Source organism: Dasypus novemcinctus, chromosome 24 (assembly GCF_030445035.2).
Source record: "Dasypus novemcinctus isolate mDasNov1 chromosome 24, mDasNov1.1.hap2, whole genome shotgun sequence".
Taxonomy (NCBI): Eukaryota; Metazoa; Chordata; class Mammalia; order Cingulata; family Dasypodidae; genus Dasypus; species Dasypus novemcinctus.
The window spans coordinates 32,312,511-32,384,599 of record NC_080696.1 but is presented as its reverse complement, the minus strand read 5'-3'; positions in this window follow the sequence as shown (position 1 = coordinate 32,384,599).

Here is a 72,089-nt window from a genome sequence, read left to right as displayed (position 1 = left end):
TAAGAACCAAAACTATAAAACTCTTACAAGAAAATGTAGGGAAACTTCTTCAGGGTCTTGTGTTAAGCAATGATATCTTTAGACTTTACACCAAAAGCACGAGCAACAAATGAAAAAATAGATAAATGGAACCTCATCAAAATTTAAAACTTTGGGGAATCAGAGGAGTTCATCACGAACGTAAAAAAGACAACCTATTCAAATGGAGAAAATATTTGGAAACCACATATACATTAAAGATTTAATATCCAGAATATATAAGGAAATCCTACAACTCAACAACAAAAAAAACAAAAACCCAATTTTTAAAAAATGGGCGAAAGACTTGAACAGACTTTCCCAAAAGAAAATATGAAAATAGCCAAAAAGCACATGGAAAGATGCTCTACATATTTAGCCATTAGAGAAATGCAAATCAAAACCATAATGAGTTAGCATTTCACACCTACTAGAATTGCTACTATTTAAAAAAAACAACAGAAAGTAATGAGGGTTAGAGAGGATGTGGAGAAATAAGAAAATTTATTCATTGTTAGTGGGAAAATAAAGTGCTGCAGCCACTGTGGAAAACAATTTGGTGGTTCCTTATAAACAGAATTACCATTCAGCTTGGCAATCCCACTTCTGGGTATATACTTGTGATGGTTAGGTTAATGTGTCAACTTGGCCAGGTAATGGTGCCCAGTTGTTTGGTCAAGCAAGCATTGGGCTAATTATAATACAAGGGCATTTCATGGACTCTTTTCATCATTGAATTGATTGCTTAGACAGCTGATCACATCTATAATCAACTAAGGAGAGTGCCATCAGCAATGAGTGATGGCTCATCCAATCAATTAAAGGCCTTAAAAGGGGAAGTGATTTCAGCACTCAGAGAGAGAATTCCCATCTCTACTTCAGACAGCATTGGCTGTCTTCTGGGAACTCATCAAGGATTTCATTGGAGTCTCTGGTTTGCAGCCTGCCTTGTGGAATTTGGACCTGCACATCCCCACAGTCAAGTGAGAGAATTTTATAAAATCTCATCCTATTTACAGATATTTCCTGTCAGTTCTGTTCCCCTAGAAAACCCTGATTAACACAATAACCAAAAGAATTGAAAGCAGGGACTCAAAAAACATATTCACACTGATATTCACAACAGCATTATTCACAATTGCCAAAAGATGGAAGCAATCCAAGTATTCACTGACAGAAAATTGGATAAAAAAAGTGTGGCATATAGATACAATAGAATATTATTTAGCTGTTAAAGGAATGAAGTTCTGATACATGTGACAGTGTGGATGAACCTTGAATACATCATTCTGAGTGAAGAAAGCCAGACACAAAGAGACAAATATTGTATGAACTCACTGATAAGAAACAATTAGAATAAGCAAATTCATAGAATTAGAAATTAGAATGTGGTAGTAGGACAACACTGTGGAAGTAAGTAATATCCCTGAATTATATATTTGACTATGGTAAAAAGGGGGACATTTTAGGTTGTACATATGTTTCTAGTATAAAAATTAAGAAAAAAGCCATAGGACTCTACAACACAGTGAACCCTCATGAAATCATAGTATAATTATAGTAATAGTGTTTCATCAATTGTAAACAAAAGTACCACACTAATGGAAAGTGTTATTAATAGGGAAGACTATGTGTGAGGAGGAAGTATATGGGAACTCTGTATTTTCTGCATGAGTTTTCTGTAAACCTACATTTTCTGTAATGAAAAAAACAATTTTAATCCTAAGTAGGCAAATAGCATATGACCCAGAAATTACAGTTTGGGACATTTATTCCAGAGCAAAGGAAACATATTCATACAAAAATATAAGTTTACAGGATACAAATATTCAGGGTAGCCTTATTTATAATACCCCCAAACTTGAAACAACCCTGATGCCTTTTCATGGGTTAAACAAACTGTGGTATATCCACACCAAGAAATACTATTCAGCAGTAAAAAAGAAAGAACTTCTGATACATGTGAATTATAATAAGTAAGAAAGGTAAATCTTAACAGGTTATATACTTGATAATTCCATTATATAATACATTTTCAAAATGTGGGTTGAGGGGAGTAGCATGACTAGAAAGGAGTAGTATGGAGAAGAAGGTTGTCAGTCAACGCCCACATAGGCAAAATCTATGATAAGGGAGAAGTGTGTAGTTGTGCAGTGGAGGGCGTGGCAGTGGTGTAATGATACTTTTAGGTTAGATGGTACTGGTTTGTCAGGGGAGTGAGGTGGGGAGGGTAGATTGGACTGTCTATGGAACTTGGGGAGGGAGCAGGTGAACACTGGGGATTGGTGTTGAAACTACAAGCATTGGTTGAAACTACAATGTTTGGAAAGCTTTTTCGGCAATACAGCAAGTGAGCGCTGCTGATTTAGGGTGTTAGATGTGGAGGTCATTCAGGGCAGGGTGCACCTGGGGCAGGCTTCTAGGGAATATGTGAGTGTTTATCTTTCCATAGTGTGTTATATCAGTGGGTAGAGACCCATATAATGAATGGAAAGACAGTAGATTCCCATTCCAGGGAGGCCCACTATGTTTTCAAATAGAGGGGCAGGAGTCTCTCAAGAGCATGGGTGGTGCCTAACAGGGGAAGATAGACCAGTGTGTTAAGTCCTAAGTGTTGTTACAAGTAACTATGAATTTTTTCCTTCATGGAGTGAAGCCTGATGGTTGTCATGGGTCCTGAGGGGTGGAGGAGGGAGGAATAGAATAGATGGAACAGGGGGCATTTTAGGGGAGACGGAAGTGTTCTACATGATCTTGCTATAATAGATACAGGCCACGTTGAATTGCATCAAAGTTTATAAAAGCATATGATCCAAAATGTAAACCACAGTGTAAACCATTTACCATGATTTGTAGCTGTGTTTCAATATTTGTCTGTCAGTTGTAACAAATGTATATTCACATACACAGTTATTAATAGGGGAAAGGGGTAAAGGGGGAAGATGTTGGATATATAGGAGTCCCCCGTATTCAGTACATGACTTTCCTGTAATTTAAAACTTCTTTGGGGACAAAATGAAAAAAATAAGTAAGACACTGGGGCAATAAATGGAAGACATTGTCACTGTACATATAGGGTAAAGCATATTCTAGTGATGAAAGGGAAAATGTTTTTAAATTTTTAAAAAATATTTTTTCATTATTTTTATTATCCCCAATTTATTTTATTTTATTTTTAAAAATTTGTATTTTATTTCTTATTTTTAAAACTATCATTACTATTCATTTTCTTAGTAATCGTATTTGGCTATTTTATTGGTTTCATTTTTGAAGAAGTTTTGGATCATAGAAGGGTTACAAGTGTGGCAGGAGAGGAACATTGGTGTGGGGTATAAGTATTGGGAGATACATGGGAGGAAGCTCACCTGGGCATACATACAAGGCATATAAATGTGTTCAAATGTTCATGGGGCATTGTCACGGTGAGTGGAGATTCACACAATAACTAAAGGAATATCAAATTCCCATCCTGGGGGGCTCTGCCACATTCTCTAATAGATCAGCAAGAATCCCCTGAGCACAGGGGCAATGACTAGTGAAGGAGGATGGTCCACTGAGAGGTCCTTGATATTGATGACTGTGCATATGAAACTTTACTCTTTTTTTCTTTAAGATTTATTTATTTATTTATCCCACCCCTCCCCTCCCCAGTTGTCTGCTCTCTGTGTCCATTCACTGTACATTCTTCTGTGTTTGCTTGTCTTCTCTTTAGGAGGCACCAGGAACTGATCCTGGGATCTTTCAGAGTGGGAGAAAGGGGCTCACTCTCTTGTGCCACCTCAGCTCCCTGGTCTGCTGCATCTCTTATTGTCTCTCCTCTGTGTCTCTTTTTGTTGCAGCATCTTGCTGTGCCAGCTTTCTGTTTGGGCCAGCTTGCCACGAGGATCAGCTTGCCTTCACCAGGAGGCCCGGGAATTGAAACCTGGACCTCCCATATGGTAGATGGGAGCTGAGTCACTTGAGCCATATCCACTTCCCTCTACTGTTTCTCTTGAAATTGAAACTTAGCCTAGTATTATAGGGTACCTAAGAGTTGCTTCCTGGGAGCCTCCTTATTGCTTAAATGGGGTCTTTCTCTAAGCTGAACTCAGTATATAAATACATTACCTTCCCCCCAGTGTGGGACTTGACTCCTGGGTATGAGCCTCCCTGGCACTGAGGGATTACTACCAAGCACCAACTAGCAATGCAACTGGAAGAAGACCTTAGCCAGAAGGGGGAAAAGGTAAAAATAAATAAGTTTATATGGCTAAGAGACTTTAAAATGAGTCAGGTGGTTATTCCAGAAGTTATGCTTATGCATATCTTAGCAGGATCTCTTTGACTGCCAAAGTAGATACTATCCCAAATATGGGGGCCCTGAGAACTCTGGAGACATCAGGTACTATCATCAGGGCAGATAAGCTCAGGAGTTTAGTGCCTTGCCAGTGGGCCCTACTTTGGAATTTATGCTTCCCGGAGTGACAGAGTTGGACTCAGTTGTGGTTTCCCTACGCATGTCTCTTCTTTACTATAATTAGTACTAGAGGTGGTAGGTGTATGTCCAAGAGACTTAAATCTTTCATCTGTCCATGTGCCAGCTGGGCCCTGAATCTCATCAGAATTGCAACACCTACCCTCCAGTTCATTGGACTCACCCAGGACAGCTAACATGGAGGTGAGGATGGACAACTACCATACTGAGGAACCGAGAGATTCTACAACTGCAAGCAAGAGAGTCCCATCCATAGACCCTGTGGGAATACAGCTCCCTCTCAATTAGAGGTGGAGTGCACATCACTATCCCAGAATCCTCGGGATTGGGGAATGAACTATGGACTAAAGTAGACTTACTGATATTCTGTAGACTTATTGTGGTTCTAGCAATGGAAGAAATTATATCATTGATATGGAAGCAGTGGCCACTGGAGGTTCTGAGGGCAGGGAGAGGAAAAAGCAGGTGTAATACAGGGGCATTTTTGGGACTTGGAAATTGTCCTGAATGACATTGCAATGACAGATACAGGCCATTATAAATCTTGTCAAAACCTACAGAATCATGTGGGAAAGAGTGTAAACTACAATGTAAACTTTAATCCACACTTAGTGGCAATGCTCCAAAATGTGTTCATCAATTGCAATTAAATGTACCTCACTGGCGGTGGACTTGGCCCAGAGGGTAGGGCGTCCATCTACCACATGGGACGTCCACGGTTCAAACCCCGGGCCTCCTTGACCTGTGTGGAGCTGGCCCAAGCGCAGTGCTGATGCTTGGCAGGGAGTGCCGTACCACGCAGGGGTGTCCCCCAAGTAGGGGAGCCCCACGTGCAAAGGGTGTGCCCGGTAGGGAGAGCCGCCCAGTGCGAAAGAGAGTGCAGCCTGCCCAGGAATGGTGCCGCACACACGGAGAGCTGACACAACGAGATGACACAACAAAAAGAAACACAGATTCCCGTGCCGCTGACAACAATGGAAGTGGACCAAGAAGACAGCAGCGCATGGACACAGAGAACAGACAACCGGGGTGGGGGAGGGGTGGAAGGGGAGAGAAATAAATAAAACAAATAATTAAAACGAACAAACAAACAAAAATGTACCTCACTAATGCAGGATGTTGTTAATGTTAGAAAATGTGGGAAGTATGGGGAGCAAGGCATATGGGAACCCCCTATATTTTTTAATGTGATATTTGTATAATCTAAGTATCTTTAAAATATGTTTTTAAACAAAATTTTTAAAAAAAGGAGTAGTATGAGAAGGATCTTTTTTTTTTAAGATTTATTTTATTTATTTATCTCCCCTTCACCCCCTTCCCCACCCCACCCCGCCCCACCCCGCCCCACCTTACCCCACCCCACCCCACCCCACCCCAGTTGTCTGTTCGCTGTGTCCATTTGCTGCGTGTTCTTTTTTTTTTTTTTTGTCCGCTTCTGTTGTCAGCAGCACGGGAATCTGTGTCTCTTTTTTTTGTTGCATCATCTTGCTGCGTCAGCTCTCCATGTGTGTGGCGCCATTCCTGGGCAGGCTGCACTTTCTCTTGTGCTGGGTGGCTCTCCCTACAGGGCGCACTCCTTGCGCATGGGGCTCCCCTATGCGGGGACACCCCTGCGAGGCAGGGCACTCCTTGTGTGCATCGGCACTGCGCATGGGCCAGCTCCACACGGGTCAAGGAGGCCCGGGGTTTGAACCGCGGACCTCTCATGTGGTAGACGGACGCCCTAACCACTGGGCCAAGTCTGCTTCCCAGGAAGATCTTTGTGGTAATGGCATAGTAGAAATTGATTGTAGTGTGTCCACACGTGTGATAAAAGGACATGGAACGGAGAGAAGCACTAATGGGAATAGCATTGTGCAGAATACAACAGACCCTCTCCCCAGTGAAACAACCATAACTAGTGAAAATTATAAACAAAATCATTAATGTTTCTGGAATTATCCCAAGGGCATAAAGAAAATGGAGAAATATTTTTCAAAAAATATTCTAAGTCTCAGCAAGAATGAAAGTCTGCAGCATTTGAACCATAATCCATTCTTTCCACCTGCCCCTACTTCAATGTGATGCAACCTCTGCTCCAAGTAGATGCAGCTAACAACATGGGACTCCGCACGCTCCACTGCCAAGTCTAGGGTTATGGTTTCTTCCTGGTTAAGGCAGATCTCCCAGCTATCGCATTCCACTCAGTTCCATGTTGCAGAATCTCTATTACAAGCAATAGCAGTCTGGTTGTCTGGAGCATCCTTTGTCTACCCTGGCCCCACCTAGAAGGCAGAAGCTCTAATTAAGGTGTGAGAGGTCAAGAATACTGGACTTTGATCATCCTCACCTCAGCTTGCTCAACAAAAAAAGTTCCATGCCAGGAGATGCAAGCTGAGAAGACCTGAGGCTAACACTCCCACCCAATGTCCTGTTCATAGAGCAAGGGTATCACTCAGAATATAATGAGCCACTCTCCACACCCCAAAATCTGAAGCAGTGTTGCAGAGGTTCTGCCCAGTGGGAGAAGCTGGCCACAAAGACAGAGAGCTCCTTGCCCTCTTGATGGGAACTTATTGTGTTTGGAAAGAGTGTGGGGAAGTACAAGCCTAAGAGCAGTGTCATAAACAATGAATATTCTGATGGTGAGCAATTAAGAAAAGACTGATAAGTCACTGATAGCAATGAGTAAAAATGAAGAGAAGGTAGAAGTTTAACAGAGACAACTAAGGAAAGAGGCAACTAAGAAGAGGCCTTTTGAGCTTGGAACAGGCCACAATACTGGCTTCAAAGATTACCCCTGCAAAGAGACCAAGATTTGGTTGGATCAGACTGTGGGGAAATGTATGCCCCATACATTGTTGAAAACAACAGAGCTACCAGCTAGCAGATAGTGGAGACTAAGAGTTAGATGTGATAGTAATAGAGGCAGACTATCTGGAAGAGGGAGGACAGTGAAGAAATCAGTAAAGTGCACATGGCCCAAATCACAGTCATCTTTGGTGGGGAAGGGAGGGCAGGGGTTAGGGAACAGTGTGACATGGTGCATGCACAAATCTGTGCCTTCTGAGGAGCAATACTAGTGGCTGAACACTGTGGAGGAAACAGACTTCAGTGAAATACCATCTAACTCACCAAACAGATAAGCAAACAAGGAATCAATGACAAGTTTTAAAAAAAATTTTTTAATTTTTAATTATTAATTTTTTCTTTTTTTAAAAGATACATAGATCATACAAAATGTTATATTAAAAAATATAAGAGGTTCCCATAGAACCCATTCCCCGCACCCCCCACAACTCCCACATCAGCAACTTCTTTCATTAGCGTGGGTCATTCATTGCATTTGATGAATACATTTTGGAGCACCGCTACAGAACATGGGTTATGGTTTACATTGCAGTTTACACTCTCTCCCAGTCCATTCAGTGGATTATGGCAGGATATATAATGTCCTGCATCTGTTTCTGCAATATCATTCAAAACAACTCTGAGTACCAAAAATGCCCCCATATCACACCTCTTTTCCCTCTCCCTGCTTTCAGCAACTCCCTTGGTCACTGTCTCCACATCAGTTATATAATTTCTTCCATTGGTAGAGTCACAATAATTCCATAGTAGAATAGCAACAAGTCCACTCTAATCCATATTACATTCCTCCCTCCTGAGGATCCTGGGAATGCGATGCTTACTCCACCTCTAAATTGAGAGGGGGCTTAGATCCCACATGGCTGATGGATGGGATTCTCCTACTTGCAGTTGTAGACTATCTCAGTTCCTTGGTATGGTGGTTGACCATCCTCACTTCCTTGTTAGCTGACCTGGGTAAGTCCAACAAACTGGAGAGTAGGTGTTGCAACTCTGCTGAGGCGCAGGACCCAACTGGCACCTGGCCACTTCAGAGATTGAAGTCTTCTGGGCATACACCAACCCCAGCACCAACCACAGCTTCAATAAGAGAGACAGAAGGGGCATGTGTAGAGACGTCACATCGCAGTCCAACTCCATCACACTCATGAGTACAAATTCCAAAGTACTGGCAAGGCACTGAACTCCAGAGCTGTCTGCCATGACCATAGGACCTGGGCTTCTCCGTAGCCCTCAGAAGCACCACTACCTGGGGTTTTATCTACTTTGGCTGTCTCTGAGTTCCTGCTGAGATGTGTGTAAGCACAACCCCTCTGATAATCTCTTGACTCATTTTGAAGTCTCTTAGACATATAAACTCATTTGTCTTTACCATTTCCCCCTTTTATTCAAGATCTTTTTCTAGTTGCATCACTAGCTGGTGCTTGGTTGTAATCTCACAGCACCAGGGAGGCTTATCCCTGGGAATCATGTCCCATGCTGGGGGGAAGGTAATACATTTATGTGCTGAGTTTGGCTTAGAGTGAGGCCACATTTGAGCAACATGGAGGCTCTTAGGAGGTGAATCTTAGGCACCCTACAGCTATAGGCCAAGTTGAAATTTTAAGCACACAGGTTCATAAGCATAGTCATCAGTATCAAGGGCCCATCATTGGACCATCCTTCTTCACTGGTCTTTGCCCTTGCACTTGGGGGATTGTTGCTGTTCGGTTGGGGAATGCAACAGAGCTCCCCAGGTTGGGAACTCAGCACTCTCTCAGTTGTCATGTGAAACTCTACCCACTATGTCAATACCCAATGAACATTCGAACATATCTGTATACCCTATATGAATACCCTGGAGAAGTCCCTCCCACCCATGCATCCCCCATCAATGACACCCTGCACCAATGTTCCTCCATTGCCTTAGTTGAACCCCTCTGTGATCCAAAGTTTCTTCAAAAATGAAGCCTAAAATATTGCCAAATTCAATTAAAATGAAAATGAAGCAGTATAATAGGTTTAAAGATTAGAAATAAAATACATAATAATTTAGAAAAACTAAAAAGAAGTAAAAAATAAATTGGGGAATTAAAAAAAATGAAAATATCATAAAAATTTTTTTTTACATTTTGCCTTTCATCACTGTAATAGGTGTTGCCCTGTATGTACAGTGGTAAGGCAATCTCTTCCATTTCTTCCTCAGGGTCTTACATCTTTTTTTTTAAATTATTTCTTCAAAAAGTTTAAGGTCACAGCAAAGTCACATATAGAATACAGGGGGGGGGTGGAATAGGGGCTTGCTCCGTCCACTCCACGCATCAACCTGGTATGGCAGTAGAATACAAGGGGCTCCCACATACCCAACATCTTCCCCCTCCTCCCCCCTCCCCAGCAATGATCTTTTTATATGTGGATGTTACACTTGCTACAGCTAATGTACAAATATTGAAACATAGCTACCAACCATGGTTACATTGTGGTTTACATTTCAGACTTCTATAAATTTTAGGTGAAATTTAACACAGCCTGTATCCATCACTGCACAATCATGCAGAACACCTCCATTTCCCACCAGTTTCCCCCTCTTCCATCTATTCTATTCCTCTCCCCGCCCCCAAGAGCCCACAGTGACAACCAAGCTTCACTGCCTGAAGGACAAGATCCATAGATACCTGCAACAATGCTGAGCGCTTGACACACTAGTCTGTCCTCTCTCATTGGGAGCCACCCATGCTCTCGAGAGACACCCTCCCCTCTGAGAACATCCGGCCTCCCTGGAGGGGGTACAACACATTCCTGCTCATTGTATGGGCCTCCACCCACTGATATAACACACTATGACAAGATGAGCACTCACACACTCCCTAGAAGCCTGCCCCAGGTGCACCCTGTGCCAGATGCCCCCATCAGACAACTTAAATCTGTAATCCTTCCTTATTGTATTTTCTAAAGAGTTTTCTCAACATTATAGTTTCAGCCATGTACTTGACAGTCTCCTGTGTTCACCTGCTCTCTCCCAACTCTGCCCCCAATTCCATGGACCATCTGATCCATCTTCCCAACCTTAGCCCCCCTCAAGCCTGCAAAGCCCAACCCAATAGTATCCCTCTACCACCATCTTATCCTTTCACTGCACAAGTACTTACCTCTACTTCATCATAGATTTTGCCCATATGAGCATGGGCTCACAACCTTCTTCTTGCCCCTATTTCTTGTAAGCCTATTTTCCAGTCTCTGGTTCTCTGAGTCAGCTTGATTTGCTTAATTCATATCAGAGAGGTCAATGACAAGTTTTGAGGTGATCAGTACCCAAATGTGCTGAAGTAGATTGTGTAAAATGTCCAGTTTTTGGGCAGCGGACTTGGCCCAGTGGTTAGGGTGTCTGTCTACCACATGGGAGGTCCGCAGTTCAAACCCCGGGCCTCCTTGACCCATGTGGAGCTGGCCCATGCACAGTGCTGATGTGCGCAAGGAGTGCCGTGCCATGCAGGGGTGTCCCCCGCATAGGGCAGCCCCGCGCACAAAGAGTGCGCCCTGTAAGGAGAGCCGCCCAGCAGGAAAGAAAGTGCAGCCTGCCCGGAATGGTGCCACCCACACAACAAGATGACGCAACAAAAAGAAACACAGATTCCTGTGTGTGCCGCTGACAACAACAGAAGCGGACAAAGAAGACGCAGCAAATAGACAAAGAGAACAGACAACCAGGGTGGGGGGGTGAAGGGGAGATAAATAAATAAATAAATCTTTAAAAAATAAAAAACAAATGTCCAGTTTTCAACAAAATAATATGAGACATATATAGAAGAAAAAAAACACAGGCAACAGAAATAGCCTGAATGTAGAATGTAGCAGAAAAAGCCATCAAAGCAGCTAGTAGAAATATATTTAAAATACTACAGGAAACAAAGCTTATAGAATAAAGGAAGGAATGTTGACAATATCTCATCAAATACAGAATAAAAATAAAGAAATAGAAATTATAAAAAAAGAACCAAATGGAAATTCTGCAGTTGAAAAGTACAATAACCAAAATGAAAACTTCTCTGAGGGGATCCAATAGTAGATAAGAATTGGCAGAAGAAAGAGTTGGCAAACATGAAGCTAGGTTGATAGAGAGTAAACAATATGAATAATAGATAAAAAATTGCGGTCACCCCTCGGGCTGTAGTGTGGTTTGCTGGCCTGGCGAGGGGCAGCGGCCGCGGTAGGCCTATTCCAAACTGCTGCCCCCATAATAGGGTGGTTGGTCGGGCCCACCACCACCCCTGAAGGAAGCTCGGCATGGGCGCAGAGTGCCCTCGGGTCTCCCCTTCTCGGCAGCCATGCTTCCGCGGCCGCCCCTCCTCCCAGATGGTGCCACACGATGCCTTGTGGGGCGGCACCCTTCTTCTTTCTCCCTGCACAGGCGCAGGGCGGAAAAATCCAGTCTGCCCTTTTCCCTCCCCCCGACAGCAGCAACAGCCAGGCGTGGGCGGAAAAATCCAGTCTGCCCTTTTCCCTCCCCCTGACAGCAGCAACAGCCAGGCATGGGCAGGAAACTCCAGTCTGCCCTCTACCCCAGCAACAGCAGCCACCAATCACTAAACCCTGCCACTTCCCCCAGCAACAGCAACAGCCAATCCCTAATCACCACCCCTCCCCCATCCAGTACCGCCCACTGACCTTTCTCCAGCAACCAATCAGAACAGGGCGTGGCTTCGACCAATCAGCCTTCCCCAGCCCCTATAAAACTGTTGCCTCTCCCTCAATAAAGTGGACTTGCGTGTTTACCTTGTCTCCGCGGTAGTTCTTCTGCCGTGCGCCCTCCAGTCCTGAGAGCCCCCAACAAGGGCCTGGCCTCCCTTGTCCCCAGTTCGTCGCCTGCTTCTCCGGGTGACCCCTTCGTCGCTGGCTTCGCCGGGCGGCCCCGTCAGCCGAACCGCGCAACCCCTGTGAGACCGACCCCTCGTCTGCTGCCGGACCGACCCCTCGTCCCAAGTGGGACCTACCCCTTGTCCTAAGCTGGACCGACCCCTTGTCCGCAGCCAGACCCCACCTCTACCGACCAAGCAAGCCGTCGCAGCTGGCGCCCAACGTGGGGCAAAGCAACCCCACCACAGCCTCACTCCATAACCTGGCGGGCCCCCCCCCTCTCTTCTCACCATGGGGCTTCTCTCGTGCAACATTGCTGCTACCTGAGCCTTGGCTACCTCATATGATCCACAGCAGTCTGGGAGAATCGCTGGATGGCTTTCTCCTTCCATGTCGGGGGCTTATACCGACCTGCTATGATTAAGAGGAGTCTTGGATTTCTCGGGAGCGCACGCTTGCACGTCTGAAGTAACCCTACCACAGCCCTACGCCCTCCTCTCTTCTCACCCCTATCTTTTCGCTCTGCATTGCTGCTCCTGAACCTTGGCGACCTCATACGATCCACGGCGGTCTGGGAGAATCGCTGGATGGCTTTCTCCTTCCATGTCGGGGGCTTATACCAACCTGCTATGATTAAGAGGCGCCAATAAAACTCTCAGGAGCACGTGCCTGAACACCTCCACCCCTGCCTTCACCTCTGCCTCCTCCCCTCCGTGCTTGCTCCCCTTTGCCTTGCTCCACTGCTCGTCATTCCGCCTTCCCCTCGTCGGGGCCTTCCTTTGGCCCACGACCACCGTCAGAGTCCCATCGGCTCCGACCCCTCGTCTCACCGCGCACCTCGGCTCCCATCGCCGCGCTCTCAAGGTAAGGGCCCCTTTTCTTATCGGCTCCAAAAGGCCATTAGCAATGGGTAACATCCTTTCTGCTAAGCAAGCCCCGCAAGTTCGGGCCCTCGCCTGTCTCCTAGACACTCACCGGTGTAAGATCTCTTTGAAACAGCTCCAAGCATATTGGGACCTTCTTCTCCCCTTTAATCCATGGCTTACCACGTGTCAGCTTTGGGACCCGGATACCTATACTCACCTTATAGATAGGGTCACTTCTGCTGTGGAGCAGGAAGGTAAAAGATTCCCTCCTGGCTTATTACCGGCGCTTTTTACCATCCGCTCCTGCCTTCAAGGCGCCCCTACCATCAACTCCCTCCGGCCGCGCCACCACCGCCACCGTGATTGTCAGGACGGCGACTTTAACCGGGACCCTGACCGGGATCCTGATGCCGGCTCCAACTCCGACTCTGAGTCGCTTGTCGAGCGCCTTAATAACGCACTCAAAAATTGTCCCCCTAAACAGTGTAATCTTGCAGTGCCGAGCGCTGGTGAAGATGGCGAACTTCCGCCTTCTTCCTCGCTTGAAAAGGGGAAGCTCTCCCAAGATGGCGGGCTTCCGCCTTCTTTGCCATCCGAAAAGGGGAGGCACTCTCAAGATGGCGGACTTCTGCCTTCTTCCTCACTCGAAAAGGGGAGGTCCCTTTGCCCCTCCCTCCCCCCGACAACTTTCTGCCTGGGTGGGCCAGAAGCTCCCTCCCCGCCATTTTACCCCTCCGCGCAGGGCGGTCCGCGGCCATCTTGTAGCCCACGGCCATTTTGTGGCCCGCCGCCATTTTGTAGCACCGCTGGGGACGGCCCACAGCCATTTCGTAACACTGCATGGGCAATGGCTCCTCTCGCGCCCTCTGCGCCAGCGGCCCCCCCCCGGCTCCGCCTCCCCCTGGCAGCTCTCTCCATCCGATCCATGGCAAGCTGCCGCACGCGCGGCCCCCCATGCTGCCATCGCTCTCAAGCAGCTCCGGTCCCGCTAAACGGCCCGCAACCCGCTTTCCCCGGCCCGCGGCCTGCTTTCTAGCATCTAATAGCTTTCTAGCATCTAATAACGTTTCTGCTTTTGCCTCCCCATACTTCTGCGGAGCTTCCTCCTGTCTCGACCTCACTCCTCTTCTCAGCCATCCAAAGCATCCTTTCTCGTCCCCCGCCCCCCTCCTTTTTTTTGCTTGAACCCCCATTGCGTTGCAGATTGGGCCGCCCCATGTCGGCCCGCCCTGTTAACATCGGCCTCTCTCGCGCCCATGGAGACTTTGGCCTTCCTGTTGTCCTCGCCTACATCTCCACCACTCCCGATGCTGCCGCCAGCACCGCTGCTGGTGCCCTGACGCGACTTGTCCTCCCAGCTGCAATCTTCCAGACCATCACACAGTCTGCCTCTGCCGCTCTTCGCCGCCAAGGAGAAATCAACTACCTGTAGCGCGCTGTCATTCTGGACTTTTAACAGCAGATGGACCTTATAGCCGCCGAGATCAACGAGAATTGGACATTGGCCACCTTTGTTTGCAACGGCAAGATACCACCCCCCTAATTGTACATTTGTATCCCCGTCATACCCACCTCCCCCTTCAGCCCACTTCCCTCATTTGCTTACTGCCCTTGGGCCTCGGCTACTTGTTACTGCTGCCATCCTGGCCCTTATTTGAAAAGAAGGGGGAAATGCGGTCACCCCTCGGGCTGAAGTGTGGTTTGCTGGCCTGGCGAGGGGCGGCGGCCGTGGTAGACCTATTCCAAACCGCTGCCCCCATAATAGGGTGGTTGGTCGGGCCCACCGCCACCCCTGAAGGAAGCTCGGCATGGGCGCAGAGTGCCCTCGGGTCTCCCCTTCTCGGCAGCCATGCTTCCGCGGCCGCCCCTCCTCCCAGATGGCGTCACATGATGCCTTGTGGGGCGGCACCCTTCTTCTTCTTTCTCCCTGCACAGGCACAGGGCGGAAAAATCCAGTCTGCCCTTTTCCCTCCCCCCGACAGCAGCAACAGCCAGGCGTGGGCGGAAAAATCCAGTCTGCCCTTTTCCCTCCCCCTGATAGCAGCAACAGCCAGGCATGGGCGGGAAACTCCAGTCTGCCCTCTACCCCAGCAACAGCAGCCACCAATCACTAAACCCTGCCACTTCCCCCAGCAACAGCAACAGCCAATCCCTAATCACCACCCCTCCCCCATCCAGTACCGCCCACTGACCTTTCTCCAGCAACCAATCAGAACAGGGCATGGCTTCGACCAATCAGCCTTCCCCAGCCCCTATAAAACTGTTGCCTCTCCCTCAATAAAGTGGACTTGCGTGTTTACCTTGTCTCCGCGGTAGTTCTTCTGCCGTGCGCCCTCCAGTCCTGAGAGCCCCCGACAAGGGCCTGGCCTCCCTTGTCCCCAGTTCGTCGCCTGCTTCTCCAGGTGACCCCTTCGTCGCCGGCTTTGCCGGGAGGCCCCGTCAGCCGAACCGCGCAACCCCTGTGAGACCGACCCCTCATCTGCTGCCGGACCGACCCCTCGTCCCAAGTGGGACCTACCCCTTGTCCTAAGCTGGACCGACCCCTTGTCCGCAGCCAGACCCCACCTCTACCGACCGAGCAAGCCGCCGCAAAAAATGAACGCAGGAAAATGAACAGGCCCTCAGAGAAATATGGGACACCAGTTAAGTGCAGCAATGTGTACAGGGCCTGAAAGAAAAGAGGAAAATTATCCAAAGAAATTATGGCTGAAATTTTACCAAATCTGATGTAAAACATTAACCTACACATCCAAAAAGCTCAACTCCAAGTAGGATAAATGCAAAGAAACCCATGCCTACAAACATTGTAGTAAAATGGCCAAAAGCCAAAGATAAAGAGAAAATCATGAAAACAGCAGATAATCTAGATAGCCTTCTATTTTAAAAACTGAACCTTCCAATAATGAAAATTTTAAACCAAATTTCCTTCACTGGTGAATTCTACCAAGCATTTAAGGAAGAAATAATATGAAGTAATACTAACTCTTGTGAAAAACTGAAGAAGAAGGACTATTTCACGATTCATTCTTTGAGGTTAGCTTTAGACTTATACAAAAATTAGACAATAGGATTACAAGAAAACTACGGACCAAAATTCCTTAATGAACAGAGATGTAAAAATACTTAACATTTCTAGAGAATTAAATGCCACAATATTTTTAAGCAATTAGTGATTATCCCAGGAATTTAAGGTCAGTTTAAACTTTAATTAACAATGTAATTCAAAATTTTAACTGTCCAAGGGGAAAAAAATGTTATCATCTTGGTGAAAGCAGCAAAAACAACCTTTTGACAAAATCCTGTATCTATTCATCATGAAAAGGCTCAGAAAACTAGAAATATAAAGGAACTTCCCAAACTAAGAAAGGACAACTCAAAAAAAACATACAGCTAATATACTTAATGGTAAAAGACTGAATGCTTTCTTAATACACTGAACAAGGTAAAGATACTTGCCCTCATCATTTTTCTGCAACACTGTACTCTATGTTCCTGCCAGCACATTAAGGAAAGGAAAATAAATATAAGGCATCCAGTTTGGAAAGGAAGAAATACATCTCTGTGGAAAAATCTAAAGAATCTACATAAAAGCTTATAGAACTAGTAAACTAATTTAACAAAGTTTTAGTATATAAAGTCAATATACAAAAACAACTCTATTTCTACATGCAGTGAACAAATAATCAGACATTGAAAATAAAAATATTACCACATACAGTAGCATCATAATAAGAAATACATTAGAATAAATTTGACAAGAGATGTGCAAAACTCAAAAACATTGCAAAGAGAAATTAAGGAAATACTAAATAAATAGATATGTAAATCATGCTCTTGGATTGAAATATGTTAATTCTCTCCAAATTGATCTATAGATTCAATGCAATACCAAAGTCCCAGCAAGTTTCTTTGTAGAGATCATCTAGCTGATTTTAAATTATAGGGAATGCAAATGACCTAAAATCACCAAAACTACTTTAGAAAAGAAGACCCTAGTTATAGGACTTACAGTACCTGATTATGAGACTTATTTTAAATCATAGTAGTTAAGACAATTAATATTGGCATAATGGTAGACATATACATTATGTGTCCAAAAAGAGACCCAAATATTCGGTAGGGAAAAGATAATTTCAGAAACTTGTGTTAAAACAATCAGTTAACCATAGCAAACAAAAATGACCCTTAACTCTTATTTCATATCATATATAAATTTGACTCAAATATGGATTTAAAAACATCTTTGTACACTTTTCTGAGCCCTTATATATTTATTTATAAATGACTTTCTAAAATTTTAGATGATCAACAAAGTGCTAATTTGTTCATTCAACAAGCAATTGCCTAGGTCCTTCTCTGTGCCCAGAACTGATATACCACAAAGAACTCAATTAGTCAGTGTTTAGAAAGACAATGTCAGTTAGGGGAAAGGCAGAAAGACGAACAGACTGTTACAATGCAGTAATATGAGTACTCTGAATGACAGAACCAGTATAGGAGGCTGTGAAAAGAAACTGGTAGGGGTACCCAGCCTGGGGTTTCAGCATAAATCCCTCTTGTTGTGTGTCTTTTCTCTCCAAGTCACCATACACTTCAGCTGGACTTGCACCTTCTCTTCAGTCTTTCTCCTTCCCCCAAGGCATGCCTAGCACAAGGCTCTGAACAGAGAGGTGCCTCAATTAGAGCTGCTGGCCAATGGACTGAAGTTGTGGTTGGCACAGTATCCTATATCCTTCTGGTCCACTGGCTGAGCCCCACCCCACCTGGGGAGGACTGTGTTCAGTCACACTGAATAGAGAGTTCTGGACTTAGGACCCATTGCTTACTGTCCTTCAGGAGCCATGAAGTCCCTATTGCTCACCCTCACAGTCTTTATGCTCCTGGCCCACTTGGTCTCAGGTAAAAAGAATTTGGGGGTAGAAGAAACTTCAACCTAGAACAGGAACCTGCACATTTAGTCCCTAGTATCAAACTCTCTGTGGGAATGGGGACAGGACTCTCAGGGGAAGGGGTCCTGAAGTCTGTCCTATTTCTTTCGGATGCCTTCTTCTTCAAAGACCTCAAACCTCTTGCAGTAGAGCAGTGTCTATAATTGGAGCCAAGGGGATGTAATGTGAATCCTATGAAGTTGCCTCCAAATTCAGAGATGGCCCTGACATCCCAAACTTCTCTTGTACCTCATTTTGAGGACAAGCCCAGTCCAGCCCTGTCTCACTTCACTTTGTATGTCATAAGGTGTTTGTTCATGCAGGAACAAGTCTATACTATCACTTCTCCTAACTGTCTTGGTCCTAAAAATCGCGTGCGCTCCCTCTCTCTCACTCTCTTTTATTCTGGTGTGTGAACAGGACAGGACAGCTCTTTTTAAATACAAGTAGGACCAAGAGGAAAATGGCAGAAAATTATTACAGGTAGTCATAGGGGAAAATTTAGGACTAGTGCAAGTCCTATGTCTGATTTTAACTCTGTGTAAGCATTTCTTTCTTTTGCATTATTTCTACAGTTCGTATTTCTAAAATTTAAGAAAGGTACACTGTAAGAACTATAGAAATAGAAAAATTGGCTACAATTTCATCACTTCTTAACATTTCCCAAATTGTGACCAAAGTGATATACATGTTTCTAATCTGCTTTCTTTACTTAAAATTGCATAAGGAAAATTTTCATGGGTCTTTAAATATTAATAAATATATTAATCTGTTATACTTTTGGACCTATATCTATTTGGAGAAAACTCCAATTCTGTGTCATTTGAATTCTTTTTTCCACTATCATAAACACTGTTGTAATCTTGTTCATAAGTCATTACGGTATTTTTGACATATAGGCAATTGTGGAAGCTCCATTCCTAGGTCACAGCATATTATTTCCTTTAAGGAAACTGTGAAATATTCTCAAATGGCTACTATTATTGTATTAGTCCTTTCTTATTAATTTGTTTAAAGTTTTACCTGGGTGTATTAACTTAGTATTTCATATTATTGTAAATATTCTGTTTGTTATTTTTAACACATTTGATACTTAACATACATACCATAAAGTTCACCCATTTAAAATGTATGAATCAATGGTTTTTAATATATTTAGAAAGTTGTGCAAACATCGTTATAATCTAAATTTATAATTTCTTCATCATACCCAAAATAAAGCTTGCACACATTTGCAATCATTTCCCTTTTACCCTTCTTCCCCCAGCAACCAAGGCGATCACTTATTGTCTGTACTTTAAAATTTTATTGAGTGGGGTTGAATGGGACCTCATATTTTTTGAATGTAATATTTTTTTTAAAAAATAAAATAAAATATTAAAAAAATTTTATTGAGACACAAAATTTGCATTTCACATCATATTTATTGATATTTTCCTTTGCATTCTTCCATTAGCTTGCAGAGTTCTTCTCCAGGTTGTGAATAATTATTCATCCATGCTTTCTGTTTTCTATAGTTCTGTTTTCCATATTGAACTCAACCTTATCTGTAATTCTTAATATATGGCTCAAAGTAAGACATTAACTTTTGAGAAAGGGCTTCCTAATAGAGGGTTGTGAATTAACTCTACAGCTCATCTCTAGAGATAGTAATGTCTGTTCTCTTAAAGTAGCAGAATGGTTTAAATTGCTGGTAGATAAGAGAAAATTAATAATGGTATAAAGATTGTTTCAAAAGATGGTTTTGGTCTATTATGTCCTTGAAATTCTTTAGGTTTAGATTTCATGATTTCTTCCTCTGCCTCTGACATATTGATAATATATATCACCTACTCACATTGTGTACTATTTCTAAACTGAAGGGCCCTGAGAAATTCCACAATTCCTTTTGTAGACAAACACAAGAAATTCAGGATTAGTCTATGAGATTCACCAAGATTATACTGAGAGCTGACGTTATTAGAAATAGAAAGAATGCTTAGAAAGGACCTTTCTCTTAGAAGGAAGAGTTGACTAAACACCAGGGCCCATGGAATATTAGGATGGGAAGGGAGGAAGCTGCTTGATCTGAGGTTTTATCCTCATATCCCAGCTGAAGAAAGACATCTTCGTGTTGCATCCACGTAGGAGATGTTCTTCACAGTGAGGAAAGAGAGGATCATAGAGATAGTGGCTGGATAGGAAGTAAGTTGAAGGACCCTTGTGGAGACCCCTTGAGGATGAAGAAGAATAAGAAGAGGAGGAAGAGTAAGAAGAGCCATGAAAACAGCAAAAGTTCCCCAGACACATCTTTCCCAGGTCATGGCCATGCCTATGCTGTCCCTCTGCTTCTAACATTTTTCCTCTAGCTTTTCATATAGCTGAATTGTCACCATCTTTTGTATCTAAGCTGAGTGTCACTTTTTTAGGCATAATTGCCCAGATCATTTATTCTCTATTACATCACATTATTTTTTTCTTTATTGACCTTAAAACAATGTGTAGTTATTTTTTACTTGTTCATTTTTTCTCTCCTCCTCTGTCATGTGAGTTCCTGAGAACTTGTCTGTCCTGTTCAATAGGCATATATAATATTTCTGAGTTGAATAAAGGAATAAATAACTCAACATTGCTCAAGGTAAGGAAGAGTTCCAAAATCTCTTGAAGGCCTCTACGTGTTAAACTATGTCATGGGAAATTTTATTTATGTATAAAATATGTACGTACACACCCTGAAGAAGTCTCCTTGGATGAATATATTTCTGGTAGAAGGTCTCTTGTATTTTCTATTCATATAATAACAAAGAATGTACATATATCTCAATATTATTTATATACATATATTAATGTTTTCTTCATACACAAAAAGTTTATATATACCTATACATTATTCAATACAAAATGTAAGGCAAATCTAGAGTTATGTTCCAAATATAAATTGTAGGACCTCAGAAACATGTAAAGTCATTTTGAAAATTTCACCAAGTGTTAGCAAGAACCATGTATTTTGGATAATGTGATATGCACAGTGTCAATGATATAAGCACTTAATATTTTAAAATGATATCTTGTGAGTTGTGTTTAGGTGTTTAACTGTATTTTAGTTGCATTTTGGAAATTGGTTGGGGATTTTGTGTTGACGTGTTAAAATTTTTCCCATTTAAAATAATGAGAAATAAGATTCCAGTGAATGTTTGCATACAGAATTCTGATTTCAGGAATGGGAAGCCCATGCATATATCTATAAATCTATATGTGCAGATATATGTAAATTCTCATATATTCCCCATAAAGGTTTTAATTATTAGGGAAAATGAAACTGGTTTAAAAAAACGAATTGGTAGTGCTAAAAAAAAACTTGCTATTTTATGTTTATTTTAATATATATCTTTAGATGAATGATTTATATAATTCTTTTTTTGCAGGTAATTTATTTGACAAAAAGTGTGCAAACAAAATTGGACGTTGCAGGAAGACATGCAGAACTGGAGAGTATCAGAGAGAACATTCTAGATGGAAATGTAGCAGATATGAATTGTGCTGTGTTCTGGCTATCAATAACATTCCTAGATTATTATTTAACTGCAAAAAAAACCCAGCAATCAAAATAATTCCACAAATATCAACTGTTATGACAAACCTAGAAACTACAGTAGCAACAAACATTGGTACTACTACTTAAACGTTCTGACTTTTATCTCCTGACTTAGGATCCCTGGTTAATTAAACCAAATAGACTTATTTTGGTGTCAGTCTTCTGTCTACACTGTCCCTTCACTCAACAATGCATTGGAAGGGAATCACAGCTCCATAGATCTGACAATTCTGAAGAAGGAATATGATAAGACAACGGCCAGGCATGAGTGACAGTTATTCCAAAAAAATTCATTCTGGACTGATGGAAAGAAGTAGTGTCATCATTGAAGGTAGTTCCCAGCCTACTGGCTCATAGTCTGTCTTTTGCAGTGATTATCAAACTTTAATGAGCATCAGAAATACCTGGAGAGACTTATAAAAAAGATTTTTGGGTCTCACCTCTAGGCTATCTGTTTTAGTAGGTCAGTGACAGTGCTTGAGAATTTAATTTCTTACAAGTTCCTAGGTTATGCTGAATTTCCTGACCAAGGAATGACACTTTGAGAGCTACTGGCTGATATAAAGGAATGATGGCAGGCTTCCTGTGGATGTGATTGTCTACAGATTGAAGGTGGCACTTCTATAGATTTTTGAGGTGTTTAGTAATACAAAAGCATACCTAAAGAGTGCTTCATGCTCACTTCACTTCCTTATTTGACTTCTATAACAACCTTTGAATAGTAGTGTTATGACCTCACTTCAGAGAAGAGGAAATTTCATTTCTAAACATGAGAACAGAGAAAATTGATTACTGAAAGCATTCTGTCACTACATCTTGATGTCCTCGAATTCTCTCTCCTTGGAAATCCACATTCATATTGGTTTCCAACTTAGAGAGGAAGTAAGAGAGATCAAGGAATCTCTAGAGTGAACTGAGTACTGGGCCAGGCACTCCCCTTTAGCCCTAGCACCTTTCCTTTAAGAGCTGTGTCTGCATCACTGTAGAGAATGTGACAAGGGCCGTCACAGTCATCCATTCATGCCTCAGGTCCACTTCCTTGACAAGGAAAGTAGGAAGTGCATGTGCCTTTATTTTCTGGGCATCTATAGTAGCCATGGTGGTCTTTGTCAGCCTCAATTTGCTCACTAAATAAATGATAGGCCAGTGGTTAGGGCGTCCGTCTACCATATGGGAGGTCCGCGGTTCAAACCCCGGGCCTCCTTGACCCGTGTGGAGCTGGCCATGCGCAGCGCTGATGCGCGCAAGGAGTGCCGTGCCACGCAAAGGGTGTCCCCCACGTGCGGGAGCCCCACGCGCAAGGAGTGCACCCGTGAGGAAAGCCGCCCAGCGTGAAAAGAAAGAGCAGCCTGCCCAGGAATGGCGCCGCCCACACTTCCCGTGCCGCCGACGACAACAGAAGCGGACAAAGAAACGAGACGCAGCAAATAGACACCAAGAACAGACAACCAGGGGAGGGGGGGAAATTAAATAAATAAATAAATCTTTAAAAATAAATAAATAAATAAATGATAGGGTTGGACTGAATGTCCTTTTCCTAACCCTGATCATGCTAACATCTTCTGGATAGTAAAGTTTGAGCTTAGCTTATGCTGGTGGATCGACTTCACTGTTGACTTCAGAAGAAGCCAAAAGATTTAGAGTAGGGACCTGAAAGGGGGAGGAAACATTGGTGGAAGGATTGTTACCTCCACTACATCCACGAGTCCATAAGTCATCATAGAATCCTTTTCTTCACAATCTAATACCTGGTTATTAGTATATCCTGTGCATTCTTCCTACTCTAGTATGTGCCATTACTTCTATCTCCTTTGCTACAGTGCTAGTTCAGTCCTAAAATTCTTTCACTAGGATTTGTGCAATATCTCCATTCCTTGATCTTTCTTTCTACCCACATATCCATCCCTAATATACATCTTTGTAAAACAACAATCAAACCATCACACTTTCTCTGACCTTCATTGCTCACAGCATCCTATCATCGTTTCAGCCAGCATTCATTGTCCTTCATAGTCAGAACCTAGATTACACCTCCAGTTTTCTCTTATCACTCTTCCACTGGCATCCTATGCTTCTGCCACAGGTGCTTATTTGTGATTGACTGACATGAACACATGGTATTGCTTCCTGGTTTTGAGTCTTTGTACAACTCTTCTCTCTTCACTTACCCATACCGTAAAATCCCTTTTTGTTCTCATCCTCTGGAAAACACTTATAACCACACTGCTCTATCCAAAACAAAACCAATGCCACGTTTTCTGTTCCATTATTATGGCTTACCCAAAATTTTATTTGATCATGTCACGTACTATATTCTAGATTCCTACTTATATGTCTTTCCCCTATTATATTTTGAAATTTTATTCAAGGACAGAAACCATTTTCTCTTTCTCTTTTTTCTATCATTCCCTATGTAAATTCTATATTCTTACTGAATGAATAAGAGAGGCTCTTGAGGTCCTGGAAGACTTTCAGGTGTACTGAAATCGCACTTCCATTTATTCTAGATCTTCTCCAAGAGACAGGCACCTCCTCCCAACAGACATATCTGTGATCTGTTTCATTATATCATAGAGCAGCAGGGCATTATCCCCTCTTTTAAACATGATTGTCCTTGTAAGCAGGACTCATGAACTCACACAGGAAGATGGATGGACAGAGGCAGGTCACTTCAGCAGAGAAGCACAGTAGAAATGACCATGAGTGTTAGGTCATTCTGAGGTCATTCATGGTCCCACCATGTATTTCCTTCTCGGACAATATGCAATTGATTTCCCACCTCTGAGCCTAAGTTTCTGAATTTAAATTATAGAGAAAACTCACACTGTGGGTGCTCAGAGGATTATTAGCATAGTATATTAGAAAAGTACATTAAAACACTAACCACAAATAGGGACTGAGCTGGAGCACGTTGCTGATTGTGGAATATAAGCAGAAAGGTCACAACTCCCTGGGGCTGTGCCTTCTGGACCATGGCTTCTGTGCTTGGCTATGGGTGAACATAGATGAGGGAAGGCTCATTACTATGCAGAGAGGAGTTAAGACAGAGATGAGTTCCATGGGATCTCTTTGAACAGCCAGATGGGTTTTAAAGGCTCCTAGTAGAACTCACTGTGCTTTCTCCTCAGTAACCATTTTGATCACAGCCTTGAAAACATCCTAGAGCCATGATCACTTTGATGATGGGTGAGGAATACAACCTCAGTGCTGCAGCCTGAGACTTGGCCCTCCTGTCCTCTTGCCTTTCACCTGTCTTTGAGCTCATGCTCGAACTTATGTGGCAAATAACCTTTCCCAACTTGGGGGTGACTTATGGAGTGTTGGACGGAGGGAGAAAAGGAACCTCCATTGTGTGTGAATCCTCAATGTGGCAAGCACATTGATCCACAATTTTTTTTTAAGATTTATTTTTTTTACTTCTCTCCCCTTCCCTGCCCTCCCCCCAAGTTGTCTGCTCTCTGCATCCATTAACTGTGTTCTTCTGTGTCCGCTTGTATTCTTGTCAGTGGCACTGGGAATCTGTGTCTCTTTTTGTTGCGTCATCTTGCTGCATCAGCTCTCCATGTGTGCGGCACCACTCCTTGGCAGGTTGCACTTTTTTGTTGCACTGGGTGGCTCTCCTTACAGGGAGTACTCCTTGGGCGTGGGGCTCCCCTATGCAGCACTCATGCATGGCACAGCACTTCTTGCACGCATCAGCACTGTGTGTAGGCCTGCTCATCACACAGGTCAGGAAGCCCTGGGTTTGAACCTTGGACCTCCCATGTGGTAGATGGACACCCAATCCATTGGGCCAAATCTGCTTCCCTGATTCACAATTTTTAAACCAAAACATTACATAATTATGATTAAATAATTAAAGCTGAAGACCCTAGAGCAAAATATATCTTGGTTTACATTTAAGTGTGCCCCATACTACTTTTACGCAATGTCATCTCAACCTCAATTTCTTCACCTGTAATATAAGTATAATCATACACATACCTCTAGAGTCACTCCAAGAATTAAATAAGGTAAGACACACAGAACAGCACAGTCTCCAACATTTGCAAAAACCCTAAGAATTGTAAGCTTAAGGTCTGTTTAGCAGAGAATTTTCCCATTTAATATATGAAAAATATGAGGTACGGGGAGGAAAAGAATTTTACACAAGAACAGACAATCAAATTCGGAAGGTATTCTGCCTCCTCTGATGGTCACAATCTCTCTAATCCATTTCATGCTAATCCTGAAGATACTCTCAAAGCTGACTTCTAAAGGGAAAAAGAAATTTAAAAATTCATTAGACTAAAACTGAGGAAATATAATTGTAGCTGACCTGCTCTGAAGGAAATATTTAAAGACATTCTTGGAATGCAGATGTGGCTCAAGTGATAGGGCCTCCACCTACCATATGGAAGGAGCTGGGTTCAGTTCCTAGGGCCTCCAGTGAAAATGAAGAGAAAGCATGCCTGTGCAGCAAGCCAGTGCCCACGCAGCAAGCCGAGTGTCTGCATGGTGAGCAGAGTGCCCATGTGGTGAGCCAGTGCATGTGCAAGTGAGTCACGCAGCAAGATGATGATGCAACAAAAGGAAGACGAAGGGGAGAGTCAAGTGAAGTGAAGCAGAGACCTGGAACTGAGGTCGCAATTGACAGGAGCCTCTCTCCATATCAGAGGTCCCCAAGATCTAAGCCCGGTGAATCCTAGAGGAGAAAGACAAGAAGGGAAAAAAGAGAGAACTAGATACAGAAGATCAGACAGTGAATAGACACGGACAGCAAGAAGAGCAGGGTGGGGGTAGGGGTGGGGGCGAGGGCGGGGAAGAAAAAATATTAAAGAAGTTCTTCAGACAGAAGGAAATTAAAGAGGTTAGAAACTTGGAATCTTGGATCTATAAGAAGAAAGTAAGAGTATCAGAGATGGAATAAAGACAAAAAAAATTCCATTTTTTATTCTTCATTGATCTAAAAGATTATGATTTGTTTAAGGCAAAAATAAGAACAATGTGTTGAGTGATTATTGCATATGGATAAGTGAAATAACAGAGTATATTTCCAAACAACATATCTGATAAAGGACTTACACCTAGGAGACGTAAAGAACTCTCAAAACATAGCAGCAAACTAAAAAGTCCAGTTAGAAAACAAGCAAAAGACATGAAGAGATATTTCACCAACAAGGATGAATGAATGGCAAATAAACACCTGAGAAGATGTTCAGCATCATTGGGTACTGGGGAAATGCAAATTAAGACCACAGTGAGATCATGACACACGTATTAGAACAGATTTTTTAAAATAGTGAAAATAACAAACATGGGTAAGGATATGAAGAAACTGGATCACTCATGTTGCTGGTGGGAATGTAAAATAATGTAGCTACTCGAGAAAATAATTATCAATTTTAAAATAATCTAAACAGATACTTACCATATGGTCCAGCAATCACATGCTTGGGCATGTATCCCAGAGAAGGGAAACTTATTTTCCCCATAAAGCCTATATGCAAATATTTAAAGCAGTGCCATATACAATCACCCAAAATGGAAACAACCAAATTTTCATTCAATAGTTGAATGGCTAAACAATCTGTGGTATAGCAGCATCATTGAACACTGCTCAGTAATAAAAAGTTATGAACAATTGTTAAATGCAACAATTTGGATGGACCGTAAGGATATTATCCTAAGTAAAAACAAAAATCTAAAAAGAGCATATGCCATATGATTCCATTCATAAAAACCTCTTGAAATGACAAATTATGGGGATGGAAAAGATAGCATTTTTCTAGGGTTTAGGGGTGCTGGCGGTGGGACGTAAAGGGCTAGGATGTAAAGATCTTTAGGGTAATGGAAAGACTTTGAATCTTTATTGTGATGCTGTTGACATGTAGCTACACGTCTGATAACATGGCATAGAACTAGGCACATATTGTGCCAATGTCAATTTCCTGGATTTGATAATATACTATAATCATGTAATATGTAACCATTGAGAGAAAGTGGGTGAAAGATATATGGGGATGACTCTATGGTATTTTTATATAAGTTCCTTTGAATCTATAATTATTTCGAAATGAAAAGTTAAAAAAATTTTACATATCAGACTGATACAAGTTAAAACATAAGAAACCCTGCAATCATTTGTAGGTAAAAGAAGCAATTGGAGGTGGTAGTCAGCTGTTTGTGGTTATCAGATGCTTTGCTTAATGTCTATTCTACTATATTTCTGCTAATTCAAGTTGCTACATGTGCCTTATAATCCAATATTGTTGGAACTTTCTTTTAATCGAATAATGAATCTGTCATATATTCAATTACAGTTAGGCCATGTGAATATATTTTAATTACTGACATATTAGGATATTTTCCAGTTGTGTCATATTTTAAAAATAAAAGTCTCTTTTTTTTCATTTCTTACTTTCCATTGGATAGATCATATTTTCTTCTGCTTATGTAAATATTATACATTCTGTTGTTAGTGGTGCATCCTAATGTAAGACACATACTTATGTTTATGTTTATCATAATTTTTCTTATGATTATCAACATCTACATCTAGCTTAACAAAGATATTTACCTTAGCCTAATTTCACCTCTCTCTCATCTCCCTCAACTTTCCCTTCTGGCAGGAGATTTATTCTGGATTGTTTCTGATCGCTGCTTACAACAACCATTGCACCAAGTTTTTTCTCACCCTACCTTCCATATCTCATCTGACTTTCTCATTTCTCTTCTTAATGGAAAAATTCCAAAGTGCTTCCCAGAAAAGTTCTTTTGGCAGTAAATTTTCTTATCTGATCTTTATTTCTCTTCCATATTTAAATGAGAACTTGACATGATATAGGTTATAGTTTCAAAGTTATTTTCCTTCAATACTTTGGCATCTTCCTTGCCATGGTGTAGTTTAAAAATCTCACAAGAGTTTGATTTTTTTTTCCTTTGTAGGGAATTTGCTTTCTTCTGGAAATTTTTAGATTTTTTTCTCCTTTGTAGGGAATTTGCTTTCTTCTGGAAACTTTTAGATTTTTTTCTTCATCTGTATATCTATATGATCTATATAGTTGTGAATTTCTTTTATTTAAAAAGATTTTCAAATTCTAAATTTTTATGAAATAAATTAGGCATACGGAATACATAAATGAAATAAACACAATTAATTTACTACCAAGCTTCAAAAATAAAACATAAGTACAGGTAAATCCTTGTGTGCTTCTCCAGCCTGAGGCTCTTATTTGAGACCTGTAGGGTAATCTCTTGTCCCCAGAAGGCTGTAAGTAAAATTTTATTTCTTGACCAGGATTTAAACAATGGAAAGGTTGGTGGCAACGGTGAGAAGAGGTGATCCTTGAGAACTCACAAAATATCCTTTAAATTTCCCATTGCCTTCCAAAAAAGGTTTCTTCCATGACAAATTTCTTTCAGTGTAAAAGCCTGTAAAGCACTGTGTGTTCCTAATGATGGAATAGTGCCCGACGAAACCACCTGGCTTTGTGCGCGTGTGTACACAAATCAATGGTGAAACTGAACTGAAATCTGTTCCCTGAATAATCTAGGTAAATAAACACTGCCCACTAGTGGATATTTTTGACTGAGTGAAGGTCAGAGTTAAACTAGAGCCTCTCGGTTGAAGGACCCACACACTCATACACACATACGGCACATTTAAAGAATAAATAAAATAATAAAGATAGGGGAGGCTTGTCGTGCGGTCGAGGAAGCCGGAGGTTGCAGGCTTCTCCGGCTGCAGGGCGATCTGTGGCGGTCCCGGGGCAGGTCGGTCAAGATCTTCCGGCGCCGGGCAGGGCCGAGGCTCTGTCGCCTTGGCAACCCGAATGACGCGGCGGGGCCGGCAGTAATGCGAAGAATGCCGAGCTTCACCTCTGCCTACAGTGCGGCTGGAGAGGAGCCGCCACGCGCGCCTTCCCACCCGCGCCGCCGCCTCCCGACCTCACTGCCCAGGCCCCTGCGGAGCCGGGGTTTCCCCAGGGACCGTGAAACGGTTGGAGAACTCTGGCTGCGAGATCATCACCTCGTAGCTGACCGTGGAGACAAGAAATGTCCACGTCGAGAGCTACAGGCATGGGGGCGGGGCCGAGGAGACCAGCACCACCGAGGAGGACGGGGTCCGGGTGGTCTGTGTGTGACAAGGAGGAAGAGCCCCCAGCTTCGAGCGACTCCTGCTGATGCCTAGACCTGCCCGCCTGAGGAGCCCCGAGGCCTCCCCGCCCCCCCGCTGGCCAGACCCCGTTGCTGCCACAGCCGTGGCGTCGCCCGAGGCCTTGCACACCCAGCCCTGCGGCTCCAGCCTGTGAATGTCCACCCAACCGCCCCCCTGCAGCCCGACTGGGCAGAGCCTGCCCAGGGCAACTGACGGAGGCACGGACAGCTGGATCACAGAGCTTGCTTTTGTGTTTTCTACTGGCAAGAACTGGGCCTTCACACTCCAGCCCCAAGGGCCCACAGCCTGAGACCCAGCGAGCAGGCCCCAACGGTCTGCAGGGCTCGGGCCAGACGCTGGTGCCCACCTACACAGCCCCGTCTCATCGGCCAGGCCGAGTGCAGTGAGCAGCACTTGGCTGCAGTTCGTTTGTTTCCAGTAAAAGTTTCTGTGGGGTAAAAAAAAAAAAAAAAGGGTAAAGGAATATTTAAGAGGTTCAAAAAAAATTAAAAGATGAAATTAAGATTAATGAAAATGTACATCCGGCCAAAACTACCCTCCTCCAGATTCCTTTTAATCCACAATTGACTAAAATAGAAACATCTGAGCATTGTATGACAGAAAATGTCAGAAATTTTTACATTATAAGTATGATGGAGTAAATATATAATGGGAGAAAAAACCTGTAATACTTTTCCTGTCTTCTTCCTCCCTTTTGCCTTTTTTATTTTCATTGTGGAATAAAGCTGATATTTATTTAAGAAGAGGCCCCCTCTTAGTTTTTAAACTGGCAGGAAATTTTTTTAAAGATCTGTACTAGGAAATTTAAAAACACCTGTAATAAAAAAAAAACACACCAGTAATGCGTGGCCATCCTGTAGGTTCATAGTGGCACAGGGGAGGATGCTCAAGTCCAAGGATCTAAGTTTGTCTACCTGCCTCAACCCAACCCACACAGCTGTCCCTTGGTGTGCCCAGCAGCAGGCTCTGCCCCCAGGGGAAAGAGGCAAGGAAAAAACCCCATGCAGACCTGAAAAGGAGGCTACAAATAGTTTGGGTAGGGATTCCACAGGATTTCAAAGGTTAAAACAGGGAAAGCAGTTTCTAGGTTAACATATCTCTGGGGGCCCAGAGACATTTTGCCCAGTGGGGAGGGATGCAGTCTGAAGAGAATTAGAAAAAGGCCCTCTAGGACTTGAGGCCCAGGACCTGTTAACTGCCTAGGCCTAAGGGCAGTTCTTGCCTAAATTCAGAAAAAAAATCTATCTGATGAAGGGAGCAGCACTTGTGATTCTCTCATAATTAACTCATTCATAAGAACACCTTCCCCAGATCTGAATAATCATCTGCCAGACTCATTCTAGCCCTTAGCATTGTTGCTTCAGAATTGGATTGGGCATAACTGAAATGGTGTTATGGAGAATCGATGAGGTTGAGACACTGACATCCTTTGACAGGAGACTTCTGCACTGATTGATCTCAACCAATTTAGCCATTAAAACCTACTGTGGGGAAGGTTAAAGATAAAAAGAAGAAAATGCATGAAAATGTCCAGTGTTGGCAAGGAGGCTGAGGAAAACTGACATCTTCCTATGCTACAGATAGTCTGTAAAAATTGTACAACCATGCTGAAAACCAAATTGACAACATTTACCAAAAGCCTTAAGAATGTTCTTTTCCCCGACCCTCACCCTATTGAAACTGGCTAGTAAGATAGGGAGTCAATACATGGATCTGGAACCTGGCAGAGAGTCCTCATGGACATCAAAAACCCCAAGATGCCTGCTGGAAGACCCACCCCCCACACACAAGGTTCTGCCATTCAGAACAAGATTTCCTCTGGAAGCCAGGATATTCCTCAAGGACTGTATCATTGGGCCCTCCTGGGGCTTTGACAGGTGGGGTCATCAATCAAACAACAAACAGCTGGAACTCCTCCCCTGACATTAGCAAAGGGGTGGAATAATTAATGGTTTAAAAAACAAGCGCCAAGCTTTGTTATGCCATTGCCTTCACCCTGTCCAGGTACCTGTCCTGGTGCTGGTCTGTGTGCCTGTTCCTCCTGCCCTCTGCGCCCTGCTCTCACCATTTTTCCCGGGCCATGGTCACCACACAAGTAAAAACTGGGGATTTATAATCTATAATGGGAAGTTGTAGTCTATAAATCAGCCTGCTTTATCATTTTTCAGCCCCTTCCTCTCTACCTGGGACCATGATCTGTTATTTTCTCCCATTTCTCTTCCCTCCCTACCTGAATAAATTACTGGCCTAACTCACCCAACATGCTCTTGAAATTCATTTCTGCAGCATAGTCAAAAACCTAGGCAAAATCCAGTAACACTATTACATCAGTTCTTTTTATAAAGAGCAAACATTTTGCTATTTTATACATAGACTAGCAGGCTTGCTTCAATATGAAAATGCTAATTAATTTACAGATTTTTAAAATCAGTTATGTAGTGCTATAACAAATGTCTAGTCTACACAGGAACAATCTTTGATGAATGAAAATGTTGAAGAGGAAATTTTGAGTTAATTTAAAAATGAGCTAGCAATTTTGTACCTGGTGACTCTGTTGTTTACTCACCTCTTATAGTGACTTGAATTCGGTATGTAAAAGATTTAATGATATTTCATTGCTGCTAAAAAATGGCACCTCCCTCCATGTCCTATGTTTTTTCTTAAAGCTATCAGTATATAAGTAGAAAATTGGATACAAGGCCATACTGTTACAAATAAGAAAGACTATCTTATCTGAAGCAAATTGGATATAAAGATTTATTCTTTAAAGAGTGGACTGAAGAGTGTGACTAACATCTATATATGTAACCTATTAAAAGATCTTAATTCAGAGAACCAGCAAAATGGCAGTGGAATAAGGAGCTCCTGCTACAGGGCAGCTTACAAACACCCAGAGCTCTCTGGAGCTAGCTGAAGCACCTGTTTGGGGGTTCCAAGGGACCAGAAGAGCATCCTGCTACATCCTTGAAGGAGTGAAAGGAGAAGACTGCCCATCTGCAGAGAAGACTCATAAGTAGAGCACTCCACACCATGGAGGCAGGTACCCATCTTCCGCTGGAGGCACAAGCTGCTTCGGGAGCTGTTCCGGGGCTGGAATTGAAAGCTCCACTTCCCAAAAATGGGGGGGGGGGAGAGACAGTTGGGCACCAGTTTCAGCTACTGATGAGTAAATTCAGGGGGCTACAGTATAATCCTGACAATAGCTAAAGTTTGAGCCTGTCCAAGTCAGAAAGAGACGGGGAGTCACCATCTTAACCCCACGCTTGGCATGAGGGGAAGCGAAGTGGACTGAAAATCCCAGTGCTGGTGGGGACTGGTTTCTTTCCATCCAGGTCAGAATGCAGCTCTAGCCTAGGCCCCAGTGCCACCTCCAACAGGCAGGACACTGTGGGGACCTGCGCCAGCCTTTCTGGGAAATTACCAACCAAACCGTGGAGGCCAGTGATTATCTTACTGTGGCAGCATGAGCTACCCCAGGATCTATCCTGTGGCTGGAATTGGAAACTCCATTTCCCAGAAAACAGGGGAGAAGGAGATGGTTGGCTGACAATTTCAGCTACTGATTGGTAGACTCAGCTGGCTAAGATATAACCCTGGGAACAGCTGAGGTGTGAATCAGCCCAAGTCAGAAAGAGGCCAGTAGCCAACATTTTGACTCCACTCCCAGCTAGGCTGACTGAAACTCACAGTCTTGGCAGAAACTAGTTTTGGTTTTTTTTCATGCAGATCAGCCTGCAGCCCTAGCTTAGGCTTCAGGCCCGCCTCTGGCAGGGAGGAGGCTGAGGAGCCTTGTACCAGCCTATATAGGTAACTGCAGTTAGCTTTGGCTGGCACAGACTGAAAATCAGAAGTCTACCAGGGCAACTGCAGTCATCTTAGATCCGCACTGCATAGATTGCTGCCCACACCTGCAGCTGCACCCCCACCCCAGGCAGGGGAGGAAGGGACATGAAGCTTCATCAGTCTCTCTGGTCATCTACAGTCTAGGCCTTTACTTGGATTATTCCACACAGCTGTGACTCTGTCCCTACCCCTGGCAAAGGAGAAAGTTGGAAGAAGCTTTATTGGTCCCTGGTGCAATGAGGGCAGCTTGAGTTTCTACAGCTTACAGCACCAGTTACATACTTGGCTCCTACTGTGCAATCAGCAAGGGAGAAAGGATAGGAAGCCCTAAACTAAAGAGAAAAAACTGCACCCAGAAAAAATACTCTAGTAAGCCAGATGCAAAGACACCAATAAAACATTGCAATCCACACCAAGAAATGGGAAGCTATGGCCCAGTTGAAGGAACAAGATAAGCCTCCAGATGACATAAAGGAGTTGAGATAACTAATCATAGATGTTCAAACAAACCTCCTTAATAAATTCAATGAGATGACTAAAGAGATTAAGGATATTAAGAAGACACTGGATGAGCACAAAGAAGAATTTGAACGCATACATAGAAAAACAGCAGATCTTATGGGAATGAAAGGTGCAATAAATGAAATTTTAAAAAACATTGGAATCATATAATAGCAGATTTGAGGAGGCAGAAGAAAGGATTGGTGAGCTTGAAGAAATGGCCTCTGAAAGTGAACATACAAAAGAAGAGATGAAGAAAAGAATGGAGAAAATTGAACAAGGTCTCAGTAAACAAAATGACAGCAAAAGGCATGCAAACATACTGCCATGCATGTCCCAGAAGGAGAAGAGAAGGGAAAAGACGCAGAAGGAATATTTGAAGAAATAATGGTAGAAAATTTCCCAACCCTACTGAAGGACATAGATATCCCTGTCCAAGAAGCACAACATACTCCCATCCAAAAAAATCCAAATAGACCAACTCCAAGACACATTTTCATCAGAATGTCAAATGCCAAAGACAAAGAGAGAATTCTGACAACAGCAAGAGAAAAGCAATGCATAACACATAAGGGATATCTAATAAGATTAAGTGCTGATTTCTCACCAGAAACCTTGGAGGCAAGAAGATAGTGGTCTGGTATATTTTAGATACTACAAGAGAAAAAAATCCAGCCAAGAATCTTATATCCAGCAAGACTGTCTTTCAAAAGTGAGGGCAAAATTAGAATATTCACAGATAAACAGAAACTGAGAGAATTTCTAAGCAAGAGATCCGATTTTTAGGAAACACTAAAGGGTGTGCTAGAGTCTGAAAAGAAAAGACAGGAGAGAGGGGCCTGGAAGACAGTCTAGAAATGAAGATGATATGAGTAAAAGTAACTAAAAGTGTCAAAAGAGTGGTGAAAATAGAATATGGCAGATAAAACTCAAATAGGAATAAACTTAACCAATGATATAAAGTACTTGTATTCAGAAAACTGCAACTCAATGTTAAAACAAATCAAAAGAGCCTTAAATAACTGGAAGAACATTCCATGCTCATGGATTGGAAGACTAAATATCATTAAGATGTTAATTCTACTCAAATTGATAAACAGGTTTAATGCAATCCCAATAAAAACTCCACCAGCATTAAAGAAAAAATGAAAAGCACGATTATCAAATTTATTTGGAAGGGTAAGAAGTCCTGAGTAGCCATAAACATCATAAAAAGGAAAAGTGAACCCTCATCTCCAGACTTTAAATTATAATACCTACCTATAGTGGTAAAAACAGCAGAGTACTGGACTAAAGACAGACACAATAGACCAGTGGAACCTAATTTATGGTTCAGAAACAAACCCTCAGGTATGGTCAAGTGATTTTTGACTAACCTGTCAAACTCACACAGCTCGGGTAGAACAATTCATTCAACAAATGGTGCTGAAAAAATTGGATATTCGTAGCTGAAAGAAGGAAAGGGGACCCCTATCTCACACCTTATCCAATAATTAACTCAAAATGGATCAAAAACTAAAAAGCAAGAACCATAAAACTTCTGGAAGAAATTATTGGTAAATATCTTCAAGACCTGGTGGTAGGTGGTGGATTCTTAAAGGAGATCAGAGGAGGACTGAGTGGACTACTGATGTTTAATGTCTGTAGAAGTTTTAATTAGCTTTACTGTAAAAGTGTGGAAATATATAGAGTGGATGGTAACACACAGTAACAGTTTATAAATGGGAATATGATTGAAAATGGCAGTCTAATTATGTAAATGCCAATTGACAGAATGCTAGAGAATAATCTAGGAACTGGATAGTATAGTACACCATGAGGTGGATGGGAATTGTGGTTGATGGTACAGATGCAGTAGTGTTCTGTTAGCTAGAGCAAATGTATATCACTACTGCAGGGTATTAGGAATGTGGAGACGCATGGGAAAAATGCAGCTGGAGTGACCTATGGACTGTAGTTAGTAATAATAATATAATCTTGCATCTATGCGAAAGATGTACTGTGTTGATGCTAAGGCAGTATGGAAAATGTGAGCCAAATGTACACTATGGACATGGTAACAATCAGATGATATTATTTTATCTGTAGCAAATGACACACCATATTGTGGTATGTTGATGGAGGGGTGTTGTTTGGGAATTCTGCACATGTGCATGATTGTTTTATAAGTTTACAAGTCCTATAATAAAAAATATATTTAAAAATTAATAATAGGGTGGGTTGGGGGAAAAACACACCAAATGTAAGATAAGAACTATGATTAGTAGTAAGATTTTGACAATATTCTTTCATAATTTATAACAAATGTCTCATGACAATGCAAGGCATTGGTGGAGTGTTGCTGTATGGGATCCTTGTATGATGTTATGCATGTTTGCTTTGTAAGTTCACAACTTTTACTCTACACTTAATTGTTTATGTATGTTCTTATATAAATGATATAAAGATAATAATTTTAAAAAGATCTTAATTCAACTAAAATGTCTCATGATTTGATTGCAGGGTTTCCCCTCATTATAAATTTTTCCTCATTGGCTTGTTTTTATCCTGTACCTAGAAGGGGTACACACTTAAAATTTGACATTCAACTCTTGCCCACTCCCCTTTCCCCATATTCCCTACCCATCATGCTGATTGTGGTATCTTATCTAAAGAGAGAGGCTGAAGGCACATGCATTCCCTCCAAAAACCACTATTGGTACCACTTCAAAAACAAGCCAACAGCAAGACAACAAAGAGAGGTTGACTTGCCTCCCTCTCTACTACCTGGATGTTCAAAAATAAGAAACATTTGTCAGATAAGTCATACATTGGGTTATTTTTTATATACATAAATACTCAATGTTTCAAATTGAAAGCAAATCTCTTAATGGCGTCAAAACTATTAAATGCTGTTGTTGGAGAAAAACGGTGCTCACTGGGACACAGAGACTGATTGCAGGCAGAAAGTCTATTAGGAACTTCTCCCAATGGAGGGAGTCTGAAGAACAGACTTCAATCTCCCCACGGGCATGGCAGGAGTCTGAAGAGAGACTTCAGCCCACTCCTGGAAGGGGGGGATTTGAATTTATACAAAACTTTCCTAGGCTGGGAAATGATATTTGATGGTCAGGGGTCGAGAGTCCAAGTGAGGTGCAGGGGCCAAAAGGAAGCTCTAGAGATGAAAATTTTCTCTTGAATCGCTAGAGGATAGTGGGTTAGGGAGTTAGGTTTTCTGAGAATGCTGGAGGAGCAGGTGTTCCTTTGATCTGCAAGGAGTAAAGGTTTTTAAAGATTTATTATTTATTTAGTTCTCTCTCCTTCTCCCCCCACCCCCCGCAGTTGTCTGCTCTCTGTGTCCATTCACTGTGTGTTCTTCTGTGTCTGTTTGTATTGTCAGTGGCACCAGCAATCTGTGTCTCTTTTTGTTGTGTCATCTTGCTGCATCAGCCCTCTGTGTGTGCGGTGCCATCCTGGGCAGGTTGTGCTTTTTTCATGCTGGGTGGCTCTCCTTATGAGGCACACTCCTTGTGCGTGGGGTTCCCCTAAGTGGGGGACACCCCTGTGTGGCACGGCACTCCTTGTCCACATCAGCACTGCATGTGGGCCAGCTTCACCACATGTGTCAGGAGGCCCTGGGTATGAACTTTGGACCTCCCATGTCATAGGCAGACAATCTGTCCATTGAGCTAAATCCGCTTTCCTGTTTTTTTTTTTAATCTCCCTTTGATATGCAGGTAGTAAAGGTCTCCATCTCCCTTTACTTCCATCTCTACGTGGTTTCTTTGTTCAACCTTTGGGTAAGTGCCATGCCCTCAGTCACATAGGCTTATGGAGGAGGGGGTTTGCTTTTCTCCAATGCATATCAGGGGGAACCGAGCTACAGCTTGTTAATTATTGCAAACCTCTAACAGTGTTGTCTAAAAGCAGACTAGAAAACTTATATTGTAAAAATGAAACATGCACAAATTGAAATTTAAAATACAAAATTAAGAAAACTCAGATCATTTCAAGGAAGATGGAATAGAAAGACAGGGGACTCTCTTCTCTCCCAGAAAAATAGCTAGATCAGCTGAAATGGCTTGGAAAAGATCTCCTAGGGTTTAGGACATTGCCCAGAAGAAAGAGGGACAAAGAAGGGGAATCGTGACCGTAATACTGTGAGTTGAAACCAGTGGCTGCTACTGTGAGCACCCTCCCCCACAGGTGGGCCATGCCATTGTTTGCCTTGGGAGCCCCCTGTACTAACCAGGACTGACTGATGAGGACACAGAGGGGAGTGGAATTATTCCCTACCCAGGAAAAGGGAGGGGACTGCTAGAGAAGGCTGAAGAAATGACTCTGAAAAAATTTGATTTACAAGGCTCTTAGCCTCCAGGCAGGAATCTCTATCATGTTGATCCAGTCTCTGTTGCAGCAAACACACTCAGACCAGACACTGAACTGAGAGGGCTGCCAAATATGCCATCTGCTGGCAGGGCAAGAAAGTGCACAGGAGGAAATTAAAAGTAAATAACTGAGAGTTTTTTTCTGGCCTTTAAAACTTGCCTCCCCAAGGCCCTAGCTAGGAAGCGGATCTGCAATTCATTACTGGGTCCAGAGATCAGTTTTGAGCAACCAACAGGACAATCCTAACAATCCAGGCTAAACCAAGAATCAAAGAGCAGTGGTAACACACAGCCTCCCATCACTAAATCCCCATGAAAGAGAAAGAAATTGAGCATCTGAGTCCACTACCATTCTAACCAATGCCTAGACATCAACAAAAAATTAGGAGCCATGCTAAGAAAATGGAAAACATGGCTCAAAAAAAGGAATATATCAAAGCCCCAGAAGAGATGCAGGATTTGAGCAGTTAATTAATGAAATGCACACACATTTTCAAAATCAAATTAAAAAGTTGAAAGACAATGTGGCTAAAGAGATAAATGACATCAAGAAGATATTGACACTGCACAAGGAAGAATTTGAAATCTTGAATAGAAAAGTAACAGTTCATGGGAATGAAAGACACAATAGGTGAGATTAAAAAAATACGTTAGCGGCATACACAGCAGACTTGAAATGAAAGAAGAAAGAATAGGCGATACCAAAGAGAAAACAGCTGAAATTGAAGAGAGAAAAGAACAGAGAGAGAAAAGAATGGATAAATTGAGCAGGGGTTCAGCGAGTTGAATGACAACACAAAACATATGTGTCATGGAAGTTCCAGAAGGAAAAGAGAAGGGAAAAGGGGCAAAAGAGTATTTGAGGAAATAATAGCTAGAAATTTCCCAACTCTCATGAAAGAAATGAACTTACATGTCCAAGAAGCACACCATACCCCAATCAGAACAAATCTGAATAGACGTACTCCAAGACACCTATTACTCAGAATATCAAATGTCCAAGAGAAAATTCTGAAACTAGCAAGGGAGAAGCAAACTATCACATACAAGGGATGCTCAGTAAGACTTAGTGTGAATTTCTCATCAGAAAACATGGAGGCGAGAAGACAGTGGTATGATGTAATTACAAGACTGAAAGAGAAAACCTGCCAGGCAACAATTCTTTATACAACAAAACTGTCCTTCAAATATAAAGGTGAGTATAAAATATTCACAAACAGAAACTGAGATTTTGTAAAAAAGAATCCACTTTTGCAGGAAACATTAAAGGAAGTCTTAAAGTCTCAAATAAAAAGACAGGAGAGAGAGGCTTGGAGGAGAGTATAGAAGAAAGAATCATAGAAAGGATAGCCAAAATAGTAAAAAGACAGACAAAAATGTGATGTAACATATGAAAACCAAAGAATAAAATGGTGGAAGTAAATAATGCATTAAGAGAAATATAATTGAATGTGAATGGATTAAAGTCCCAAATCAAAAGATAAAGGCTGACAGAATGGATAAAATAAACTTGAGCAACCCATATACTGCTTACAAGAGACTCATCTTACACTAGGAGATACACACCAGCTGAAAGTGAAAGGTTGGAAAAAGGTACTCCATGTAAATAGTAACCAAAAAAGAGCAGGGTTAGCTACACTAACTTCAGACAAAACAGACTTTAAGTGCAAAAAAGTTATGAGGTACAAAAGGCCGTTATATATTAATAAAAGGTGCAATCCACCAGGAAGATATAAGTCATACATATCAATGCACATAACAAGGGTGTCCCAAAATACATGCGACAAACTCTGGCAAAACTGAAGAGAGAAATAGACATTTCTACAATAATAGTTGGAGACTTCAACACATCACTCACATCATTAGATAGAACAAAAAGACAGATGATCAACAAGGATATAGAGAACTTAAACAATATGATAATAGAGTTAGATCTACCAAACATATAGAGAATGTTGCACCCAAACTTAGCAAGTTATACATTCTTCAAGTGCTCATGGATCTTTCTCCATGATAGACCACATGTTAGGGCACAATGCAGCTCTCAATAAATATAAAAAGATTGAGATTAAACCAAGCACCTTCTCAGACCATAATGAAATGAAACTGCAAATCAATAACAGACAGGAAAGAGGTAAGTTCACAAATGTGTAGAAGCAAAACAACACACTCCTAAATAATCAGCAGGTCAAAGAAGCAATTGCAACTGAAATCAGTAAATATAGTGAGGCAAATTAAAATAAGGAGCAGGTGTTCCTTTGATCTGCAGGGAGTAAAGGTCTCTATCTCTCTTTACTCCCATTTCCATGAGGTTTCTTTATTCGACCTTTGGGGAGTGCCATGCTTTCAGACACATAGGCTTATGGGGAGAGGAGGGTTATATTTCCTCAATGCATGTCAGAAGGAACTGAATCATCAGCTTGTTAATTATTGCAAACCTAGAGAGAGGGAACCTCTAACAGTATCAAAAGACTTACACATCATGTCAAAGTAGGATTTATTCCTGGTGTGCAAGACTGGTTCAACATAAGAAAATCTATCAGTGTAATGGTCCACATTAACAAATTGGAGAGAAAAAAACACATGATCATATCAATTGATGCTGAAAATGCATTTGACAAAATCCAGCATCCTTTTCTGATAAAAAAAACACTTCAAAATATAGGAATAGAAGGAAAATTCCTTAATATGATAAAAAGCATCTAAGGAAAACCCATAGCCAACATCATACTCAGAGGGGAAAATTTGAAAGCTTTCCCTCTAAGATCAGGAACAATACAAGGTTGCCCACTGTCACTATCATTATTCAACATTGTACTAGAAGTTCTAACTAGAGTAATTAGACAAGAAAAGAAAAAAAGAAAAAAATCATCCAAACAGGAAAAGAGAAAGTAAAACTCTCAATATTTGCAAATGATGATCCTATATTTAGAAAATTCTGAAATGACCAGAACAAAGCTACTTGAGCTAGCAAATGAGTTCAGCAAAGTGATAGAATACAAGATCAATGTGTAAAAATCATAATGTTTTTGTACAGTAGTATTGAACAATCTGGGGAGGAAATCAGGGGGGAAACCACATTTTCAATAACAACAAAAAGACTCAAATATCAATAAATCATTTTAACCAAAGAAGTACAGGACCTATGTGCAGAAAACTACAAAAAATGCTAAAAGAAATCAATGAAGAACTAAACAAATGGGAAGGCATTCCATGTTCATAGATTGGAAGACTAAATATTGTGAAAATGTCAAACCTGCCCAAACTGATTTATAGATTCAATGCAATATCAATCAAAATTCCAACAGCTTACTTTACAGAAATAGAAAAGACAATTACCAAATTCATTTGGAAAGGAAAGTGCACCCAAAGAGCCAAAAGCATTCTAAATAAAAGAGTGACATGGGAGGAATTTCGCTGCCTGGCCTTGAAACATGTTACCTACCTACAGTTGTCAAAACAGTATGATACTGGCATAAAGATAGACACATGTATCACTGGAGTAGAATTAAGAGTCCAGAAATAATTCCTCACCTCTATGGCCAACTGGTTTCTGACAAACCTACCAAGTCCATGTTACTGGGACAAGATAGTCTCGATAGTCTCTTCAACAAATGGTGCTGGGAGAACTGAATATCCCTAACCAAAAGAATGAATGAAGACCCTTATGTCACTCCCTATACAAGAATCAACTCAAAAAGGATCAAAGACCTAAACATAAAAGACAGAACCATGAAACTACTAGAAGAAAATGTAGGGAAACATCTTTGAGATCTTCTGGTAGGTGATGGTTTCTTGGTTCTTACACCCAAAGATGAGCAACAAAAGAAAAATAGATGAGTGGGGACTTCTCAAAATTAAACACTTTTGAACCTCAAAGGACTTTGTCAAAAGAGTGAAAAGGCAGTTAAATCAAGTGGGAGAAAATATTTGGAAATCAAATATCCAATAAGAGTTTAATAGCCATTATATATAAAGAGATGTTACAACTCAACAATAAAAAGACAAATGATCCAATTTAAAAATGGGCAAAAGACTTTGAGACATTTGTCCAAAGAAGAAATACAAATGGGACGGGAAAAAAAAAACATGAAAAAATGTTCAACATCACTCATGGTTAGGGAAATGCAATCAAAACTGCAATGAGATATCATTTCACACTTTATCAGAATGGCCACTATTGAAGACAGAGAACAAGTATTGGAGAGGATGTGGAGAGATAGGAACACTTATTCATGTTGGTAGAAATGCAGAATGGTACAGCCACTGTGGAGGACTGTTTGGCAGTTCCTAAAGAAGTTGAATATAGATTTGCCATGTGACCCTGCAATACCACTACTGGGTATATATACTCAGAAGAATTGAGAGCAGTGACACAAACAGACATCTGCACACTGATATTCATAGCAGCGTTATTCACTTTGGCAAAAGTTGAAAACAGCCCAGGTTCCATCAACTGATGAATGGATAAACAAACTGTGGTGTATTTACACAGTGGAATATTATGCAGCTGTAAGAAGAAATGAAGTCATAAATCATGACAACATGGATGAACCTAGAGGACATTATGTTGAATGAAGCAAGCCAGACACAAATGGACAAATACCATATGACTGCATTACTCTTAACTAAATATATTGTGTAACATATCTATGATTCTATTTATATAAAATGTAAATATAAATCAATTTATAAAGATGAAATTTTATTAGTGGTTATGTGGGGCTAGGGAAGGCATGCTAAGGGGTGTGGATTTTCCTTTTTGGAGCAATGAAATAATTTTTAAAAATTTTTTGATGATGAATGCACAACATTGTGATTATACTAAAAGTCATTGATTATACACTTTAAATAGATCATATAACATATGAATATATCTTAATAAAACTGCTTAAAAAATAAATATGCAATAATAGCCAGAAATAGCAGCTGTGTACAGCAGGGGAAACAGATTGAGAGGTGAAGGCTTTTCTTGTTTGTTTGTTTTTGCTTATTATTATTTTTAAAATAATGAAAAAGCTCTAATAATGATTGAAGTGATGAATGCACAACTATGTGATTATACCAAATACCATTGACTGTACACTTTGGATGAATTGTATGCTTTATTAATATGTATCAATAAAATTGATTTGTTTAAAAAATCATCAGTATTAGGGAAATGCAAATCAAAACCACAGTGATATAACACTTCACACCTACCAGAATAGCTACAATCAAAGAGACAAAAAGTTGTTGGTGAGGATGGGGAACAGTTGGAGCTCACATACACTGCTCTTGGGAATGGTGCAGCCACTTTGGAAAACAGTCTGGCAGTTTCTCAAAAGGACCCAGCAATTCCATTCCAGGTATATATCCAAGAGAACTGAACACATTTGTCCTCTCAAAAACTTGTACATGAATGTTTGTAAGCGCCCCAAAGAGGAAACAGCCCAAATGTCCATCAACTGATAAATGGATAAATAAGGTATTTCCATACAATGGAATATTTAGTCAGCAGTAAAAAGAAATGAAGTACTGACACATGATAAAAAAAAAAGTACACTCAGGAGACTTGACTCTCTGGACTGTTCATGGGCCAGCTGGGTCTGAGCCTCAGCAGAGTTGCAACACCTACTCTCCTGTTCATGGGACTCACCCAGGTCAGCAAACAGGGAGGTGAGGATGGTCAACCACCACACCAGGGAACTGAGAGCATCTACAGCTGCAAGCAGAATTCCATCTATTAGCCATGTGAGATCTAAGCCCCCTCCCGAATTAGAGGTAGAGTGGACATCGTTATCCCAGGATTCTCAGAACAGAGGAATAAAATATGGATTAGAGTGGATTTACTGGTATTCTACTATAGAATTATTGCAACCCTAGCAATGGAAGAAATTATATCACTGATGTGAAGACATGGCCATGGGAGTTGCTGAAGTCAGGGAAAGGGAAAAAGAGGTGGAGTTGTCCTCAATGATATTGCAAGGACAGATGCAGGACATTATATATCCTGCCATAACCCACTACAACATAAACTATAATCCATGCTGTGTAGCAATGCTCCAAAATGTGCTCATCAAATGCAATGAATGTACCATACTAATGAAAAGAGTTGTTGATGTGGGAGGAATGGTGGGGGGTGGGAGTGAAGTATATGGGAACCTCATATTTTTTAATGTAATATTTTGTGTGATCTATGTATCTTTAAACAAAAAGACAATAAAAATGAAAAAAAAACAGAAAAGACTAATTGTAAAAGAATTTGAAAGCTTTAGTGGTTGGTCACACATTTCTTTAAGTTCTTATGGAATTTTAGGACAAGGCAAATTAAGTTTCTGTAGTTTGATAGTGAAAAATAAAGATTTGAAATAAAGTTTGAATTTTAATTTATTAAAATGAGCATATTAAAAAAAAGAAAAAAACATTGGTGTTGTGTTTTTCTTGTATACCATTAATTAAGCCACTTCTGTTGGAACTCTTATTTTTGTGAATTTACTACTAAAATCTTGGCAAAAAAATAAAGCTAAAATGTGTGGATGAAAACTCTTAATTAAGTGTGCTTCCACTTTCTTTCTTCCAAGGTAGACATCATCTGCATACCCAACATTACTTAATGGGATTTCACTATTACATAAATAACATAAAAGTGGAGTAGTTGTATATATGAAACATTGTATACAGAGGGAAGATATTTGAATGGTTTTACAGATGGAACATTTGTCTTCCTTTGTCTTTTATCTCCCAGCTAATAGCTAGTATACTTTAAAAAATTTTATACTTCATTGCTCTTTGAATTGGTAATTCCAATTCAATTTTCACCTTATTGTTATTGGAAAACCATATCTAATAAAGGTTTTAGTTACTCCTGTCCCCCCCTAAAGAATTTCTTTTCCATAAGCTTAGCCATTCTACTTCTATGAATTTATCCCAAGGAAACATTCATAGAATCAATAGAGACTAAACACCTTTCTTCTTTATTTAGGGTTTGCGGACAATTTAGAAAAGAAAAAAATTTTCAATCATACATGCATGTTGAAATTGTCAACTGTTTTTTCTGTTATATATATCAAAATGAATTTATCATTACATCTCTTTTTCTGTTACTATAGCGAATTGCATTGATTGGCTTTCAAATATCCAATTGCTTTTGCATTTTTTAAACAAATCCCAAAGGATCATAATGTATTAATTATCCTCTTTAAATTTTGTTAGATTTTTTAAGATTCTGTAAGGAGTGTGCATCTATATTGCTGAGAGTTAGATCTGTAATTGTCCTTTCTTGTAACATAATTTTCAAGTTTTGAAATCCAGATTATGCTAACTTCATAGAAACAGTTAAAAATTGTTATAATTTCTTTCTTCAATATGGTATCAAATTAAAGAAAAAAATTTAAAAAATATGTGATTCAATGCACAGGCAAGACATTTTGTCAATATAAATCAACTTTTCTTCAAAAGTCACAGATCGAGTTATCATCCTCATCCTGTTTATATTCTTTTACCTATCCAGAATAGAATCCATAATTTATTATTTTTATGACTCTCTTGCCAATAACCAGGGTTCCTGTATTCCTTTTCTTTTTTTTTTTAAGATTTATTTATTTATTTCTCTCCCTTTCCGCCCACCCCCCATCCCCCACCCCCCACCCCAGTTGTCTGTTCTCTGTGTCTATTTGCTGTGTCTCCTTCTTTGTCCGCTTCTGTTGTTGTCAGTGGCTCGGGAATCTGTGTTTCTTTTTTTTGTTGTGTCATCTTGTTGTGTCAGCTCTCCGTGTGTTTGGCACCATTCCTGGGCAGGCTGCACTCTCTTTCACACTGGGCAGCTCTCCTTACGGGGCACACTCCTTGCGCGTGGGGCTCCCCTACGCGGAGGACACCCCTGAGTGGCATGGCACTCCTTGCACGCATCAGCACTGTGCATGGGCCAGCTCCACACGGGTCAAGGAGGTCGGGGGTTTGAACCACGGATCTCCCATGTGGTAGACGGATGCCCTAACCACTGGGCCAAGTCCACCGCCAATTCCTTTTCTATTAATCACATTCTTTGAGCAACACCCAAAGCCTGAATTAACCCCACTAAATATTGTGTACATTTATATATTTAGAGAGATGAAACTTGCTGATAGACATTACACAGAAGCATACATTGATACCACTATAAATTCATAGCAATCAATCTCAACCATGTCATCTACACTGTCCAGAGACTATTGTATTGAATTGCTTACAGCCAGAGTCCAAGATGGAGGTTGTTAAACTAAGGACTATGAAGACGGTCTAATTCCCAAAAGTTTATCAGTCTGGTGGTACAATCTAAAATTCAGTTGCCATGATTCAAAAGAATCTTGATTAGAAATGAAGTTGACTGAAAGCAATTAAAAAATATTTCTGCTAAGATTTCAAAGGCCTTACACCACCATAGAAATTAAAAGCCTGGGTAACAAAACCATTCATATAATTCTGTGAGCATGCACACATTCTGTAGCCGAGCCCCCAAAATTATACTCCCCAAGCTTCTCCAATATATGATCATACAGTACAATAGACAAGGGAAGGCTTCCTAGAAAGCAGGACAGAAAACATCCAAATTGACTCAGGTATTCTCTACACTGGCAGGGAAGGAACCCTTGCTATTACTATCCATAAAAGTCATGCTTTTTTTTTTTAATTTTATTTATTTAATCCCCCCCCCCCCCCCGGTTGTCTGTTCTCTGTGTCTATTCGCTGCGTCTTGTTTCTTTGTCCACTTCTGTTGTCCTCAGCAGCACGGGAAGTGTGGGCGGAGCCATTCCTGGGCAGGCTGCACTTTCTTTCACTCTGGGCGGCTCTCCTTATGGGGCACACCCCTTGCACGTGGGGCTCCCCTACACGTGGGGCACCCCTGCGTGGCACAGCACTCCTTGCGCGCATCAGCACTGCACATGGGCCAGCTCCACACGGTTCAAGGAGGCCCGGGGTTTGAACCGCGGACCTCCCATGTGGTAGACGGACACCCTAACCACTGGGCCAAGTCCGTTTCCCTAAAGGTCATGCTTTATACTGTGATTTCTGTGGCTTCCCCTCCCCTTGTTTCTAAATGAAACTTTTATTGTAGTCTCCTATTATTCCTCTGCCATTTTTATTGCTTGTCTTGTGGTTGATTAAATTCATCACTTATCCCCGGGATGTAGATCTCTGTAAGGGGTGTATTAGTCAGCCAAAGGGGTGCTGATGCAAAATTTCAGAAATTGGTTGGTTTTTATAAAGGGTATTTATTTGGGATAGGAGCTTACCGATACCAGGCCATAAAGCATAAGTTACTTCCCTCACCAAAGTCTATTTGGAACAAGATGGCTGCTGACATCTGCAAGTGTTCAGGCTTCCTAGGTTCCTATGTTCCTGGAGCTTGCTTTACTCTGGCTTCAAGGTTCCTTCCTTTCTGGGGCTGGCTTCTCTTTCCTATCCATGCTGACTTCCAGAGTCTTCAGCATCAAACTCTAACATCAAATATCCCCAACTCTGTTCTTTGCCATGCCTTTTATCTGCAAGTCCCCACTCACCAAGGGATGGGGAAGCAACGTCCTAATCATAACTCAATCATGCACAAGTACAGATCAGATTACAAACATAATCCAGTATTTCTTTTTGGAATTTATCAATTATATCAAACTGCTACAAGGGGTTACCATTTGGATTCACCCAATGGGTAGACATACCACCCAGAGATCCTAGACTTAAAGTTCAATGCAATACCATTGTGGAGGATAGTCTGGCAGTTTCTCAGGAACCTAACTACAGAACTTCCATATGATCCAGCAATCCCACTACTGGGTATATACTCAGAAGAATAGAAAGCAGGGATATGAACAGATATATGCACACCAATGTTCATAGCAGCATTATTCACTATTGCCAAAAGTTGGAAACAACCGAAATGTCCATCAACAGAGGAATGGATAAACAAACTCTGGTATATACATACAATGGAATATTACTCTGCTGTAAGAAGGAATGCAGTATTAACACATGGGATAACATGGACGAATCCTGAAGACCTTATGTTGAGTGAAGGAAGTCAGGCACTGAAGGACAAATATTACATGACCTCACCGATATGAATTAAGGAAATTGAGCAGACTCTGGAGCTAGAGTCTGGAAGATAGGTTTACAGGAGACAGAAAGGTAGTACGGGGTTGTGAGCCAAGGCTCACATGGGCAAAATTTATGATAATGTGGAAGAGTATAGTTGTGCAGTAGATGGGCATGACAGTGGTGCAGTGATGCTACTGGGTTGGGTGGTGCTGACCTGTGAAGGGATAGGGTGGGGGGTTTGCACTGTCCATGGATCTGGGGGAGGGAGCAGACGAACTCTGGGGATTTGCAGGTATGTGATGGAAACTATAATTTTGGGAATATTCTTTTAGTAAATATTGCAGGGTAGGGTTACTGGTTTGGGTGTTGTATGTGGGGGCCATGCAGGACAGGGTGCACCTGGGGCAGGCTTCTAGGGATTATATGAGTGTTCATCCTGTCATAGTGCATTGTATCAGTGGATAGAGACCCATATAATGAATGGGAAGGTGTTGGACTCCCATCAGAGGGACTCCTGCTATTTTTCAGATAGAGGGCTGGGGGTCTTTTGAGAGCATAGGCAGTGCCTAAAATGGAGGACAGGCCAGTATGTCAAGCCCTCAATGTTGTTGTGAGTAACTATGAATCTTGCTCTTCAAGGAGTGAAGCTTGGTGGTTGCCATGAGTCCTGAGGGGAGAGGGAGGGAGGAATAGAATGGATGAAACATGGGGCATTTTAGGGACATTGGGATTGTTCTACATGATCTTGCAATGATGGTTCCAAGGCCATGTTAAATTTTGTCAAAATTTATAAGAGTGTAAGGTTCAAAATGTAAACCATAATGTAAATCATTGACCATGGTTAGTAGCAATGCTTCAGTACTTGTACATCAATTGTAACAAATGTACCATCCAAATGTAAAATGTTATTAATAGGGGAAAGGGAGGAAGGGGGAGAATGTTGGGTATATGAGAAATCCCTATATTCTCTACATGACTTTTCTGTAACCTAAAGCTTATTTGAAGATAAAATGAAAAAATCAGACACTGGGAGAATAAATGGAAGAAAATGTCATTGTATATACAAGACAATAGCTCTTACAAAGATGAAAGACATAATGCCAAAATTTTTTAAATCTTATTTTTAAAATTTATTTAAATTTTTAAAAAAATTTTGTATTTTATTTCTTTTTAAAACTATCATTATTATTTCATTTTCTTATTAGATTTTTCAGTTATTTGGTTGGCTTCATTTTTGAAGAATTTTTGGATCACAGAAGGGCTACAACTGTGGTTGGGGAGGATCATTGGTGTGGGTGTCAGTGATGCATGGGAGGAGGTTCACCTGTGGCATACCTATAAGGCATATGAATGAATTCAACTGTTGATCGGGGATTGTCACAGTAGGTGGAGATCTACAAAATAACTGAAAGAATATCAAATTCCCATCCTGGGGAGTACTGCCACATTCTCTAATGGGACAGCAAGAATCTCCTGAGTACAGGGGCAGTGAAGGAGGATGGACCATTGATGGATGCTTGATATTGATGATTATACTTTTGAACCTTTCCTTTTGAAATTGAAACTTAGCCTAGTATTATAGATTGCCTAAGAGTTATCTCCTGAGATCCTACTTGTTACTTAAATGTGGACTTTCTCTAAGCCAAACTCAGCATATAAATGCATTACTTCCCCCTAATGTGGGACATAACTCCCAGGAATAAGCCTCCCTGGCACCAAGGGATTACTACCAAGAACCAACTAGAAATGCAATTGGAAAAAGACCTTGTCCAAAAGGAGGAAAAGGTAAAGACAAATGAGTTTATATGACTAAGAGACTTCAAAGTGAGTCCAGAAGTTATGCTTATGCATGTCTCAGCAGGATCTCATTGATTGCCACAAATAGTGGGACTCCTAAGGGCTCTGGAGATATCCAGACACTATAGGTAGGGCATATAGCTCAGAAGTTTGGCACCTTGACAGTGGGCCTTACTTTGGAATTTATACTCCCCAGTGTGACAGAATTGGATTCAGTTGTGATTTCCCTACACATGGCTCTTCTGCCCCTTCTATTTGAACCTATAATTAGTATTTGAGTTGATAGGTTTATCCAAGAAGCTTACATCTTTGGGTTTTTCCATGTGCCAATTGGGCCCTGAATCTCAACAGAGTTGCAACACCTACTCTCCAGTTCACTGGACTCACCCAGGACAACGAACAAGGAAATGATGATGAACAACAACCATTCCAAGGAACAGAGAGTGTCAATAAGTGAAAGCAAGACAGTCCCATCCATCTGCCCCATGGGATCAAAGCCCCCTCTCAATTAGAGGGAGAGTGGGCCTCACTATCCTAGAATCCTTAGGATTAGGGAATGAACAACAGACTAGAGTAGACTTACCGTTATTCTACCATAGACTTATTGTTATTCTAACTTGGAAGAACTTTTATCATTGATGTGGGGCAGTGGCTACCAGAAGTTCTGAAGGGAGGGAGAGGGAAAAGTAGATGTAATATGGGGACATTTTCAGGACATTGGAATTGTCCTGAATGATGTTGCAATAACAGATCCAGCCATTATATATCTTGTCATAACTTACAAAATTGTGCAGGGAAGATTTTAAATTATAATGTAAACTACAATCCACATTTAGTGGCAATGCTCCAATATGTGTTCATCAATTGTAACAAATGTACCACACTAAAGAAGGATGTTGTTAATATTGGAAAATATGGGAGGGGTAAGGAGTAGGGCATATGGGAATCTCCTACCTTTTTTATGTAACATCTATGTAATCTAAGTATCTTTTAAAAATATATATTTTTTAAAGCTTGATGCAATAAATTGAATAGGCTTCAATTATTTTCCCACTGGAAAAAAAATGAGACAATCTTAACTTGAATATGGGATGCTCTACACCAATCTGCAGAAAGGCAGTCTAAGAATGCTTGCTCCTCACTTCTCCCACAGATATGTTACAGTCAACCATGCTGAAAATGAAACTGACAATATTTACCAAAAGCTTGATATACCCAGGAATAAATGACAAGCCATGTAAGGCACTCCAAAAGTGTTACTAACAAAAATGATACTAAACCAAATAGCCTATATTACAAGAAGCAAAATCATTGACAGATAAACAATAAATATTTAAATATACTCACAAATCTGAGAGACTATTGGAACTGTAAAAGAACAATTTTAAAAAAGAAGATATTGAAATTCTTAAATATGAAAAATACAGTACTTGATATAAAGGATTCAATGAATCAAGAATGAGCAATAAAAGAATAAATTAGTGAGCTATATAATCAACTACAAAATCAAGGTGTTGGCAAGTCCATATTCCCTCCGCACCCTCTAAGGGAGACTTCTCTCCTTGCTTCTTCTAGCTTCTGGGAGTCGCAGGCATTCCTTGGTTTGTGGCAGCATAACTCCAATCTCTGCCTCCATCTTCACATGGCCATCTTCCCTCTATGTCTCCTTTTCTTATGGCATCAGTCATTTGGATTTAATGCCTACCCTAAAGCAGTAATACCCCATCTTAACTTAAATAATTCCATCTGCAAAGATCTATTTCCAATTAAGGTCACACTCACGAGTACTGAAGTTTCAGGTTTCAGCCTATCTTTTGGGGGATACAATTCAATCCACAACAGTCCTCCCTCTGGTTCCCCAAAATTCAAGTCCTTCCCACATGCAAAACACATTCATCGTGATCCCATCATCCCCAAAAGTCATAACCCATTTCAGGATCAAACATTAGGCCCAAATCTCATTACATATCTACAAAAAATTCCAAGTCTCATCATCTCAATCAGGTATGGGTGATATCTTGGTATGGTCCATCCTGGGAAAAAATTTCCCTCCATCCACAAGTCTGTGAGACTAGAAAACAAGTTTGCTTCCAAAATACAATGGTGAAACAGGCATCAAATAGAAACACATTGCCAAAGGGAAAAATTGGAAGTAAAAAATGGTACAAGGGAGAAGTGGATGTGGCTCAAGCAATGGGGCACCTGCCTCCCACTTGGAAGGTCCCAGGTTTGGTCCCCAGTTCCTCCGAAAGAAGACAAGAGACGCTGTAACCAGCAGGGAGTGGAAGCAGTTCAAGTGATTGGGCACTCACCTCCCACATGGGAGGTCTCAGGTTCCCAAGCAATTTTGAATCCCAGCAGAGAAAATTTCATTAGGTTCCAAGGCCCGAGTGTAACCTTCTATGGTTCAGTGCTTTGCCCTCTTAGCTTTAGTGGCAACCCCACCCTCCCTGAACTCTGCCTCTTTGGCTATGCGCCTGGAATCATTCTTCCTGCATTTCATCCCATCTCTGTCCATCTCAGTCCAGGATGGCATGTTCTGCTGGTCTGAAATGTCTTAGTCTTTTATGGGTATGGAAGGGATTCACACGAGGATCTGCTACGGAACCCTCCTAGTCTCTCACTTGATTCTGATGAGATGGTTCATTAGATCCATAAGTTATACAACTTATCTATTTAGCAAATGGATGGCCATCCACACTTTTGACCCTGTTTCCAGAGTATGCCATCTGGATAAGCCAAGAACTTTCCAAATCATCAACTGCTGGTTCCCTTGTGCTTAGTGACAGATCTAGGTCTCCCCATCCCTAGCCCCCCACCTGAATAACAGCCACAACTTGCAGAAGCTGCAAGTTTATTATTAACCTTCCCCATTGTGGAAGGGTAACTAGCTGTTTACTCAGAAGGAGCCACATCCCATGACATAGGACAGCCCCCCATCCTGAGTCTACATGTCCAAATACAGTTCATTTCCTCACAAGAATAGACAAAGAAGCTGCATGACTCCACCAATCCCTCCCACACCCCTAAAATTCTCTGCCTCTAGCCCACTGCCCCCTAGCCATCCCTATAGGCCCTCAGGTCTCACCCAAGCCAAAACCCACTCCCACTAACTAAGCATGTTTCCGCCTATAGAATTACTGTATAAATCTTGACTGCCTCTGCCAGGGGTGGGCTGAAGTTTCTCTTCATACTGTCCTCTGTTGGGGAAGCTTCCCAATAAATCCTTGCTTGCAATCACTGGTCCCCATGTCCCAATTGTCTCACTCTAACATCCAACATTTGGTGCCAGAAATCTGGGATCCGGGAAAGGGAGACCCCTGCCACCATACCTTGCAACCTGGAAAGCAGTGAGCAGTGGCAGCTCACTCAAGCTTACTCCCAGATCCTGGTTGGTGAGCTTGTTGCCTGATCTTGGAAAGGAAGAAATGGGCAGCAGCAGCTTACCTGGGCTTACTCCTTGTTCCTGATCGTGCAACTCTGGGCCCTTTTCACCCTCTCCTAGAACTCCCCAGAGCAAACCCTAGAGACAATTGGGGTTTCATTGAGATTGGCAGATTGGTGAGAGACCTACCCTTGCTGCTGCTGTAGCTTCATCTAACACCAGACTCTGATTACCAGCTGGGTGAGTTAAGGGAATTCTCCTTTGGAGGATCCTGTTCTTTCTCCTGTTGTTTTAGACAACTCCACAAACCCTAGCTAGGTCAGTGATCCTCTCCACTTTTGGGGACCATGGCAGGTGCCCGACCTGCATCCCCAGAAGCCCCTCAGGAATCAGAGACATCTGGTCCTGGGTGTGGACTTCCTGCTGATAAGATTCTCTTACAAACTTGGGGATGCCTGACTTGCTCAGTTAGCCTTTGGTTGTTCCTGACCTCATCCCAGCTTCCGAAAATGGGAAATACTCCTTCTCCTCCAAAAACTATACCACTGGGCTGCCTCCTTCAGAACCTTAAACCTTATATCCTGAAGGAGATATCAGACCCAAGAAGCTTATCTATTACTCCACTACAATTTGGCCTCAATACAAATTGAAACATGAAAGTCAATGGCTGGAACACTGTACTTTTGACATACAGATCCTTAGAAATCTGGAAAACTTCATCCAACGCAATGGCAAGTGGCTAGAGGTCCTTTACATTCAGGCCTTCCATTTCTCTGAAACCATCCTTTTCTCTGTCAGTCATGTTCCTCTAACCAAATCCTATTGCTCAATCAGAAACTTTCATCTCCCTCTCACCCACCTCCCAAATCTCCTGAAAATCTCAACTTGGATCTGGCAAACCAAATTCCTCCTGTACCCCCTCCCTGTGTGCCTCCAACTTTGTCTCTGTCTTCATCCTTACTGCCACCTTCCACCCCTCAGCCCTCTGCCGCACTATCTTCTGCCCCTCCTTTCTTCCCTCCTCATGCTTCTTCTTGAGGACTATGTCCTCCCTTTCCCCGCGTCCACCTCCACCTCTGTAAACACAAAAGTTAACCCCTCTCCACCTCTTAATTCTACACAAACATCAACACTCCTCCTACCTCTCAGAAAAATAGAATAGTTAAAATACACATTCCCTTCTCACTCTCAGATCTTAGTCAGATAGAACAATGATTAGGTTCCTTTTCAGAAAATCTTGCTATATACATTAAAGAATTCCAACACCTCACTCACATCTATGATCTCTCATATCAGAATGTCTATGTCATAATAACTTCTACTACCCCTGAGGAAAGAAACCACATTTGGGCTGCAGCCACTGCCTTTGCCAATTCCCTACACACACAGGACCCTCACCGACATGACCTGGCACTGACACAGTTCCTACAGCCTCTCCTCCATAGGAATATAAGACAAGCTCTAGAGATTTAGACACATGGCACACTCTCTAACCTGCATAGTAGAAGGCACGAAAAAGGCAGCCTTCGAAGCTGTAAATTATGACAAAATCAAAGAAATTTCCCAAAAATCAGATGAAAACCCCACTGCCTTTATGAATAGATCAACTAAATCACTCCTAAAAACTATACTAACTTAAACCAGGATTCTGAATCTGCATGACTATACTTACATACCCACTTTATCACTCAGACTTACCCAGATATCAGAAAAAAAACTGCAGAAATTAGAGGAGGGCCCTCAAACCCCTCAGAAAGAACTAATTAAAGCAGCCTTCAAGGTCTTTAACAATAGAGAGGAGGAAGCCAAATTAGAAAAACACAAACGAGATCAAGCTAAAACCTCCCTCCTCGCTGCTGCCCTCAGAGTCGATTCTAGAAATCCCCATCCCTCTTCTTCCCTGCAGCCGCCACCCGGACCCTGCTTTAAGTGTGGGAAGGAAGGACACTGGGCACGCGCATGCCCTAACCCAACCCCCACCAGGTCTTGTCCGGTGTGCCGACGTAAAGGCAGTTAGAAGTGGGATTGTCCTGAAAACCCAGTTTCCAGGAAAATCCCTCCAACACGCCTTACCAGCCTAGAACCTAAATCATCTTCCCTTCCTGACCTACTCGGAATGACAACAGAAGACTGACTGGTCCCGGGTTTGGAGAGGCCCTGCATCTCCATCAGTAAGTCTGAACGGAGGGTTATCATCAGGTTTGGAGGTAAACTGATCTCCTTTTTAACTGACACAGGGGCCACGTATTCGGTCCTTTCAGAACCTTAAGAATCTTTAATATCTTCCTCAATGTCTATTGTGGGAGTTGGTGGTATTCCGTCCTCTCCCTTAATTACACATCCCCTTCCTTGCACTATAGAAAATCATACATTCTCACACCAATTCCTAGTTATACCATCATGCCCCGCCCCACTCTTAGGACGAGACATTCTATCCAAACTGCAGTTCTCTATCTCCTTTTCACTACCCTCCCCCCAAGCTGGCTTCCTTCTCCTTTTGTCCCCAGCCCCAGCCTTATCTCCTACTCCCCCTCCTACCGACATCCCTCCTATCTTACAACAGGAAGGAAACCCCCAGGTCTGGAATACTGACTCTCCCTCAATAGCCTCACACCTCTCCTCCTAAAAGACAGCTCTTCACACACTCCCTAGAAGCTTGCCCTGTGTCAGATGCCCCCCTTTAAGCATCTTAAACAGGTAACCTACCATATTATATTTTCTAAAGAGTTTTCTCTACATTATAATTTCAACTACATACCTGACAATCTCTTATGTTCAAATGTTCCCCCACTCTTCCCCTAATTTCTTGGGCCATCAGACTCAAACTCCCATCCCTAGTTCCCTCAAGCTATTGTGATTAGTAATGGAAGAAATTGTAGCACTGATGTGGAGAAAGTGGCCACCATAGCTGCTGATGGTAGGGAGAGGGAAGAAGAGATATGTGGGGGCATTTCCAGGATTTGGAGTTGTCCTAGGTGGTGCTGCAGGGACAGATGCTGGACATTGTGTGTCCTGCCATGGTCCACTGGGTGGATTGGGTAGAATGCAGACTACAATGTAGACCACTGTCCATGTGGTGCAGCAGTGCTCCAAAATGTATTCACCAGGTGCAGTGAATGTGCCACGATGATAGAAGAGGTTGTTGCTGTGGGAGGAGTGGGGTGAGTGGGATGGGAGGTATATGGGGACCTCATATCTTTTGAATGTAACATTTAAAATAAAATGAAGGGGGAAAAAAAAAGACATATCTTCTTCCATTAACATTCCCCAATATCCTCTCTCCTTCAGTGCCAAGTGCGGAATTAAACTTCACACCACGGGACTGTTACACCCCATCAACTCTCCATTCAATACACTTATCCTAGCTAATGGCAGTTATCATCTAGTACAAGACCTAGGAGCTGTCAACCAAGCAATCCCTATAGCCTCTTATCACATATCCCTCCCCAAACCACACATTGCACAGTAATAGACCTCAAAGATGTCTTTTTCACAATCCCCTAGATGAAAACTCTCAAAACATCTTTGCTTTTACATGCACAGACCCAAATAGCCCCACTAATAATTATTTGTCTCCTTCTCATGTGTGGCCCTTGTCTCGCACAGCTCCTCGCCCAATTCATCCACCAAGTTGTTCAAACCATCACCCAAGCATATGTAAATTGGGCCTTCCTGTTACGAGAACAACAATCATTAACCACCTCAGAATACAAAACCCCACCAGCAGAGCCATGGGAGAAGGAAACCCCTGACGCCCCCTGACAGCAGGAAGAGCCAGAATGAGTTGACGCCCCCTTTCCTCCACCCTCCACGTGTGAGCCTGGCTGTCCACTCTTAGACCTACTTTATTTTTTATTATTATGATCAGAACCTGGGAATGACAGGACTAGGCCCCGTCCCTAGCCCCTGACCCAAATAATCTGCCCCATTGTGGAAGGACGACCAGCCATTTTCTCAGAAGGAGCCACATTCCATGACATAGAACAGCCCCCCATCCTGGACCTACGTGTCCAGATGCAGTTCATTTCCTCACAATAGACAAAAGAAGCCACATGACCCCATCAACCCCTCCCGCACCCCTAGAATTCACTGCCCTCAGCCCACCACCCCTAGCCATCCCAATAGGCCCTTGAGTCTCACCCAAGCCAAAACCTACTCCCACTGACTAAGCATGTTCCCACCTATAGATGTCCCGTATAAATTCATGACTGCCTCTGCCAGGGGCGGGCTGAAGTTTCTCTTCAGACCCCTTGGGAGAGCCTCCCAATAAATCCTTGCCTGCAATCACTGGTCTCCGTATCCCAATTGTCTCACCCTGACATCTAACACTTAATTCATTTCTCAATTTACCTCTTTCCTCTCATATTTTAGTATAAATGGGTAAGGAGAAACCAGGTTGCACCTTCCATACTTTGCTTGGAAATCTCCCCAGCTAAATTATCCAAGTTCATCACTTGCCACAAATAATATTTGCTACACAATGGTAGAACATAATTCAGCCAAGTTTTCTGCTACTTTATAAAAAAGATTCCTCCACTGTCCAACAACATGCTCCTCATTTCCATTTGTGACCTCACCAGAATTGCCTTCCATGTCGATATTTCTACCAACAGTCTCTTCAGGGCAATCTACACTTTTTCTAGCATGTATTTCAAAAATTTTCCACCATCCACCCATTACCCAATTCCAATGCCACCAAGTCCACATTTTTTGGTATTAATATTTGTTACAGCAGCACCTCATTTCCCAGCACCAAAATCTGATTACATTTCCTAGGACTGCTATGACAAAGTACCACAAACTGTGTAGCATAAAAACAACAGAAATCTTTCTGGTCTCACAGTTCTGGAGGCCAGACGTCAAAAATAAATGCCGTCAGGGCATGCACCCTCTAAAGCTGTAGAGGAGAATTCTGCTTTGTCTCGTTTGGCTTCTGATGGTTGAGGACAATCCTCAGTGTTCCTTGGCTTGTAGCAGGTTGACTCCAATCTCTGTTTCCATCTTTGTATGGCTGTCTTCCCACTGTGCCTATCTCTCTGTGTCCAAATTTCCCTCTTCTTCTAAGGATACCACTCATATTGGATTTAGGGCTCATCTAATTTGATATGACCTCCTCTTAACTAATTTTATCTGTAAAGACCCTATTTCCAAATAATATCACGTAATGAGGGTCTGCGTGGACATAAATTTTAGGGGACAATAGTCAACAAACAAAACATTGAGCTGGTTCAAGGCTTGGATTCAGTAGTGGTAAACAAAACCCTGAGCTGGTTCAGGGCTTGGATTCAGTAGTGATAATGATTCCATCTACTCTAGTTTGATGGAATCAAACTACTCTAGTTTGACCCTGTTTCTCAGTTGTCATTCCCAAAACCCTAAAAGAATAGGGGTATTTCAACTCTGCCCTTAAGAGTTTCCAAACTCTGTTCCCCATCCTCCTGTCTGACAGTTCTATAATGTCTTTAAGGCAGGCTCTACCTCACTATCATGTCTTTGTTTCCTAAGCATCGTACAAGTACAAAAAATTTTTACTGATTTTTAGATGTTTCAGCATACATCTGCAGCCTTCTACACAGCTCTAATATTTCAGTGTTACATGAAGAAGCAAGTCCTCAAATTCCAATTTGTCATTCCAGTCCTGTATAGCAGATAGGAGCACTGCTAGATCTGGTTCAGTTTCCTCCCAGAGAGCTTTTCTTTCTGGGTCAATCCTTATTCTCAATCTGTTCCAAAGTTGTCAAATGCACCCAGGTAAAAAATGACTGACAATTATCAGCCTATTCTAGATTAATAATTCTTCTAATGCCTGTAGCTTTCATGGTTCTCTAATGCCTTTAAAACATGCTTTTAATAATATATCAAGTTTTTCTAGGTTTTGCACCAGGAATATCAGTCTGCTGTGACTTTGGATTCCTAACCAGAAGCAGAAGTTCTCCAGCCCACTTAATCTTAACTTCTTTGCTATTGTGTTTGGCTTTAGATTAATCATTATTTGATGTAATTTAAAATTTCCCCAACTTCTCCATATTTCTTTTTCTTATAGTCTTTCTAAATAAACTAAATGCTCTTTTCCATTATATTTTTCTCCATATTGGTTTTTGACTTATACATTCTTTTTCTATTCTTTAATAGCCACTCTAGAAATGAGGACATAATTTTTAATATTAACTAGTGAAATATTTCCTCTCAGATAATTCCTGCATCACTTTACCTCCATTTACCTCCTCCCTCCAGACTTACATTCTATTATTTTATTTTGCATCCATACATTATATATGTTAAGACAATGTTATTATGTACGTATCAATTAGAGATGGGTTATATTTTCTGAGTAAACCCAAGTTATCATTATAATGTGACTCATTTTTCTCTAGTAATAATTTTTTTCCTTCAATTTTATTTTGTCTGTTTTTAAGTAGACCAGTTTCCTTTGGTAGGTATTTGCATGTTGTTATCTTTCCATCCTTTCACATTCAATCTTTCTGTATATTTTGTTTTTAGATATATCTATTGTAAATATCATCTAATATTTTATCTAGGCCGATTATCAATCTAAAGTGAATCCTTGTTATTTATTTACCTTACTTCTGAATAGTACATGGAACTTAGAACACTTTGATTTTATTTTAACCCTCACAATCTATTTGCCATCTTTTGATTGTTTAGGTATGTTTTTAAATTTCACAAAACATTTTTAGTTAATCCTCTAGTGTTTAAGTTAATTCATCAATTTTTATACCTCCTTCATAATTTCTTTTCAGGAAATCTGCTGATATCAACCTCCATGGGAATTTTTCCCTTTAAAAATATCTGAAAAAGCTAAACTCATCTTTTATTCTTAAAAAAACTGATGGACATGAATTTCTAGGTTGGCATTTACTTTCTTTAAATACACTTGAAGAAGTCATTTCGCTGGCTTACCGCTTTTGTTGTTATTGGTGAGAAATCACCTGCCAGTTTAGTAGTTTCTCCATCAATGGTAAGCATTCTGTATTTCCCTCTGGCTATTTGCAAGCATTATTTTCCTTTGGATTTTGGCAGTTTCTTTATAAGTTTGTCTAGAAGATCACCAGTCTTACTATCCTATGGAACTGTGTTCATTAAAGAACTTCTGGGAAACATCAGATGCATTATCTTTTCAAAATCATAGAATAGTTTTAAATTCCTTTTCCTTAATTTTCTCTGTTCACTCTTTTGAAAATCTATTCTTTGTATATGACTCTCCTGGAATGATTCTCCATGTCTCATATATTTTGCTCATATTTTCCACTTGATTCTACATTTCAAAGACTTTCCCACTTTTTCTTCAGATACTCCTTTTATTTAGGGAATAGTTCTAATTTATAAAAGTTGCCTCTTTTTGCTCTTTCTTTTTTTCATAGCATCATATTATTGTTTGATGGATAGAATATACTCTAGAACCTCTCCAAAGATACTAATTATAGTTTGTTTATTGACTGATTCCCAGATAATAGTTCTTACATGACTTTTTTTTTTTTCATTTATTTTCAGTCATGCTGCAGGTTTTTCTCAAAGATCTGGTCACCCTTGATTTCCCATTCATACTTAATAGACAAAATAATGGTAATTGTAAGCAAGGTATTTTATTATAAGGTATTTTTAGGTTTGCAAACTTATCCTCAGATTTTTATTTAAAATGTGTGAAATGGGAAAATAGAAAAAAGTTTATTTGCTGGAATTCATGGAACTGATGTTTACTTCTCACATTATCTTTAAAAAAGTTATTCAGGTGAAAGGAGGGAGTAATTTTTTAAAAAATGATAACAAGACAACCAGGAATATTTGTATCCACTTAGAAAATTAGTAAAACAAACTTCAGGATGACCGCTCTGAATTCTGTAGAGCAAGCTACCAATTCCCACAGAAGGAAGAATGAGGACTGCAGAGACAGGGCATAGGTAAGGTATACTTTCATCTACTATGGCCAAAAAATGATAGAGGTGTCTAGAAAAATCATAGTAGCATAATACTATTAAATGATACTAGTCATTTGATATTTTATTTTGCAGTATAGGATTATTTTTCTGAAACATATATTTGACCACCTTCTTTTTATTAGTTATTTCTTCCTTTTACTTTACAGTATCCATGTATGGAAATTAAGACACATATTTCCCTGATTTTTAAACTTTGAAAAAGAGTTGGCCTATGTGTATCAGTTATTTGCTAAAACAAGGAACAACAACAACTACTAAAAAATAAAAAACCTAATTGGGAGCAGGAACCAGAATAACGAACAAGACAATAAGTAACTTACATGAACATATTTTCACTCTGAATATGTTCTCACCAACACTAATAGTGTGCTCTGGACATAGAACTTACCCTAAGAGTGCAAGCTTTCTGAGAACCCCCTGTATGTTACAGGGGATATAGGTTGACATTACCAGTCAAAATTCCTGAGTTGACTTAAATCAGCAGTAGCAGTGCTGATCACCTCAACAGAGCTCTTCTATCTTCCACATCTCTAACCCACCACTTTCATGGATGAATGTATGAACAAGCAGTTCCACTGTGATGTCACACAATGCTCAGGGATATGCCTGCAGGTTGCCAGCACAATTAGATTTTGATGTTCCAAGAAAGGGATCACTAGTTTGGCCCTTTAAGGCATGCTACCTTTCTCTGAGAACTCAGTGTGCTCTTTGAGATCTGCTGGGGCATGAATGTGCTCTTGCCATCTTCAGTTATCTGCTCCTATTCCACTCTGTTGTGTCAGGATTACTGTCTGGGTAGAGTAACATTGTATTGTGTCAGAAAGATAGTTTAACTATAGCAATATGCCCTTGCATACAACTTTTCCAAACCTCCCAAAAACACAGTTGTTACATATGGCACAATTACTGCCAATGATATTTAAACAATCTTAGGGCAGGGTCTCTGGGAAGGATCCTTAAAAAGGGAGAGGGCAACGTTTCAATTGGCATGCACCCATTTGTCTTAGTCCCGCCACCATCTATCCCTGCCCACTTCCTCCTGCGTGGAAAATGATCATAATGCTGGAGGCAATGCAGTCATCTATAACCATGAGACCAAAACGCATGGTGAGAATGTGTAAACACAAGGGTAGAAGGTACCCAATTACATGATCACATAGTGAAATTGTTACAGAATCCTTGGACTTTATGTTGTATAAGAAAATTAAAACTCAAATTTGTATAATTAACTTTTTTCATGTTTTTATGTTTCATATTATACCTGTCATATTTCCTATCTGATATATTGTGAATTATGGATAGAATGTGATTTAGGATTATAGCCCTTTCTTTCTAATTTTTAAAATATACATAGCCCTGTATTAGTCAGCTTAAGGTGTGCTGATGAAAAGTACCAGAACTCTGTTGGCATTATAAAGGTTATTTATTTGGGGTAGAAGCTTACAGTCACAAGGCCATAAAGCATAGTTATTTTCTTCACCAAAGTCTTTTGCCATATGTTAGAAAAAATGGCTGCCAGTCTCTGTGTGGGTTCAGCCTTCTACTTTACCCTTAAGGCTCCATGGTCCTATCTCCATCCATTCTCAACTGTAGGTTAGGATGAGGCTTGTCTCTCTTCCTGGAACTCATTTCGTTCCGGCTTTCTCAGCTCTTCAGGGCTCTGGTCTTTTCAGGCAAACGACTTGAGTCTCTCCCCAGGGCTCAGCATCCAAAACTCAAACTCTCTCCTCTGCCATGTCATTTTCTCTGTGAACTCAATGTACTACTGACATGACCGAATCAAAGCCTTAATCATAATTTAATCAAGCAAAAGTGGGACCTCTGAATCTAACATAATCTAATATGCCCAGAGGAACAGACCAGTTTACAAACACAATCCAATATCTATTTTTGGAATTCATAAACAATGCCAAACTGCCACAAGTCCTTTTTCTTTTTAATTTTTAATTTTTTCCTAATTTCTCCTCCCTGCTCTCCCCTCTGTTGTCTGCTCTCTGTGTCCATTCGCTGTGTGTTCTTCAGTGTCTGTTGTATTCTCAGTAGGTGACTCCAGGAACCCATCCTAGGACCTTCCAGAGTGGGAGAGAGGTGATCATTCTCTTGCTCCACCTCAGCTCCCTAGTTCACTGCATCTCATATTGTCTCTTATCTGTGTCTCTTTTTTGTTGTTGTTGTGTCATCTTGCCGTGTCAGCTCTCTGTGTGGGCAGCCCCGCTCCTGGGCAGTCTGCACTCCTGTGTGGGACTACACTCCTTGAGCGGGGCAACACTCCTTGTGCATGGTGGCACTCCACATGGGCCAGCTCACCACACGGGCCAGGAGGCCCTGGGTATCAAACCCTGGGCCTCCTATATGGTAGGCAGAAACTCTATCTGTTGAGCCAAATCCACTTCCCCCTTTCTTAAGTTTATAAAAATATAGTGTTCTTCTTTGTTTTCATTCTCTTTATAGTCTCCATTTGGATTCAGATGATATGTGTGAGGAGAAACCATAAGGCATCTTTAACTGGAAAGTTACAATATATTATTGAGTGAGTAAAATGCCACTTAATAACTTGAAGAAGAGTATCAAACAAATTAACTAAAACATAAATTATATACCTACTGTCTATCCTGAATCTATTTCTTGATTTGGAGTTGTATCCCACTTGTGTGAGACCATGGACTATTTCTGTTTTTCTCACTGTTCTGTAATTAGCTCCTTGAACAATTCAAGCTCAGAGTAGGTGCACAAAAAATATTTGATGAGAGAATAAAACTATGTATGTATCCATTATCACCTACACAAACACACACAAATACAACCATATTTAGAAAGATCTACGTGACAGTGTAAAAAAAATGCTTTGTCAGAAGAAATTACTATTTCTTTTCATTTGTTTGTCTGCTTTGATGTTTTCTTCACTGAACAAATTTTACTTCTGTTATTATCAATAGTATATAATCAATAAAAGAAACCTCAATTACAAAGTAGTAGCTAGAAAAACAAATGGATAAATCCTTACTCCATAAATAATTGCACCTATGAAATAGCAAATTAATGAGCCCACCTAGTTTCAGTGTGATACTTTTATTTCCTAAAAAAGTCAGCCTATACCTTGAAACAAAATTAAGAGTTAAACATAAAAAAAACAACAGCAAATAAATAAATAAATAATGCCACTCACTGAAGGCCCAAGAGAATCAAAAAGATAAAATAATTTGGTAAAGTATGCAGGTTCCAGGATCTGCTGAAGAGAAATTTCTGATCCTATCTTTTTTAAAAATCTTCTTTTTTTTAGATTTTATTTATAAAGAAGCTTTCAATTTGATGATACATCAAAAATATGGGGAAGGTGCAGAGATACCCAGAGATGTACTTACCAAATGCAATGGATGTGTCATGATGATGGGAGTGAGTGTTGCTGGGGGGGGAGGGGTGCGGTGGGGGTGGTGGGGTCGAATGGGACCTCATATTTTTTTAATGTAATATTTTTACAAAATCAATAAAAAAAAATATGAGGAATTCCCATTTACTCCACCTCCTTCCCCTTCCACACTTTTCTCCATTAACATCATCATTAGTGTGGTCCATTTGTTATAATACAATTGACAAATACATATTGAAGCATTGCTACTAACCATGGTCAGTAGTTTACATTATAGTTTACACTTTGCACATTTTCACAGGTTTGGACAAAATGTATAATTGCAATGTCATTCAGAACAATTCCAATGTCCCCAAAATGCCCCATATTATACCTCTTCTTCCAATCTTAAAACACCCAAATTTAGTAGTAAACTGAATTTAGCAAAAGCTGCAAAATGTTCCTGAACCAATTCAACTACAGATCAGATTGATTCACTACTGTAGAAACTTCATAGAAGGAAAGATTTTCCCCTCTGTAGAGGTGATTATTATTTATTTAAAACTCCACTGAACTTCTTTATGTCTGGCATATAAAAACTTATGAAACATTATTTAAAAAAAAAAAACAACCCATGAGCTATTGTCCAGAAAGGAAATGATCAATAGAAGCAGAGATCACCCAGTTGTTGGAATTATCAGCCAAAAAGTTAAACCAACTGATAAAAATATGCTAGAGAATCTATTGGAAAACCAATAGCATCAATGAAAAGATGGGGAATTTCTGCCACAAACCAAAAAGAAGTACTATAAAGGAACAAACCAACATCAATTGAAGAGTTAGTTGAATGGACTTAAAAGCAGTCTGGAAACAGCATAGACAAGGATCAATGAACTGAACATTTCTATAGAAATTTTCCAAATAAAACTCAAGAGTGAAGAAATAAACTCATCATCCATACCAAATAGTACAGCACGGATTTATTTGAATTTCAAGATGGAAGCAAGAAGCAAATGAAGCAGAAAAAAGAAATACATGAAAAGCCAATAGTCTAGACCAGTGTAAAACTGATTAAATGTCTCCACACAATGACCCAACATTTCCATCAGACTCTAAGGAGGAAAGAAAAGCAAATTTGGATGCTGCAGGTATCAAACTGTTGAAAACCAAAGACCAAGAACAGATCTTAAATTAATCAGAGTGCATTATTTACGATTGTGAAAAGTTGGAAACAACCCAGGTGTCCATCAACAGATGAATGGGTAAACACACTGTGGTGTATTCACACGATGTAATACTATGCAGCTATAAGAAGAAATGAAATCGTAAAGCATATGACAACATGGGTGAACCTGGAGGACATTATGTTGAGTGAAGCAAGCCAGACACAAAGGACAAATACTGAATGATTGTGTTTTTATGAACCAAATATATTGTGTAATATATTGTATGATTCAAAAAACAATTTATATATATCTGGTACATTTAATTGAGAAATGTATGTTTTTATTCAATTGTGTTTTCTTTTTAGTTTTTAATGTTTATATTTTCAATTATTAAATTTGCAAAATAAAGTTAATTTTAGAAAAGGGGGGAAGCAGATGTGGCTCAAGCAGTTGAGCACCTACCTCTCACTGGGAGATCCCGGGTTCGGTTCCAGGTGCCTAAAGAAAACAAAACAGTCAACGAGCAGACAATGAGCAAAAAGACAATGAGCAGACAACAAGCAAAAACAAAATGAGCAGGTAAGAAGAAAAAAAAAATGAGTGAAAACCATGAGAAAACAATGAGCAAAACAGACAAGGGAGCCAACACAGGGGAATGGATTAAAAAAAAAAGTTGCCAGAACAAAAAGATGCATTACCTAAATAGAAACAATGAGACCAATAATGTTGATTGCTTTCAATAAAAACGGAAAGATAAAAAATATCTTTAAATTACTGACAAACAACTATCAACTTGGAATTATATATCCAGTGGGAAAAAATCCTTCAAAACAAAGGTGAAGGGAAGCGGACTTGGCCCAATGGCGTCCGTCTACCACAAAGAAGGTCTGCAGTTCAAACCCCCGTCCTCCTTGACCGGTGTGCATCTGGCCCAGGCGTGGTGCTGATACACACAAGGAGTGCCCTGCCACGCAGGGGTGTCCCCCATGTAGGGGAGCCCCATGCGCAAGGAGTGTGCCCCGCAAGGAGAGCTGCCCAGTGCAAAAGGAAGTTCAGCCTGCCGAAGAATGGCGCCGCACACACGGAGAGCTGACACAACAAGATGATGCAACAAAAAGAAACACAGATTCCCTTGCTGCTGACAACAACAGAAGAGGACAAAGAAGAAGATGCAGCAAGTAGACACATACTGCCCCATACTGCAAAGTCAGTTGATGCCATATCTGGAGCAGTAATGAGGTGCCTCTCTCCCTCCCAACCAGAGTGGTGTCAGTAGAGGCCTTAGTGGGGAGCCTGAAGTCCGACTCCTGCACAGTAGTAATGAGAGCCTCTCTACTGTCTGGTTTCCACAGAAATTACGTGGAGAATCTGGACTTCCAGCCCTACCAGATAGTAATGGGGCTTTACCTTCTTTCTTCCAACGGAGTGGTATCGAAGGAGGACTGATAGAACAGAAGACTTAAATAAGATCCAGAGCTTCATGACATAATACCCAAAATGTCCAGGTTTCAATTTTTTAAATCACTCATAATACTAAGAAACAGGAAGCTCTTGACTTGAATGGCCAAAGCCAATCACCAAATGCCAACACAGAGATAATATTAGAATTACGTGAAAAGGATTTTAAAGTAGCCATCATAGAAATGCCTCAAATAACAATAATTGACACTCTTGAAACCATCAAAAATAATACTCCGTAAGCAAATAGAAAGCCTCAGCAAAGAAAGAGAAGATATAAAGAAGAATCAAATGGAAATTTTTAGAACTTTAGAATACAATAACCAAAATAAAACCTCAGCAGATGGGCCCAAAAGCAGAACAAGTGGACGGAGGGAAGAATCCATACCCTTGAGGTTAGAACGGTATAATCTGAATAATAGGGAGAAAATAGATTGGAAAATAAGTGAACAGAAGCTCAGTAATCTGTGGGACTATACTTGGAGGCCCTGAAAAAATAAGGAGAAAGAGTGAGGGGTTGGAAAAAGTATTTGAAGAAATAATGGCTGAAAACTCTCCAATTTGACATAAGATATACATCAGATTCAAGAAGACGAGAAACTCCAGACGGTCTTTAAAATGCACACCAAAAGAAATGCACACTGAATACATCATATTTGATCCTAAGAAGCTGCTAAGAGATTTCAAAGTGAATTGGGAGGTTATTCTAGAGATTACACTTATGCAGATCTCAGACAGATTTCACTAACTGCCACAGTAAACAAAGCCTCAAACGAGTGCTCCTGAGGGCTCTAAGGACATCTGGACATCAGGGGCAAAGCACATGGCCTCGTGAATTCAACACTCCCTCAGTGGGCTCTATTTGGGAATATATAACGCTCTATTTCCCCAATATAACATAGTTATACCTATTCATAATTTTCCTACATGATTCTTCTACCCCCTTTCTTTGAGTCTGTACTTCTTTTTTCATTTTAAATCTTTATTTTTATTTTTAAATATATTTTTTATTTATTTTTAAAAGATACATAGATCACACAAGATGTAACATTAAAAAATACAGGAGGGAAGTAGATGTGGCTCAAGTGATAGGGCTTCCACCTACTATATGGAAGGACCTGGGTTCCATCCCTGAGGTCTCCTGGTAAAAAAGAAAAAGAGAATCCCAGTGAATCCTAGAGGAGAAATACCAGAAGAAAAGACAAAAAGAGAAATAGATACAGAAGATCACACAGCAAATGGACAAAGACAGCAAAAACAGCAGGGTGGGGGGAGAGGAAGGAGAAGGGAATGGGGGAGTGTGAGGGGGGAAATATATATATAGGAGATTTCCATATGCCCACTGGCCACAACCCCCACTTATCCCACGTCAACAACTTCTTTCATTAGTAGGGTACATTCGTTGCATTTGATGAATACATTTTGGAGCACTGCTACACAGCATGGATTACAGTTTATGTTATAGTTTACACTCTCCCAGTCCATTCAGTGGGTTATGGCAGGATATATAATGTTTTGCATCTGTCCCTGCAATATCATTGAGGACAATTCCAAGCCCCGAAGATGCCCCCATATCACACCTCCTTTTCCCTCTCCCTGCCTTCAGCAACTCCAGTGTGAGCCCATAATTTTTAATGTACCTGCTAAGTATATCTCACAGATACTTAAATCTTTGGACTGTTCAAATGCTGGTTGAGCCCTGAATCCCAGCAGAGAAGTGGACAAGTCCTACTGTCCAGTTCTTTGGGCTTGCCCTGGACAACCAACAAAATGATAAAGATGGAAAGGTCCCATCCCCAAAACCGGCAAGTGTTTGCAGCTGAGGGTAGGATAATTCCTTGCCCTGGGTATCTGGGTTCTCTCTCAACCTGGGAATGTCTGTGCAGACATTGTTCCGAGTCCCTCCAGATTTAGGAATGAACAATCATGGAGGAGTGGGGGTGGCTGTGGGCCAAAGTAGATAAGTTGTGATTGGGGATGTGAACTTGTGCTTGATAAACAACTTGTAACATTGATATAAAGACAGTGTTTGCCAGGGGTTCAGAAGGGAGGGGGAGAAATGAGTGAGCGGAATAGAACATATTTGGGGAGGTAAGATTCTTCTGTATAATATCTGCAATGATGGACACATGACATTACTCATTTGTCAAGGCCTATGGAACTATAGTACCAAAGAAATTATAAACCATAATGTAAACTACAGACTTTGGTTAGTAGCAATACTTCAATACTGGCTCATCAATTGTAACAAATGTACCACACTAATTTAAGAGGTTAATAATAGGAGTAATTATGTGTGTAGGAGTGGTGGTTGGGAGAGTGGAGTATATGGGAATTCCCTACTTTTTTCTGTAAATGTAAACCTAAAACTTCTCTAAAAATAAAGGTTGAAAAAGACAGAAAAATACCTTAAAAACAGCTTGAGTGAAAACACTCATTACCTAGAGAGGAAAAGCAATTCTAATGATAGCATATTTCCTACCAGTAACCATGGAGGCTAGAAGGAATTTGGCACAACATTTTTAAAGTTCTGAAAGAGTAGAGGTGTCAACCTGGAGCTTTATATATCCAGCAAAAAATCCATCAGGAATAAAAGGCAAATAAAGACATTCTCAGTTGAAAGAAAAAATTTTTAAATGGTCACCATTAGTCCTACCTAATGGTTAAAAGGTACACAAAAAGGAAATGATTTTTTTGATGGAATCTTGGAACACCCAAAAAGAAAAAAGAATAACAGAAAGAGAGAAAATAAGACTAAATATGATAGATTTTCCTTCTACTCTTGGATTTTTAAAATTATGCTTGATATTTGCAGCAAAAATTATAACACTATTGTGGTCCACAATGTATGTACAGGAAATATTTAAGAAAATTATGTTTTAAATGGGGATGGTTAAAGAGACATAAAGGGAAATAAGGTTTCTAAACTTCATTTGAACTAGTAAAATGACAACACCAGCAGACTATGATAAGTTATGTAGATGTAATGTAATACTGAGCACAGCAACTAGAAAAGCTTTACAAATAGATATACTCAGAAACACTATAGATAAATCAAAATAAAATTCTAAGTAATGTTCAAGTATCCCACAGAAAGGCAGGGAAAATAAAACAGACACACACACACACAAAAGCAACAAGAGGAAAAAAATCCAAAAGAACAAAAAATAAAATGGAGGCTTAAGCTCTAACAAATCAATAACTACACAAATTATAAGATAGAGATTGTAAGAGTATATAAAAAATTACCCAATAATATGCAACTTACATAAATAATTACATTAAATATAATGTCACAGATAGTTTTAAAGTAAAAGAATGGGAAAGATATACCATGTAAACATTAATCAAAAGAAAGCAGGAGTTACAATATTAATATCAGATAAAGTAGACTTGATAGCAAAGAAAATTATCAGGATCAGAGAAGCCCTTACATAATGATAAAAGAGTCAATCCACCAAGAAGACATAGTAATCCTAAATGTATATGCTCTAAACAACACAGTACAAAATGTAGAACTAATAAGGAAAAATAGAAAAATACAAAATTATATTTGAGAACTTCAACATCCTTTACAACAATTGATGGAATAACTAGTCTCCAGCTTTTCACTTTTCCTTCAAGATTGCCTTAGCTATTATTGAAACTTGGCATTTTCATATCATTCTTGCAATAAGATTGTCAATTCTTGGCTAAAGTATATCATTGTAATTTAAAATGAATTTTCATTGAATTTGTAGAATTTATAGATTAATTGGCAATGTTCTAATATTGAATCAAACAATACCTACAGTATTCCTTCCTCAGTTTCCTTCAAAATTCTTTAAAGTGTAATTATGCCTAGATTTTGACTTTTAAGAAAACTTTATTTTTAAAGAAGTTTTAGATTATAGAAAAGTTACATTGAAAATTTACGAGATTCCCTTATACTCCTCCCCCTCCATCTTTCACATTTTCCCAAAGTAATAACATCTTACATTAGTGTGGTACATTTGTTACAACTTATGAACAAATATTGAAGCATGTTACTAACTATGTCTATAATTTACATTATGGTTTACACTTTGCACAGTAAAATTTTATAGGTTTTGATAAAAGGTATAATTGCTGTATCCATCATTGCAAGATCATGCTGAACAATCCCAATGCCCTAAAAATGTCCTGTGTTCCACCAATTTTCCCTCCTCCTTCCCTCAGAACCTCTAGTAACCATTATCTTTATATCAATGTTACAAGTTCTTCCACTAGTACAATAATAATGTCTACTTTGGTCAATGGTTGCATTCCTGCCTTATGCTTGTTCATTCCTCAGTCTTGAGGATTTAGGGATGGTGATGCCTGCCCTGCTTCAGATTGAGAGGGGGCTTAATATTTTTAATGATAGCAAAATATTTTTTAAATTCTCATTTTACTTGTTTTTTCTGGCATATGAAAACACAAATGATTATTGTATTTACTGAACTTGTTTATTAAATATAATAATTCATTTGTTTATTACTTTGTATTTTCCATGG